This window comes from Tasmannia lanceolata, unplaced genomic scaffold (genome assembly GCF_043159265.1).
Source record: "Tasmannia lanceolata isolate RefF3 unplaced genomic scaffold, GAP_Taslan_0.1 ptg000037l, whole genome shotgun sequence".
In the NCBI taxonomy this organism is placed as follows: Eukaryota; Viridiplantae; Streptophyta; class Magnoliopsida; order Canellales; family Winteraceae; genus Tasmannia; species Tasmannia lanceolata.
This window is the reverse complement of record NW_027518714.1, coordinates 23,001,063-23,073,151: the sequence shown is the minus strand read 5'-3', so window position 1 is coordinate 23,073,151 and position 72,089 is coordinate 23,001,063. Positions and strand designations below refer to the sequence as shown.

General features: G+C 38.0%; 1 protein-coding gene and 1 long non-coding RNA gene across 23 annotated transcripts; both read right to left on the bottom strand.

Annotated features, from left to right (window-relative positions):
• Window positions 1-22,180: 22,180 nt before the first annotated feature.
• On the bottom strand, window positions 22,181-31,577 carry LOC143862074 (uncharacterized). 7 transcript variants are annotated; one of them, XR_013240142.1, is made up of 7 exons: window positions 31,496-31,577; window positions 30,995-31,086; window positions 30,581-30,733; window positions 23,490-23,745; window positions 23,085-23,219; window positions 22,911-22,952; window positions 22,181-22,410 (listed from the first exon to the last, which is right to left on the bottom strand). It is a non-coding gene; the product is annotated as an uncharacterized LOC143862074 (long non-coding RNA). The 7 variants fall into 7 exon arrangements; XR_013240143.1 differs by having other exon boundaries at window positions 30,586-30,733; XR_013240148.1 differs by having other exon boundaries at window positions 23,673-23,745; window positions 30,586-30,733.
• Window positions 31,578-42,222: 10,645 nt separating this feature from the next.
• On the bottom strand, window positions 42,223-71,156 carry LOC143861758 (disease resistance protein At4g27190-like). 16 transcript variants are annotated; one of them, XM_077372660.1, is made up of 6 exons: window positions 70,895-71,156; window positions 63,906-66,916; window positions 62,727-63,769; window positions 60,298-60,710; window positions 43,040-46,010; window positions 42,223-42,478 (listed from the first exon to the last, which is right to left on the bottom strand). In XM_077372660.1, exon 5 carries the CDS (start codon window positions 45,710-45,712, stop codon window positions 43,073-43,075), a length of 2,640 nt encoding a protein of 879 aa, XP_077228775.1. In that variant the 5' UTR covers window positions 45,713-46,010; window positions 60,298-60,710; window positions 62,727-63,769; window positions 63,906-66,916; window positions 70,895-71,156; the 3' UTR covers window positions 42,223-42,478; window positions 43,040-43,072. The 16 variants fall into 16 exon arrangements, 15 of the variants coding, with proteins under 15 accessions (XP_077228775.1, XP_077228776.1, XP_077228777.1 ...); XM_077372661.1 differs by having other exon boundaries at window positions 62,727-63,763; XM_077372662.1 differs by having other exon boundaries at window positions 66,761-66,916.
• Window positions 71,157-72,089: the final 933 nt, after the last annotated feature.

The window sequence follows — 72,089 nt, the reverse complement described above, 5'->3', positions numbered from 1 at the left end:
GGTTGGATACTAGCCTTAAAGATTAACTCACTGGGTGCTAGAGGAGTCTGTGGACGGTCCACTCATCCCCCTTTGTTTGCTCCTTTCTTGACTATTTAACATTATCATGGCCTCTACCATGCAAACGCATGACAAGGGAAACCAAGCTACCCAAAGTGGCGTACACTTGGTATGCCTCTCTCATCCCGACTCCATCAGCTCTTTTCAATAGTTGGGTGTGTTATTCGTCGTTTGTTTCATATGTAGCTCAGAGTTTGACCTTATCCTCTCTAGCGACCCTCTGACAGCAAAAGGGCAAACCCTTGAAAAGCTATGTTACTTGATACAACGCCAGATCCCTGAATGTAAAGGATCTAACCCCGGAAACTGCCTTGCACGCCTTTGAAGGACTAGAGTCAATGTCCTAACTCTGACAATTCCTGACTAAAAAATCGGTCAATGACATGAGCAGTCTCTGCAAGCAAGTCAATAAGCACAGCGACTAGGAAGATCGCACAGGAGGAAATGGGACCAGATCTTCTCCTAACCAACCAAGGAAATGTAAAAACAATCCATCTTGATCATAGCATCCACCTGTGCCAGAGGCGTGAGGCCTCCGGCCGACCAAAAAGTTACACCCTATTGACCACCACCAAAGAAAGCATTATGTAGGAGATGGACCAAGAAAACCACGTCGAGTGGCCATCTGGCTCCGCTTAATAGGGCAGAGGGTGGACAAAAGCAAATATCATTAGTTCCACAACGGCTATGGACACGACACTGAAAGCTGTAGACAGGTGAAAGATCAGATCAAGGAACAAATCCAACTCGGATATCGTAAGAAATGGGTGAAGACGCATGCCCACGGGTGACCACGACACTAGCACCTTAACGCCACACAATGTGGCCCCCGTGCTCGACTACATTTCCAAGCCTGCTCCCTGTGTACCTTCGCTCATTTCACCTTTGACAGCGCAGCCTTTTGGTCATCCATGATGTGCCCCCTCTCCCTCTGGCATCCCCGAGGGCCCGCATGATGGGCGGTGACGCATAATGTAGCAAAACTAATCAATAAGATATTGAAGGAATTACCAAATGTTGTGCTGGTTAATTCATGGTTAATCAAGAGCATTTAGAATGAAGCATTGTTAATAACTCTGATGAATTTTATATGACTAAAATAACTTAAGTTATCTTAAAGAATAAAATTATAAAGCAATTGACTCTGGTACCTTAACTTAAGAAGAGGAAGTTAGGAGAGTATGGTATTGAATACATGTTCTTAGATATGCAAATTAAAGTAAGCGTATAGTTTTTAAGCGATAGAACATAATGTCCGATTTGAGATCAAAACAATTATTGGACTTAGGGTGCAATCTTTATTGAAGCCACAGAAAAATACAGAGGAGACAATAAATGAAATTAAAATAAGCAAAAGGGAAAGGAAGAGATGAAAGATAGTTCTGATTTTAAAGTTTATCTAGTATAGGGAACTAGATAATCTCTTGAAACTTCCACCTTAATTAATCTAAGCATAGAGTCTTATCTTCAAAAACTAAAGAAGATAGAAAATCTCAAGATTCTACTGTGGAATGGAAATAATAATTGTTAAATTGACTCTATTATGAGAAGTTTTTTGATTTATCACATGGGTGGAAAGTGGGTGTTTAAGAAAAGATAAAAATGTGGCAAACAATGGTCTTATTTAAAGGAAGATTAGTTGCTAAAAGATTAGCAAGGGGAAGCCAAACTCAATCACTTGACAATAAGGCTTCAATTCTTAGTATTAAAAACCTAATAGCTAATAGTCGTTGTATCTATCTATAAGGTCCATTTTTATTAAGAGGACCGCACCTAAGCTTAGGTGCGGTCGAGGGTCGAGGGCCTAAACACATGGGTCCCACACTTTTTGTGGTGATCAAAACCATTCATTTGTAATGGGCAGATTTGGGTGTGTACAAAAAATCAGCTTCATTGGATCATCCTAACCCCTCCAAAAGTGGAGGGCAAAAATGGGCAGATTTGTGGCAAACGGTGTCTGTCCATTTTGCCCTCTACTTTTGGATGGATTAGGATGATCCTATGGAGCTGATTTTTTGTCCACACCCTATCTATGATGGGGTCTTGCAAATGAATACTTTGGGCAATCCTAACAATGTGGGCCCTTCCTCACTTATTAAATTGATGGTAATATAGTATCAATCTATCTTAAGGTTGCTTCTTCCGAATGATTTTTATGCAAGAAATAGACGAGAGATGCCTTAAAAAAGAGTAAAGTTTTTTAGTGTACGAAGAACAGAAGCTAGCTTTGAGTGAGTGGATGAGCTTGGCCGGTCTCCTCTAAGATAAGGCTGAAGGGGTACAAAGGTAAATTGAGAACATCACTTGATATTGTCGACCAGCTCACAACAATAATTGATCAGGAGACAGAGTATCCTGAAGCCTAACTATTGATAAATAGTTTGGTATGGATGGGCCCTGGATCAATATCAGATCTTATCATATGATTATAACCCTTGCTTCTTTATACTTCACGGTCGGTCCATTTAATGATTGGTTAAAATTATCAAATGAAATATTATTTCTGGAAATAAATCAGATTTGTAAGTTGTAACCTATTTATTATAAGTTGTACCCGAAAACTATTAATGAATACACCCCTTTCTCTCCTTTAAACGTCTTTCATTGAGAAGGACTAAGGAGTGGTATAAGCTTGTGAAACTAAGTTACTGTTATTGGAATAAAGAGACGGTGTATCCATCAAAGTAAGGGGGATGCAAATATGATACCTTTTGATGACTATAACTAGGGATTTGCTAGCGTCAATGGCATAACGCATTTTCCGTGTATCTTTTTCAAGTTCATACTTAGTTGGCAACCATTGGTGAAAAGGACTTCAATTTATTCTCCATTAAAAAATACTTTTACACTTTAGGAGCAAAATACTTTTCGAGGCACGTGGGTGTGTATACAAGAGAAAGAGAGACTGAGGCCACGTCTGGGCAGCCTGAATTTTTTTTTCTAATGGAATATTAGCTTATCCAAAGGTGAGGGTGGATGTGTGGGAGATTGATGGATATGAGAGGGACTGAGTGACGAGAGGATAAGAAAATCTTAAAAAACAAGGGAACAAAGACTCCAGTCAAAATGGGATTCACCTTTTCTGGTTTCTTAGCCACTCCTCACCATCCAGGCCTCACTCAATTCTGCCCTTTCAAGTCTCTCCTTCTCCCACCCGCCCTACCCCTCTGCAAGAGCTACACATGGCCTAAATGTTGGGACAGTGTCTTGTTTCCTACTCCACGTGGGGTTATCTTTGCGATAGTTATCTAGTGTAAGTGTGTAACTAGGATTATTACGAGTGGAGCATGGTATACGTAGTTGGACAAGGAGAGGAAAAAATATAATAAGCTAGGGGTCTAGTAGTTAAACTAGTACTACGTTTTGGGCTTTGAGAAATTTTATTTGGCTCTGGACCTCTGGTGCACAAAATATAGAAGGTAAAAAGAGAAATATGGTTTCTTTTAAGCCTTCTGCTCGTAATATCTTGCATTGAACCGATTTCACACCTCACGAATGAATTTCTCTGTGATTTTGATAATCCAAGAGTTGTTGTAACGAAAGATCAATAATTGAATGAGTGGATGAGCTTGGCCTGACTCCTCAAAGATAAGGCTGGGGAGGGTAAAAATGTAAATTTAGAACATCACTTTATATCGTCGATCTGATGAGGCAGCAGCTCACAGCAGTAATTGACTAATTGAGGAGAGAGTCTCCTGATGTCAAGGATTTTTTAAGTGACCGAAATATTGGTCGTATTTTGAAGAAGGACCAATAACCAATGGGGGACAAAAATTAGGCGGAATTATCAATAGGACCCATGCTTTTCAGAAATTATCAACGAGGGACAAAAGAGGTCTTGTCATTAAAAGCTGGACGAAAATGCCATTTTCTTAAGCAACACATTTTGCTTTTCTACTTTTCCCTCTTTTTTGTACTTTTTCATTTTCATCTTTATTTTTTTTACCTTACCAGTCATCTTCTTCATCATATAGCCACCATTGGAGGTGGGAAAGCTTGAAAACTTGAAACGTAAGCTCATTCCCATCTATCTCTCTATATCTAGGTTTTATTTTTCGTTTGTTTTAGGGTTTTGCATTTCTCTTTCTCCTTTCAATGGAGGATGAGGAAGATGAATCGTAGGGTAGAAAGAGAAAAATGGTGAAAATGAAAGAGTGAAAAAAAAAAAAAAAACAGCAAGTAAAAAACGTGTTCATAAGGGACTTGATAAGCCCATTCGGAATTTGGTAACCCTATTTTGATACAGGATAACCCCAACCCCAAAGACTTGAAAACCCCCTTCCAAAACTCCAGTACCCTCGATCAATTCTAAGGGACTTGATAAGCCCATTCGGAATTTGGTAACCCCATTTTGATACAGGATAACCCCAACCCCAAAGACTTGAAAACCCCCTTCCAAAACTCCAGTACCCTCGATCAATTCTAAGGGACTTGATAAGCCCATTCGTAAATTGGTAACCCCATTTGATACTAGATAACCCCATTTGATACTAGATAACCCCAATCTAAAATACTTGAAAACCCCCTTCCAAAACTCTAGTACCCTCGGCCAATTTTTAGGACTTGATAAGCCCATTCGGAAATTGGTAACCCCATTTTGATACTTGATAACCCGAATCCCAGAGACTTGAAAACCCAATTCGAAAACTCCAGTGCCCTGGGCCAATTCTCAAGGACTTGATAAGCCCATTCGGAAATTAATAACCCCATTTTTTTATACTAGATAACCCCAATCCCAGAGACTTGAAAACCCCCTTCTAAACCTCTAGTACCCTTGGCCAATTTTTAGGGACTTGATCACCCCATTCGAAAATTGGTTACCCCATTTTATACTAGATAACCCCAATCATAGAGACTTGAAAACCCCCTTCCAAAAGTTTAGTACTCTCGGCCAATTTTCAAGCACTTGATAAGCCCATTCGAAAATTGGTAACCCTACTTTTGAGAGTTACTAACCCCCTTCCAGAGAGTTGATAAACCCCTTCTGCTACAAAAACTCCCTGCTATAGCAACTATTCTAATGGCATTACAATTATGCTCATGATAGAAATAACAAAAGAAATGGATGTTGATTTCATTAAATGTGCTTCGTGTATTACATCCCAATTTGTGTATTACAAAAAAAAAATTAAGTAAATAAAAAAAAATATAGCCATCCATTCATGTATTACATTAACTTTTTCTCATACAACCAGTTGTCTTCCAAAAAAGTGAGTGAAGCCATCCATGCATTATCTCCAGAACACACCCTAAAATACAAACCGCTTAAACCCTAAACAAGATAAATCAGAAACAGAGGAATGAAAAATAGTGCAAAACTCTAAAAAAAAAGAAAAGAAAAACAAAACCTAGATACAAAGAAGTAGATGGTAAGAACTCAACATTCAAGTTTTCAAGATTTGCCAAGAACAATGGTGGCTGAACAAGGAGGAAAATGACTAGTAGGGTAAAAAATCAAAAATGTGATAATGGAAAAGTAAAAGAAGAGGGAAGAAGGAAAAAACAAGGTCAAAACGTGTTGTAAATGCCAAAGGACATTTTCGTCCAGCTTTTACCGACAAGACCTCTTTTGTCTCTCGTTGATAATTTTTGGAAAGCATGGATCCTGTTGATAATTTCACCTAATGTTTGTTCCCATTGGTAATTGTTCCTTAAAAACAAAAGTCCCAATGGTCAGATTGGGGTACACAAAAAAATCAACCCCTTAAACACACGTTAAGAAATGTCTTTCTTATCTTGCTTTGTTAACGGTCTAGAATCATCCAATCATGGTGGGGCCCAAGTCAATATACTAGATTTGGGAGTTGGGATAGATGGGCCCTGGATCACAATCTGATCTTATTGGATGATTATAACCCTTGCTTCTTAATACTTCGCAATCCATTTGATTGATAAAGATTGATGGGTTAAAATTATCTATTGGGGGATAATTTTGATACGTGCTCCATCAATATTGTTGGGGGTAAAATCAAACGGCCAACAGCCGCAGCGCCACATGGCCGGCCACCCACACACAGACTGGACAAAGCACTCAGCCAGTTTGCCTGGTTGAATCTCAATAGACCATGTCTCAGCCTAGAGTGAATGCAAGTCCACTCCTAGATTTAATCCTGACAACTAATTAACACCACTGTATTTCTAGTATAACTCAATTAGTTAGATAACTAGAACAATAATAATACCCTTAAGGTACTTAAACATTTAAATAGTGCTCACAGTGATCATGTCTAGGATTACTGATATAACTACTTAATCTTCCTACTATATTTTTTCTCATGCCGTTCATATTTAAATCAAACTGCCTAAGTTATTTACACCTTCTCCTCAATTGAATATATCAATTGAAAATATACTTTTCAACCAGTCTACCTCTTTATATTATGCATAAGCAAGTACATCATGCTCTAATTCCTCGGCGAATTGAGCAATGTTAGTTTATTCCTTTGATCTCCAAGAGATCACACTCCCATTTATTGTACAAGGCATAATTAATAGTGACCCAAGAATCCTCTGATTCTAAACAACAACATTTATTCCTCATAAAATAGCGAGACATCTCTGATATTGAATCTCTTAACAATTATATGTTTGAGATATTTCACAAAATTACAAATAGTATTTCATCAATGTATACAAGCACAACTAGGATGTCTACATCAAATTCTAATGTATATTCCATATAAAGTTCAGAGAATATCTCAAACTACCAATTATGTTAGCAATTCATTTGACTAACACAATCATTATTATTCAATCCATTACTTATGATCTAAGAAGTAAATTTGGATTGCAGTCTAAGTAATTATGTTTTCCATGTAAAGAGATTCTCAAAGATAAACTATTTTCATTCCAAAATTACATTTGCTTATCCATGATCTTTTACATTAACATTTTGCCATAGCAACCAGAAATAAAAAATCATTTCTTGCCAAGCAAATATGTCATAAAGAGTCACTATACACACATGGATTCATCACAAACAATATACTTGGGTCTATTCAACACAATAGCAATTTATAACTCGTAAAGCCACTGATTTGGACATGTTTATAGCAAAATCATTTAGTTGATCCATACATCATTTACATTCAATACTTTAGAATCTTGAGTGAATAAGAAGTCTCCCAAAAAGATGGTGAAGAAATGTTGACCTATGAAGATCAAGGGTTGTCCCTTATCATGAGGAGATTAATCTAGTCTCCTAATCAAGAGGCAAACAAATCACTTATTTTGGCTTTTTGACCCCATATTGTAGGGTGGATCTCGAAAGATATGAAAGATCGCCCTCCAAGCCGTACATACGACTTTCATCGAATACGGCTTTCCACAGAATTCTATATGTATCTACGAGATCGAATGGAATTATGTTCACTCACTTTAAATTGAGTATCCGTTTCCCTCCTTTTCCTGCTAGGATTGGAAATCCTATATTTTACATATCCATACGATCAAGTCTTTGAGTTTCAGAAATAGTATAATGTAAAAAGAAGTTCTTCAAATCATTGCTATTTGACTCGGCACAACATCTTCTAAAAGAAGTGTATAATGAATTAGAGATTTTGCAATTTGATCATTGATGCGGGCAATAACGAGAATATTTTCTCTAGAGCAATGGTGGACAACATAAAGTTGAAGATGGAAGACACCCTTCCATACAAAATATGTTAGGTGGTCAACGAACCAATTTTGATGAAAGGAATCAAATTTCATTTTCTATTGTAAAAGTTTTTAAAGATAAAGTTGTATGTGATGTGGTCGATATGAAAGCCTATCAATTACTTGATCGGCCATGGCTGTATAATGTTGAATACCCGTAAGGGCAGAGACAATGTTTATATCTTTTTCAAAGATGGGAAAAAATAGTCATTGCCCCTATGTTTACTTCTTTTCCAGTGGTGGGGCGGTCTCTCTTAACTATGATAGATTTGTAATTGTCAACAAAAATATGAGAGACATATGCCTTGATAGTGAAGGGTGATGTTGTAATGTAAGGCCTATTGGTAATCCAGAAAGGTTAAATACATTGATGCAAGAGTAAGGGACGGGTTTAGGGAGGGGAGGGTGGGGATTGCCTCCCTGAAAAATCTCAAAAAAAAATATATAGCTATTTTGTATATCCAAAATTACTCTTTGCCCCACTTAAAATTTTCAGTTTTAGTGAAAAAGGGGGAAATTTTCCTTTATTTGTTTTACCCTTTTATGTCAAAAAAGAAGTTCTCGCAAGGATCGGAAACATGGTATTTTTTAGGCTCCCTACGGTTTCAATAATTTTTGGCTCTACGTTTTCAACGATTTTGGGGTCTACATCTCAATCTCAATCTCTCCCTCCTTCTCTTGTCTCTTGATCTCCAACTCTAAGAGTTTTACTCCGGCCAAAGGTCGAAAGGCATGTCCTCTCCCTCAATTTCTCTCCCTCATTCTCCCAATCTGATCTCTGTTTTTTTTTCTCTTTATCAATCTGATTTAAGTTTATTTTGGATTTTGAGATGCCCTTCCCTCAATTTCTCTCTCTCTATTTCTCAATCTCATCTCTATTTTTTAAAATATTTCCCTTTATCAGTCTGATCTAAGTTTTTTTTTGGATTTTGAGAATCGATTGTGAGCCTCTAAATGTTTCTTTTGGATTTTGAAAACCGATTGGGTCCACTGGGACAAAGGCACAACAAGGCTGAAGTCTTGTTTGTTTCTTCCTAACTCTGGTATCCAGGCACGCAAAAAACTGTCCTTATTTGAAAATATCTTAATCCGCCAAAGACTACAACAACCTTTGTTTGCCAATTTGCCCCTGATGCAAATTCTTGACTCTGTCCTTGGCAAGAGTTGAACGAAATTATTCCCAATGAACTACCATATGGAATTCCTCTATAGGGAACATTCAACACAATATTGACCTTATTCTCGGTGCGAGTTTGCCTAATCGTTCGCGGGCATATGAGTATAAAGAAGAACAGATTATTACAATGTTAAAGAGGAAGAATTGGTTTGTAAGGGACTAGTTAGGGAAAAATGAGCTTGTGTGTTGTGCCAACATAGACGACAATAAGAAAGATGGAAATTAGACCATGTGTACTGACAGTAAGGCCATTAATAAATTTATTGTCTCAAGTATAGATTTACTATATCACAGCCGAATGATATGTTCAATATGCTGGAACGGTCGACAATATTTTCCAAATTAGATTTAAGAAGAGGGTGTCACCGGATTAGGATCAGATCAAGTGACGATTGGAAGAAAGCCTTTATGACCAAGGAGGGTCTATTATATGAGGGTCCAATTATGTCATCTGGGCTCACAGACACACCATGCACCATCATGAGGCTAATGAACCAAGTTCTCAAGCCTTATTGATCAATTCAATGTGGTTTATTATGAGATTATGCCGATATACAATTATAGCAAAGAAGAGCATGTTGGTCACATAAGAAAGGTACTTCTTGCACTCAAAGGAAACAAGTTAGGTAAGAAGAATAGTTTTATGAAATAACCTTCTTCTTTTTTCCTAGTTGGTAGGCTCTACAGGCACCCATATAGATGAGAGGGTGAGAGCTATTATAAAATGACCTACACCTAAAACCACTAATAAAGTGCGATGTTTCGGTTGTGAAAATTTCAACAATATCATAGCACCCATTTGATAATGCAGTAGTGCGAGAGGAAGAAGAAATTGCAAAAGCGAAAACCCAAATAGAATTTCGCCACTTTTGATATACGATTTTCTCACGAACATAATATTGAAAAAAAACATCTAAAAGTTCCCCTTTTTCATATTCCAATTGTCCAATATATCTTTTACAGGTTAAAACTCATGGCTAAAAAAATCTGAGCTTTTTTTTTTTTTTTTTAAAGAGGTAGCCGTATATATTAATAAAAATGCCCGAGTTGGACTAGATACAACAAAGAAAGAAAGAACAAAAATGAAAGAAAGATCACAAGAAAAAAGATCATGGTGGGAGAGAGTCAAAGAGCGCTAGAGAATCTTAAAGACTCCTTCTCTAGCTAAGTTGTCCACCACATGGTTGACAAATCGCCGAACATGATTAAACACAACCTCCAGGTGGCTGACCTAATCAAACATCTCATCGAATAACCAATCAAATCTCCACAGAGGTTTATGAGACCTTTAAGCCAACTAGTGATGTTAGAAGAATCTCCTTCAACCACGATATTATCAAGGTAATTCTTCTTCATCAACTCCATACCTTGGTAAACTGCTCTAACATCTGATTCCGAGGCATCACTCGTCCCAATAGTCCAATCAAGCACAGAGCACCACTCCATACTTAGATCCGAGAACTCCCACAATATTTGTAGGACCCAAGTTCCCCAAACTAGAGCCTTAAAAAAAGACTTTTAGGTGCTAATATAATTAAAATTAATAAAAGATAAACTTCCTTATTTAACTCCTAATAAAAGTAACTCAAAAGATAAAATCTACGATTTCTAAATGTTTTAGCGAGAGATAAGTCTCAACAGCTAGTGTTTATAGGAGCTCTGGTTCATCCATTGAAGTATGCCTCAGCTAAGGTGGAGTCATAGGCAAGTGCAACTTAACTATATTCAGTGCCAGTTTTTATAGAAATCACATTAGAGTTTCTGATTCGGATCCATACCTGGTGGATCGAGATTCCCGGGTCGAAGCACAAATAGCTGGGATAGCTGTGGGAAATACTGGAGTAGAACCATTCGTTGGAGACCGATCGGTCAATTGCCAGATTGGTATTTTACCTAGAAGTATGCCATGCTATTAGTCTGCCTTGGATGATCCACATCTTTGGGTCAGGCGCTATGAGCACATTGAACTATCCATGTGGCTAAGAGCCTTCACAGCCCAGGCACAACGGCGTAATTATCAAGGGTGCGCTCGAGCAACAAGGGGATGATTTGACACAATGGAAGGCTCTGAGGTGTAAACAGGCATTGAGGATCCTGCACGCTAGTATTCGCATCGTTATTCCCTTTATTAAGAGGGACAGACTTCCTTTAGTTTCTGCAGCTGCTGCGGCTAGAGCTGAGATTTATTAGGAAACAAGATCTCTTAAGATTTGTTAGTTTCCTAAAATATCTCATTGAAATTTTGGCATGGAATCTTAGAAAAGGATCTGTATGCATCAGACTCCCTGGGTTGGAGTAAATACGGCCTCCAATTTGAATCTTTGAAGCGTGCACGTTCTTACTAATTTTCACCGGCATCATTTTCCCATGATTCAGAAAAAGTCGTCCTCAAGTTTTGAAGTGTCGAAGAATGCTAATCATCTGAAACTCTAGAGCATCAAACTCTTCTAAATAATCTCTTAGACAAAAAGATAATCATTCTTGATCTTGAATCGGCTTGAATTCATAAACATCTGTTGTAGGCTTCAATTTATGATCTAATAAAAATGAATCGACAAAAATTAATGAAGAAATCAAATTAGTAATTCGCCATTTACCCTCCACTTTGATCTCCATGCCGTCAAATTCAATTTTTTTTCTTTTTCGTTCGTGCTTTCATATCACACAACAACCATCTCTTGTGTCTCTTGTGTCACCACATCGTCGCAACTCCCACTATCAATGATAAGATTATTCATAGTACGCCGAGTAACCAACGCCTCGCCATGATCATTCCAAGTGATCTTATCACTCTGATCATCATTGTAGTCATCAAAATATGGTTGTTCATTTAGAACCTTAGATTTAACCAACTCGTCAAACTCTTCGATCAAATTTAAATGTGGTTGTTCAACTAGAACCTTCGATTCGACCAACTCTTCAAATTCTTTGACCAAATTTACATGCCTTAGGTTTCGGCACTCTGCCACTACATGACTGAAACCCAAACATTTAAAGCACATATTAATATCACAGTAGGGCTGATTCGGACTCGTTTGATCATGAAATTCAATTTCACCCGGCTCACCTTGCGGAGCACGATGATAAAAATGGTTAAAATCCTCCAAGGAGAGACTATTGCCAACGAGACTTAGAGTTTTGTTCGACTTACATCCTTAATACTTCTACTTCATCGATTCGGTGATCTTGACGGGGAGCCTCCATAGGAACAACTCGATCACGCCCACGAGCCATGGTAGTCGCATCTTCATGACAAATGCCAAGGATCAATGAGAGCTCTGACACCAAATCATTGTTGCAAAATAAAAAACCAAAATAGAATTTGACCACTTTTGATTTACAATTTTCACACGAAACCGTAACACCAAGAAGAGAAAACATAATATTGAAATAAAAATTCGAAAGCTCCCCTTTTTCATATTCCAATCATCCAATACATATCTTTTAGAACTTAAGACTCCTTGCTAAAGAAGTCTTATTGTTACTATTATCATTAAAATTAATAAAAGATAAACTTCCTTATTTAACTCCTAACTCAAAAGATAAAATATAGGATTTCTAAACATGCTAGCTAGAGATAAAAGGTTTATTCGGAAACAAAATCTCTTATGATCAGTTAGTTTCGTAAAATATCTCTCATTGAAATTTTGGCATGGAATTTTGGAAAAGGATGCGTCTGCGTAATGCGACGACTTTTTTTTCCCTCTGTCGCCCATTAACCGTTGCTACAACATAACATTGGCGACTGCCAAATTCACCGTCGCCAACAAATATGAATATGTGATAGTAAATTTCAAGTCAACCCTAATATAATTTTTGGGGGATGGTTAATTATTTACCATCATTGTGTAAAAAAAAGAATATTTAATATTTTTCAATCACATTACCATTCAAATATATATATATATATATATATATATATATAGAGAGAGAGAGAGAGAGAGAGAGAGAGAGAGAACTGTTGGTGCGCTTAAGCTCACCATTTTTTTGGTGCGCTTAAGTTGTTATAACGCCTCCCATTCGTTTAAATGTTTGGGTCTTCGTTTAAATGTTTGGGTCCTGCTTAAGCGCACCAATGGGAGGCGTTATAGTAACTTAAGCGCACCATAAGTTTGGTGCGCTTAAGCTCACCAACAGTTTCCTCAATCACATGGGTCCCACAGCTCCATAGGTGATCCAAACCATTCATTTGCAAGGCCTAATCATAGATAGGGTGTGTATCAAAAATCAGCTCAATAGGATCATCCTAACCCCTCCATTTGTGGAGGACAAAAATGGGCAAATTTGTGGACAAACACTGTCTGTCCATTTTGTCCTCCACAAATGGAGGGGTTAGGATGATCCTATGGAGCTGATTTTTGGTACACACCCTATCTATGATAAGGCCTTTCAAATGAATGCTTTGGATCATCCTAACAAAGTAGGCCCCCATGTGATTGGGCGCTTAAGCGCACCATAACTTTGGTGAGCTTAAGCGCACCAACAGTTTCCTCTATACATATATATATATATATATATGAGAGAACATTACCTCCACAAATCGTAGGGTTGGGATGATCCTATGGATCTGATTTTTTGTGGACACCCTATCTATGTGAGGACCATTCAAATGAATTGTTTGGATCACCCAAACAATGTGGGCCCCCACTGTATTTTAAGCTAGTGTGTAGGTAACTTACCTACACAAGTGTGTAGGAAATGTTCTCTCTCTCTCTCTCTCCCCTCTCTCTCTCTCTCTCTCTCTCTCTCTCTCTCTCTCTATATATATATATATATATATATATATATGGATATATATATGGGAATTGCTAGCGTCCATCGCAAAAGGGTTTTCACGGCTAGTCTATCACACATCAGACCAACCACCCTCGTTAATGAAGACAACAACTTTTGTCCATTCACAAGGTGGCAGGTCCGGCATGCAACAGACCAGTCAGAACTGTCTCCTTAATACAGTGTGACACCTCACTTCCACACCCTCAATCCCACCTTTGATTGATCGGAACTGTCTCCTTAATACACCTTGCTTTGGATCTCCTTTGGCAAATAAATCTCCTCACATTGAATAACAAGTATATTTCTTGTTGAACATTGACAGTAAAAAACAACATTTAAGCAACAGTTTGCATTAGAATAAATTGATCTTATGATCGTAAGATCAAAGAGTTATTTAAGGTATGTTTGGATCTAGGGAAAAGAAAATCATGGAAAGTAATACTCACTTAAATAAATATATATTTATTTATTTATTTATTTTTTTAAAAAAAAAAATTTCTATTTTTTTTTTTCACTTTTTGGTTGGCATCCATCAATTTTTTGGACTTCTTGAAAAGACCATGTGAGGCCCAGGTAGATGGCAACCCTAGCAATGAATGCAAGAAGATGAATGCAAGATCATGTAACAATGAATGCAAGAAGATGCAATCAAGATGCAAGTAAAGTAAGAAAGAGTAAGAAAATGTGCACCGAGGTTTTGTAGTGGTTCAGTTTTAAATTCAAGACCTACTCCATTCCCACCAACAAACGTGATGGCTTTCACTAAGTCGATCCTTTTAACTTCAGTGATGATCTCACCATTACAACCGATCTTCTTAACCTTGGTGAAGATCCCACCACAGAGAAGGCTTTATTATGTCTCTTAACACTCGCCCACGAAGATGGCTCCGTGTCTCCTAGCACTAACCAAATACAATCAAAGAAAATTAAAAAGACAATGGCCTCTCACAAGGCAAATATAACACTTAGCTCACAACAAGTTTCTCTCTTGAAAGAATGTACAATTTGAAGCCTAGGATCTAATCCCTTCAAGAAATCCAAATTGAAGCACAAGGGTGTTAATCACTCATATTAGCGATAAAAATGTCTTTTGGAGTGTATTTTTCCATTCTAAAGGGGTTAGAGAACCCTTTTTACACGCAAACTTCCCAAAACCATACATTTTAGGGCTCCCCCAAGGCAAGTTTCAAACTAGCCGTTATGCTATGATTTGTGGACACGGACACGAGTGTCGCATGTCGACACGGACACGGAGCGTCGGACACGGCAAACCACCAAACTTTAGAAACGGGGACACGGCTAAAATAGAAAGTATATGTAATAATGATTTGTGGATATGGATTCATGTGTCCAGTTTCGACATGGATACGAGTTGTCTAAATGAGGTAAACACAATATTCTATAAAAAAAAATAGAATGTCACACTTGACACGGTACAAAAACATGTCCACACACCCACATTAAGTCTAGCAATACAAGTAAGAGTGTCCAAAGGAGTGTCGACACGTGTGGACATGCGTGTCGTGTCCGACACGGCAGGACACGTGAGTCGGCAATAAATTCGGAGTGTCGGCCAAATCATAGCCGTTATGCTTTAAAAAAAAAAAAACAATTTGCCACTGGAAGCAGGCCATGCAGTCTACTGGGCAGCCTGACTAGCCACAAGACAATTTCAGGATTTTTCCAGTTTTGCGCAGTCATTTTGTAAAATTCATATATCCCTCGTTTCTCATCGGATTTTGACGTTCTTGTGCTCTACAAATAAGAGAATTTGATGTTTATCTAGACCAATTATCAAGTGCCAATTTGATGTTTTTTCATATTTAAGCTCACTTTGGTACTTTGGCTTTGGGTCTACTTGATTTCCCTTGTTTGTTATTCATATTTGGGACCTTTTTTAGGATACCCTTGAGTAGTTGTTAGTGGGTTTTTTTAAGTATTAGATTTATACATTCTAAACTCAAGACATTGACTTCAAATCCTAAATTTTGATCTTCTTCTTCGAGTCTCTGTCTTCATCATGAATCTCCTCTTCTTTCCTTTGGCTCACTTGATCTTCATGATTTGTGCAAACCTTGATCCATGCTTCATCCTTGACTTTGATCCTTGATTGAATTGTATTTTTAACTTAAACACAAAATTCATTAGTAAAAAATGATGAATCAACTTGTGTTTGGAATCATCAAAACAAGATTAGAGGATTGCCAAGGGTTGAGATATTGGGCTTACAATTCTTTTTTCTATTTGGTTCACATTCATCATGTTTATCCCCACCAAATCAAATGGCTTTCAAGAAAAAAGACAATGAAAAATCAATCAATAACTAACAACTATGGGCCGTTAAATTGCAATTGTGGGCTGCTAAACAACCAAATAAAAGAACCCATTGGGCGGCGGCGATCGACAGAGGCCTTGCTGTGCACAACGACAGAAAAAACAAACTGACAATTCTGTGGTTTTCGCTTAATGTATGGCAGAATAGAGCTGGACTATTGCTAAAGCCACCATGCATTTACTTTTTTTTTCCCTAAATCTTGAGAAGTATTGAAAATCTTAGTAAAGAAAAAACCGTAGATGAAATCCAAAACAAGCTAGTGAATGCACGTGTCGATACAGATAAAAGAAAGCAGTAACATGAACCTAGATTATGTTGCCCGTAAACTAACTTGAGAGCTTTGGCATTGGATATCTACAAATCTGTAATAAGCTCTGGCTAAAAGTAAACCAAACCTAGAGAATGGAGTTGAATTTGATATGGTTAACATGAAGTGAAATCATTGAGTAATTCCACCAAAAATTTAAATCCCCCAGAAAGATGGATAGTGCAATGGGTGATATTGCAAAAAACACAAATTAATATCCTTGTGAAAACTTATAAGTTTAAAAGATTAAGTAAGTTCGAAATTTTGAAGCTAGGAACGGAAGAATTTTACAAAATTTGGGATTTTAATGTTGAAAGCAAGTGAAAGCTTATAACTTAAGTCTAGGTGAGAGATGGTTTCAAAGGTTAAGATTAGGACCTAAATTTTGGAACAGATATGGGAGGATGTGGCTACTAACCTCTTGCGGAGAATAGGCGAGGTTCACAATTTGCTTAAATTGCTTAAATGCGAGCGAGTTTTAAGCTACTAACCTCTTGCGGAGAACTTGGCCCAATTGCTTGGCAGGGAGGTTGATAAGGCAGTAAAATTATATTGACCTTTATGGAAGCTTTGTTGATTAGTGAGTCGAAGGACCGGTGCATGACGATGAATAGGTTCCCTTGGGCTGTCTCAGTGTGCTTTATAATCTGTGATGAAGGGCGAAACTGATGTACGAATTGTACACCCCGGAGTGTGCTATTGCAGACAAGGTCGATGCCGATTCTATTGGCTGCATTGATAACTTTTGCAATATAATAAACAAACAAGACAGAATACAGTAATACAGAACAATGCAAAAATCAACTTTGAGAATGAAGAACCTGACAGGTTCAACTGGGTTAGTATAGCAAATTAAGATTCAAGATGCAAATGATTTGACGAGATGGGTGAACTGATCTATATGGTAAATGAAATTTAAGTTCCAAGCAGCTCAAATGTATCAATCCCAAGATATGTAAAGGTTAACGGTGTAGCAGAAATTAACAACGCAATGGGTATAAGACAAAATATGTGACTAGTGTAAGTAGTTGCTCTAAATTTTAAAGTGATTTTAATACTAAGTGAGAATAATAAAGCTCTGAATCTAACAATGAAGGCAAGGCAATATAGATTTGAGCAATGCAAAATGGTGAGTGCAGGTGTTTTGAACCAGGATAATGAAAAGGGGTTTCAAAATACCGGGTTAAAACAAGCTTCCTTTGGTGGTAAAGAAAATCAATAGTCTAATATTTGTAAGACAGAATGAATGTGATTATGGGAATATGCAATCCCAAGACAGGCAAGCTACTAGAGATGTCAGTGCAGGGAGATTTAATTGGGATTAAAGAGTGCAAGAAAATGTTTTCTGTTTATTAAAAGAAATCAATTGTATTGTATTTCAGTGTAATGTGCAAACAAGTAGTGGGAAGAAATCAGTGATAAAAAAAATTAAAAAAAAATCAATTGAGGGATTTGTGTATTTAAGGAAGATTTGGGTGAAGCAATGGGAGAGGATTGGGTTGGTTTTCCATTTTGGGGGAAAATCATGTCTTTGGAATGAAAATCACATTTTTAAGGGCTCAATGGCATGGTATCGTATATTCGATTGTTTTCTTGGTTTTTTGCATACTTAAGAGGATGGTGGCATGGGTTGTAAATAATGGGAAAATCAGGGGCCCTTTGGTGGCCACTTAAAAAACAGGGAGGGAAAAAAAATCACATGCTTACACCTTGCTTATTGTCTGTGTAGATATAAGATATTGTACAAAACTCATCTAGGCACCTGCTACGTCAATCATTCGAAATAAAAAAAATTCATTAGGAAAGCAGAAAGAGTGGTTTTGGTCATCTTAGGAAAGGAGATTTTGTCTAAGAAGTTCTGATTGTGTTAGGGTCCGTTCACTTGTTTTCTCGACAAAGGAAAGGAAAGGAAAGGAAAGAAATCTGACGTGGCAGAAAGGAAAGGAAAGGAAAGGAAAGAAATCTGACGTGGCAGAAAGGAAAGGAAAGGAAATGAAACTGTGCTGGAAAAGGAATCCTGCGGCTGTTCACTTGCACAGGAAAACCTGAAAAATCCAGAGAAAAGGTTTCTTGTGCCTGTTCACTTGCCAAGAATATAGTCCAAAATATACACCCACAACCATCAATAATTCATTCAACCACCAAATATATACTCCAAAAACCCCAATTGCAAGAAAAACCCCCCAAAAAAAAAACTTCCAAAACCCCAAGATCTCAAACCCAAATGCAATAGATAAAAGGGGAAACTCGAAAAACCCTAAAAAAAGGAAAGCCAAAGAAGATATGAAATCCCATCAATTCCAAATCCTATTGTATCATAGCCAAAATAAACACCACAAAATCCGAAACCTTTTTTTTTTTTTTTCTTGCAAACCCAGCTTTTTATCAAGACATGCTTCAAAACCTAAAAACCCATTTTCTTTGCAACCCTAAAAATGGAAGATCAATATCAATAAAGAGAGGGTTTTTGCAGCCCCAAAAATGGGTTCCAGCACAAACTTAAGATCAATGTGAAGATCAAAGAGAGTTTTTGAAACCCTAAATACGAAAAATGAGAATGGGTTTTTCAACCCTAAAAACGCAAGTTAGGAGAGGCTTTCTGTAACTCAATAAAAAGATCGAACAGGGTTTCTGCAACCCATTTCACAAGATTGAAGAAGTTTTTTGCAAACCCATTTTTGAAACCCATTTATCAAACCGATTTCTCCAAACCCATTTCTGAAACCCTTTTTTGCAAACCCATTTCTGAAACCCCATTAGAAGATGGAGACCCATTTGATGAGAAACCGTAAAAATCTGAAGATGGAGACCCATTTCCGAAACCCCATTTGCAGAAATGAAAAAAAATGATGAAAAAAAAGGATAGAGACTGAGAGAGAGATGGGAGAGAGGCGAAGGAGAGGTACCTTGCTTTGGGTAGTCTCGCCGGAGAAGAGTAGTCTTGCCGGAGAAGACGAACTTCCGAGGGTTGGGCCTAGGTTTTCTCTTCCTCGCGTGGGGTCGAAAAAAAGAAGCCCAACTTTTTTTCCTTTCCTTTGATAAAGAAACGAAATCTCGCAACTTTAGTCGGAAATGAAATCCAGCCTCTGCGGGAAAGTAACTTTCCACGTCATTTTGCAAAATTTCCGCGTCTGATTTTTGGGTTTTGCGTGAACCCAAGAGAACAGCGCCAAACTCAATTTCTCGGGAAAAAAAAGCGGAATTTTCCTTTCTTTTCCTGGCCGAAAAGGCAAGTGAACAGGACATAAAGAAAAGGTGGTGGTAACCCACGCATCTTTTTCAAATAAAATAAGGGAAATGATTTCAACACAAACATGTTTTGATACAAGACGCTCATGTTTCTTGTCTCTAATATTTAAAGAGCTGTAAAAGAGTTTTTACAGTCACCAAAAAGGACTTACTAACAATTAAATGCTAAAAGACAAGATATATGAGTGTCTTGTATCAAAACATAGCTATGCTGAAATCATTTCCCATAAAAAAAAAAAAAAAAAAACAGAAACAAATGGAGTTAATGCTTGGAAACGGGTAAAAATATCATTTCCCTGATGATTCTAAATTACTAGATAAACAAGTAAAACTGAAGTCTCATCCACAACCTACATTTCAACTTGATTTGAGCAGCAACCCCATTTCTATCCCATGTCATGCCTCCTTATCCTCACCCTCTAATTCTGCCTTCACTAAACCATACATAAGGTTTACCTCAATGCATGTGTCACTACGATGGTTTTAAATTTCGGTTTCGGCATGCATTTCGGCCCTCATCGACTTCGAACTTTCAGCGAAATCCGGTATACCATTAAAAACAATATTTTTTTTAATAACAAATTTTGGGAAAATACTATACAATTAAAAAATTAGAGATTTTTAGGTTGAATTTCGTTAAATTTCAGACGAAATATTTAAAAAACGAAATTTCAGACGAAATCATGTTTACCATTTCGGTTGTTGGCCATTTCAGTTTCGGTGCTGACCGAAATCCGCGGTCGAAATTTAAAACCATGGTCACTACAAACTGACCGAAATCCGCAGTCGAAATTTAAAACCATGGTCACTACAAACTCACCTTTCTTCAGTGCCCTTTTATTGTATTCTCACCCTTTTTTCTTGGCTCAATAAGTTTAACTGGTTACATAAAATGGCTCAATTTTTGGGCAACAGCAAGGCCACAAGGACAACTGGAATTGCTAGAAACCACCACATAAAAGCCAAGCAGGAAAGCGTAAACACCATGTGGGACCCATGCCTGTTTGTTTAGAATTGATTTTGACTAAAAAACTGGATTATAAACAGTTTTGAACCAAAAAACAATTCTCAAAATCCAAAACAAACATCGGTAGCCTAAACGTCGGCATGCAGTGCAATGAAACAAGCAATACAAGGTTTCAAACTATTGCTCTTCTAACTGAAACGTCAGTGTTACTTTAAAAACAGCCATACATAAAAATCTATGCTCCTTTTCAAATCCCATGAATTTCTTAGTTTCCGAAGCAGTAAAAAATGTCTACAAACAAAGGGGCTGCCCACTTTCTAGAGATGGAAAAATTCATGAACCACACCCGTGACAATATAGATACAACATTCTCTTGTCATGCTAACCTCAAAATCATTCCGATTTCTGCGATCTGTCGCAAATAGCTCAGTAGCGTCTTGGATGGGGAGGATAGCAAGGATTAAATCAGTCCTACTGAATATGCCCTACCTAATATGCCAATTTACTTTAGTGCCCAATGTCATTGAATGTCTTGAGCTCCTTCAGTCGGGAATTTTTTTTATGGAAAGAAATGGCAGCAAACAAATATAAGGGGTGATTAGGGGGATTGGATTCGTGGAGGGCTTATAGGTCTTTTAGGATCGAGAATTCGGATGGTATTAAGCTGTGTGGCAGACTCAAGGGATCATGTTTAAATTTGATGTGAGGGATTGGCTTAGATTTTGGGAGGACTAGCGTTGTAGAGAGTTCCTCTTAAAGCATCTCATCACGTCTTTTATAGATTAGCAAGGTCTATGATTATTGAGGTGGTTGAGCTATATATGAGGAGAAAGTTGTTTGAAAGGATTGGATACAAGGATCTGGAAATGGTGACCAATGTTAGTTTTTTCCGTCAAGACTTCTAATTTCAGGTTGTTAGATCCTACTGAGTCTGTAGTGAAGTTGGTTGCTTGACTTAATTTAGAAAATTTTATTTTTTTGAACTTTTTGAATATTTCCTTTTTTTCTAACAGAATATGGGCATCGAGGACCCGGAATTTGTTGAGCTAGTCAATCAAATTGAGGAACTTGAGGTTTGCATGATTGTCATTCTTACATATCTAATGTCTGGAAAATTGCTTTTGATACATGTTGATGTGTTACAAATGGTTTGTGTGTATGTCATTATTGTTCTCAGTGTCACATTCATGTGGGTGTTTTTAGACGCATATGTTATTCATTTTCCTTTCTAGAGGATAATGTGGCCTTGGGGTTTTTTTTCTTTCTAGTTTGGTTGGGTTTCATTTCCTTCATGTATGATTTATCATTACCTTCACTACACATTCTAGTAAACTAGTAAGAAATGCACGTGCAACTAAGGTATTTTACGTGGTTTAGTATACCTACGAAAGAGAAATATTTTTTCCTAGAAATTATCATTTAATTAAGCAATTAAAATAACAATTACTATATAAACTAATTCATGTGACTTAAGTACTTAGGGGGAAAGAAACCCCAATATTCAATGATGAGAATGTCGAACACCGAATAACAATAGAACTGAATTACAATAAACAAAACCTATAGAAGGGGAAAGAGAAGAAATCCCAATACTCAATCATGAGAATGCCCGACACAGAATAGCAATAGAACTTAATTACAACAAACAAAAGCTGTAGAACTAATCTTTAATTTAAGTGCCATCAAAGAGAAAGATTGCACAAAGAAGCTTCATTTCAATGAGATGAGAAAGTTGTGCATAAAAATAACATTATATCATACTATTATATCCAACTGCTGGTTATTTTTCCATAAAGCAAAGAGAGTGGCGTTTTCAATGCCCCGGTAGAATCCCCTCGGACGAAGCTTCATTTGACTTTGTAAGTTACAGAGACTCTTTATTCCTGTAAAACAACATCAATAACAACAGTAAATAAATAACAACAAGAAAACAAAAGAGTTAAACAGGTCCTAATTTGTGTTAACCCAAATTGTGGTCAAGTTTTTTCTTGCTATGTTTATATAGAACACTCATTCTTCCCTCATTTAAATTGTTTTGTGAAGTTGAGCATCTGTCCATGTAAATTAGGACCAAGATTATTCTTTTTGTCAAAAAGTTCGGGATCTATTATAATGTACAACATGGGGATAAATGATTCTTAAAGAAGGCAATAAAAATACACAAAAGAAAACTATCCATGTGGGGAAGGAATGGATGTATGATTATTAAATAAGGTGGGTTTGATTTAAGTAAGAAAATGACATCAACATTTAGTTTTTCTTTCAAACAGTTAAAGGGCAAATGACTCGAGCCTCCCCCATGAAATAGAATCTTTCCACCTTTAAAAACCATGCAATTTTGGTTAGACTTCTCATATGCAAGGTAAGTGTGAAGTATATTTACATTGCATAGTTCATCTTTGGTCTTTGGCGACATAATCCAAATCTGCAACAAGGAAGCATTAGAGTATCAGAAACAGAGCATGATGCATACTGGGCATCTATAGATGAGAAGTCGACATATATCAAAGGAACTTTTCTCAACTACAATCTCTAGTTTAAGTATGGGCAATCTGACCTTGTAGGCTACGTCTCGGGGGATGAAGCAATTGTAGTGCGTTTGGTATATAAAATTTCTATCTAAACAGGACCATTCTCATCATTCACGACGGACAGAAGCTCTGATGTATGATGTAGACTCCTCTGAAGCATCCTACAAGTATACCGTAATATTGTTTGAGAGATGAATAGTATTATTCTTGAAGAAATGGTTCTCAGAAGGATGATACAATCATTAGCTCTGCTTTTCAAGCTCCCAACATGGATTCTAATTGTCTGTACAAAGTCCATCTCCGCCTCTTAAGAGAGAGTACTTTTATCCTTGTCCTTTTTTTTTTGAATGGGAATAATTTTTTAACATTATACATGCATGGTCTCTATGAATAAATGGTAAACTATAGGTGTTACCAAAAGTAATTCCTACCGAAAAGATTCAGGGTGAATGTGTAAAGAACACCCAATTGGCATAGCAATGTGTTAGTGTTACAAATGGCACATGGCAGGATTCTTCAAAACCGAATTTACAAGCACATCTAGTAGTGCGGCTCAGTGCACGAGGCTCCCGCCATTGCGGGGTCTGGGGAGGGCTAGATGTACGCAGCCTTACCCCTACTTTGCAGAGAGGCTGTTTCCGTGACTTGAACCCGTGACCAACAGGTCACAATGGAGTGCAAGCACACCTAGAATATATAGAAAAATTGTCTCAGCTCTACATCGTAAACAAAGAATAGACATAGCATATCAATCTGCAGTTAGCAACAAAAAAGATCAAAATCTCTATTGTTCCGGAATTTCAAAAGTCCAAAAACCATTTGATGTTTCTAAAGAGGAATGCATATACAAAGGAAGTTAATCTTCGACTCTACAATGAAAAAGTGCAAAATTGAGTTACAGAAATCAAAATTGTTACTCTATGATTTATGATTATTGTTCTTTTATTGATAGAGGTAAGTCACAAAAAATTTTACAACCCAAGAAATTGCAATCACAGCAAAATAGTCTATGGATCAAGAAATTGTATTTCTCAGAGGCCCAATATCCTTAGCCTCCGACCTCACGCCTAGAAGATAGTGTGAATAGAACATAGAAAAGCAAAGGAATATATATATTTCAACCTCTCTTGTTTGTCTTTTTTAGTTTTCCTAAAAGGAGCTGTATTTCCCATAATTGAAATGGCAGCATAGGAGCAGAACTGGTAATTTCGAAAATATATAGGTAATCGCGCATGAAGCAATCATCACAATTTGCCAAGAGTAAAAACATTAAGACAAAACCACATCCTATTGTATTTTAGACTATATCCTCATTTAATTACATTGCTTACTTTCATCGCATTGCATACACCGAAGATAAAAACTGAAATTCACGAAGTTGTATCCTCAACACCCTTGAAATCCACGAATTGACCCAATCCATAAAAATATTAAATGCATATAGAATACATAAGCTGGAAAACAAGCATAGAATCACTGAGAATCAATCATTTCCACACACCCATTAACACAAATTTCAGGAATTCATAACAACTTGAGGCATACTAAACTCAAGTATCGTTTCACATCACAAAAATTACATTGATCCCGTGAAAATGAAAAGGCTAAATCAAAGCCAATCACTTAGACACATACCCATCAGTGCACAAAGGCCATGACCCCATACAAAATTTATAGTATCTTCCATCGGATAAAAGTCCAATTTGAGTCAAAAAAGCAAATGGTTATCTTCAACACCCGCAGAAATTAAATTCAAGAGGTGTCACCTGGCCTCGTCGCTCTTGGAGCAAGCATTACTTCATGAAAAAGGATTGACAAGAGCTTTTATAAAGAGATTTTATTTTGATAGAACTCATAAAAGAATCCAGCTTCAATGATAAACAACCAACCAATATATAACCTTAGTTCAATTCAATGAATGTAAAAATTTCAGAGAAAAAACCATATACCTGCTGGGCCTTTTATGGATAGGCTAGACACTAAAATCCAACCAATTGGATGATTCTAAGTCTACTTTTGTGGTCCTTAAATAGACAATTAAAAAGTAAAAAAAGGGAGGGGGAGCAATGAACTATTTTCTTTACAAAAAAATTCAACAAATCAAAAGATTAAGATAGTTTAATAGGAAAGACTTTTGTTCCATGGCTCATCCTTATCATAAACAAAGCCTAACAAATACATGGTTTTAATCATTGAACAAATGGCCCTCAATTTTAGTAAGTCTATTTTTGTGGTCCTTAAATAGACAATTAAAAAGTAAAAAAGAAAAAGAAAAAAGGAACAACGATCTATAATCTTTGAAAAAATTTCAACAAATCGAAAGGTTAAGATACTTTAATGGGAAAGAAATTTGGTCCACGGCCCATTCTTATCATAACAAAGCCTAGCAAATATATGGTTTTAATCACTGAAAAATGGCCTTTGATTCTAGTTAAGCTTCCATGTACTTGGGCCCTGTACTTGGACCTTGTTTGCATTTTAGGAAAAATCATTTCTCGAGGAAAAATTTTTCCTAGGATTTTTGTTTTTGCATAATTTAGAAGCAAATTTTAAATTTTAGGGAAGACATTATAAATTAAAGGGCCCTGCAAATAAAACTTGAACCTTGTTCAAACTACTTTTTCATATTTTCTAATCAATGGAAAAACATGAAAGTTTGGGGAAAAAATTATGTTGCCTGTTACAGAAAATTCTTGCAATCCAAACATGGCCTAAATTCTTATTTGCTACCATTCGTTTCTTTATCTTCCTTACACATGCTCTATTATCAAAACATATTACTCTATTCGAAGATATTGTCACATGAATAAGATGGCAAGAAAATAAAATCTAAAATTCAATTTCAAACAATTCAAATACTAAATTTGGAGCGGAAAAACTATGTAACATTGCAAGTTTTGAAATGGATTTATCCTACTGTTACGTACCAATGCCTCTATGACTGCAATAGGTTGTAAAGCTTATTCAACTTTCTCTTTTCGGCCAGCAAAGTTGAAAGAAATCTCCTAACCATCAGTGGATAAGGTTTCACAAATGGTATAAAATCTTCAATTGCCAAAGTAAAACCCGATATTTTGAGTAACACAGCAGCTACTTCAATTGCCATAGTAAACCTTGCTCTATATAAGTATATATAGCATCTTGAGTATTACATAGAAATAAAAACCTAATTAAAAAGTGAAAAACAAAGTGAGAACTGCCATTACTTTTGAAACAAAATAATGGGAATTCACAATTCTTGGACCATAAACGAAACAGAGAGAATAATTATCAGGTTGGGTTTAATTATCGAGATGAAAAACACATGTCATGTATGGTATATTAGACTGTCTAATGCAAAGAACTGGGACATAATACCAAGTTTACCACTGTTTTTTATTCACACAGAAGCATTGCAGGCAAATCGAAATTTAGTTTCATGATGAAATGTTATCAGCACTACTGTATCAATCTATAGAGGGTTAGGATCAACCCTCTAACATTCATATTGGAGGGTTAGGATCGACCTATGGAAATGATTTTTGGGGCACAACCTATTTAGGCTGTGGCCCATCTAATGGACGTTTGACAAGACAGCCTATGACCCCAAAAGAGAAACGGGGGAAAGATAGAGATGCAGAGAAGCATGAAAACAAACCCAGAAAAGAAAAAAGAGGAAAATGTTAAAAAAAATAAAAATACTGGACAGCGGGAAAAATACCCAGAGAATATTTTTAAAAAAAACTTACAAAACATGTAAAACTCAGAAAAAAAACAATAGGAAGATGGTGTTAAAAAAATTACCCAAAAAAATAATGGGAAATCCATCCGTGCTAATCAGAACTTCCTTGGGCATCGACCTAAAGAGAATGGCATGAGGTTTCTCATGCCTAAACAGTATCAATAGGATGATTCTATACATGAGGCTTGTCTGCCCATCAACCATCTTGCACATGTCTATCGGCAAAGGATGGCTATTAAAAAATGGTGCAAAAAATGAAAGAAAAAAAAATAGAAACTGAAAGAGAGATGATGTAAAAAGAAAGAAGGAAACTGAATAAATGGGAAAAAGAGGATCGAAAAGTACCTTATCCAAAAAGAGACTGATTCGAACGTGGGGAACCTTGCATCTTCTTTAATGGCAGCTCCGTGCGATTTTTGTGAGGAATGAGACCAGCCAGGGTTTTGGAATTATGGGGCCGCTGAAAGGAAGGGACACGAATCCTACAGATGGAAACGCGTGGCTGGGAAAGGAAAGGTAAAGATTACATGTGGCTGGATTATTACAGTTGCCTTGAGGGGCGTAATGACAAAAATGCCCAGGAAAATGGGACCGAATAGGAAGATTTACAAACCAAGGGTATGGAATTTAAAGAAAAGAAACAGACGACTTTTCTATGTTTTTTGCTTTTTAGAATAACATAAGAAGCAAGAAAAAAACCAACACGAAGATGACGAGTGGCCTGCGGAAAGTACAAGTGGCGGAAATGTTGCAAAGAACATCAGAGAGAATGAAATGGCGAAAATGCCCTGAAGAAATTGGACATTGTAGGAAGATTTAGTCTAACAAGGGCATGGAATATTAACAAAAGACGCAGACGAACATTTAGGGGTTTTCCCTTTTAGTAGTAAAGGATTTATAAATGTAAAATGTAGCATGAACTCATTAATTCTCACAATATGACATTTCACATAAGAATAGCTCATTAATTCCAATATGGAAATGCTAAATTAACGCAGTGCTTCAAAAAGATTCTAAATAATGGGGATGGCAAATTGTTGAAAATCGAATTAATTTTTTCTAGGCCTTTGGGAGGATAAAACAAACAAAAGGGGTGGAAATACTGGAAAAGTGGTGGAGATATCATTTCACAAAGGATTATATCATCCCTCTGGATAATTATTAGCATGCCCCCAAAACCCACAAATGCAGTGAGGTAATAAAAACAACAGAAACTACACCTCAGAAACTTGATTAAGCATGCTTTCTAGGTGCTCTTATGCAAAGATGTGCAGATACAAAAAGGAAAGAAACCCCAAAAGTTTCCCTTGAAAATCTTGATAAGAGATGCTTTCCGCTTGCTTATATGCAAAGGAATCCAGTGAGCTCTTAAAACATTTAGAAATTGCAAAGGTTGTGGTAAAAAACGTTGATTAAACATTTATTCCATTTGCTAGCATACAATGGACTGCAATGAGCTATGAAAAATAGAGAAACCACAGAAATTGCACCAAAAGATCTTCATTAAAGATGGTTTTCAAGTGCTCATTTCATCCCAATAAAACTAAGTTGAATTAAAAAGACAAGCTCAACATTTAAAACAAGGTTTTGTCGTGGTAAATGGCCTTTTCCAAACCACACCAATGAGAGCAATCCCCACAATCAATGAAACCAAAAAAGGAAAAAAGAATGAAGTTACTCTAAAGTTATTGCGAGCAAATAACCTGTAGTAAGTTATTAAAAAGAAGAGAAGAAACATAAATCATACCCCCAAAGTTCAATTAAAGATGCTTTCCACGTGCTTTATGCAAAGGACTACAACAACCTATTTAAGGACATTTAAACAACTTAAACTCCAGCTTGGGTTTTCACCTCAAGATTTTGTTAGTTTTAACAACTTAAACCTGAAAATGACTTGTAATTCTATGTTGTGCATTCCAAGTCAATTACTTCATAAAACCCATAAGAAAGATAAAATATATTATTTTTGTTTCCTCATCTTTGAGGGTTGCCAACATTTAAACGGAACTTACAACCTTTTGTTAGAGTAGTGTAGATTTTCTCAAGTCACTGATCTTGATTCTAATTTCTCCCAATAAGGAAAAATATAAAACTAAGGACTGCATGAATGGAAATTCTCATAGCATTGGTTTTGGCACAAATGAAGATGTAGGAGTGAAAGCATCAATTGGAATCAAAATACACGAGAAAACTTGAGCAATTTAGCTGAGTAAAAGATGAAAAAAACTTTCTAAACGAAGGAATATAGTGAGAAGAAAAGTTGAAGAGAAATGGGTACTTCATTTATAGCACATAAACAATACATATGGCATTACAACCACGGTAATAAAAGGCGAAACAATAATCAAGGTGCTGAAATTGTCCAAATTAAAGGTGTAAAATGCCCTATCCTTCAAAACCTAGTGTTCTAGGCTTCATTGAAAAGAGGAAAGGTAAAGAACTACAACATCCCAAATTTTTTTTGAGCTGGTATGCAACTGTATGCATCATATGTAAAACACAGCAAATTTAGAGAACTTTAACAGTAAAAATCATTTCAGAGTACTAACGGAACATGGTACTTGAAAAAATAAAGCCTGTACATGACTAAATTCACTTCTAATTCCATCTGCTTCTTCCTTCGTTGTATAAAGTGGCCCAGACACATGGAGTTTGACGAGGTCAATTTTTCTACCACTGACATTAGTAGAGTTTGAGAGAAGAGAAAAAAGCATCAACAGATTGCTCATACTAAGGATATGAGTCATCCTCCGTAATGACATTTTAACATATGTATTTCTGCATCATTTTTAAAGGAGTTCAAATGGGAAAAGACCCTGAAGTGGATCGTTGGGGATAAATTTATGATTTTATGAGAAAGAGGCTGCAGTCGGAAATTTTTTCCAGATTAGCTTCCAAAATATATACAGCAATATATGTATCTACTGGTTGTGTGGTCTTCCATCCAACTCCAGGGAATTTAAACCTTATCCGAGTTCAATTTTATCTTTTCTGCTCTTTTAGTATTTCTTCTTTCAAATTGCAAGGCATTGGAAGCAGGCGTAAAGCTACGAAAGTAACCATAGCTCATGAAGCACCCAATAATTCCTATTATCCACCATCGAAGCAGATTGGACAAAGTAATTCCACATAACAACTGACCAATATTTTTTCCAAGTGAAATTTATTGGTCTACTGTTTAAACACGAAATTTAAACAGCACCGATAGCTGAAGAAATACTTTCTAAAACAATTAATAACTGAAGAAATAGTATGATCTACACAATGTCGCTATGACTATGCTTTAGAGTAAAATAAATGGATTAAAAGAACTCTATAGCATTAATGAAAGAATATTGAGAAATTTTATATCAAGCAAATTATGCCAGACACAATTAATGAAAACACCACTAAAATGATCTTATTTAACTCCAACTTAGGAGGTGTAGGATCTTGATAGAAACTGGGCATGGGTCATCTAGTAAAAGCAGCTTGTTTTTTGAATAAGAGATGGAGAGGGAGACCATTTCTGCAAATCAAAAACCCTTATAGACGAATATATAGAACAATAACAATACACTCTTGCTAAAAAGTGATACTCACCATTTTCACAACCAAAAAACCAACATGTTAAATTAAGAGAACGCAGTAGAACCAATGTTGGGACAAAAGATAAAAAACTGAAATTGTTTCACCATTTCCCACAAAAACAAAGCCATTATCCAGAATTATTGATGCAAACGAAAAGATTAATCAATGCAGTATCTCATTGTGCATTTTCTAAATAAAAAAATTAGAAAAAAAAAACTATAGATAGGCTACCTTACTTATCTATAATTGTCCATATCAGTTCTGCTAGCAGCAGTTGCAGACACCATTTCCCCAATTCCATCAAAATTCAATCCAATGTAAGCTGTGCCATAGTCTAGAAGATAGTGAAGATAGGTCACGAAAAGAGTCAAACCTTCCTTTAATCTAGCCAATGAATTTGGAAATCGTCAATAAAGCATGAACTAATCAATACCAAATACAAAAAAACATTGCAAACAGAGAGAAGTCTCAATGTTAAAGACGTGTGGGAAAAATTCCTATCATAGGAAGTTTGCCATTGGAAAAAAACAACATGACAGGTTAAAGAAAAAAAAAACTTCAAAGCACATGACAGGTTAAAGAAACAAGAACAACACATAATATTCAATGCCAAGGAAAGAGGAATTGATATCCAAACTTCATAACTGCATTTGCATGGCTTCAATTGCTGATCAGTTAAGTCCATCTCTTCAGTACATAGAGGGCAAGTTCTTTCCCCAGCCTCACTCATAGTTGCCCTACGAAACAGAAGAAAAAAAAACGAAAAAAATCTAATAAGATATTAAAAAGCATTTTTTGCTAATAATAAAAATATGGTTTATAAGTAGCGAAATGGGTTTTGCAGGAATCATTTTAAGAACAATACAATAAAAAGAAGAGAGACACTCCAAATCTTAAAAATGCACTAAATCACCCAAGAGTTGCCAGTTTAAATCCAAACCTACTTCACAAAATCCAAGCCAAACCCTAGAAACCCTAATTCAATTGGCAAAAAAAAAAATCTCATATCAACAACATTACAGAGAAATGCTACAAACTCGTAAAGCAACATCGAACCCAAGAAACAGAAAACTGCAACAAAGAATCAACGATGAAGATGGCCAAGAATCAAGAAATGAAACATGAAGAAGGAAAGAAAAGAAATACCTAGGGTTTTTCTCATCGAAGAGACATGGGGCTTGGGTTTCAAGCACTGCACAGATAAAAGAGGTTTTCTGTTAAACAGCCGCATGTAAGCAAAAGTGGGACGCGTGTTCGGTTGACGGAGAAACCAAATTAGGAAAAACACAAAAGACACCCAATTGAGGACGCGTGGCATGAGAAAGGAGATATCGATTACAAGTGGTGGGATTTTTGCATGTACCAAAGAATAATTGAAATGGCCAAAATGCCCCGAAGAAATTGGATGCAGCAGGAAGAAATAAGAGAACAGGGGTAAGGAATTATGGCAAAAGTTGGTTGACGAACTTTCAGTGGTTTACGCTTTTAGAATAGTAAGGATTAAACTACGGTACCACGTTCTAGCACTCCCATCTTTCCTTAAGCTTTTCCACGCCAATTTTAGTAGCTACACTATCTGTCTTGGCAGGATCCTCCCGGTAGACAACAACTTTTTACTCCATTTCCGCAATCTCCTTTTGGAATGCAGTGATATTGAATGTAGCTGTTGTGAGGCTTTGATGGCTCTAATTCGATCACATTACTGAGTATGACTACATCTTTGGCTGCCAATTTAAGATATTTAGTCGCAATTGCTGGTTCGATGGCAGTTAATTCAAAAGCCAACTTTGCATTTTTGACAACTAACTTCACCTCCATTGACATCAATTTCTTTAAATTTAACAGTCAATGCTTCTTCATTGGCCACCATATCTAACATAACAGTAGACAACTCACTCTTTATACGAACCATTACTTCTTTCATCGATGTTGTTAATCTACATGGTGGAGGAGAGAGAGATGCGTGAGAGAATGAGAGAGCGAGAGAGAGAGCACGAGACAGAGAGATGGAGAGAGAGAGATGGGCGTGAGAGGGAGAGTGCAAAAAATTAAAACACTCCCCTCTCCCGTTATAAATATATAAATAAATATATATATATATATATATATATATATATACACATATGAGAAAACGGTTCCTACACATATGTGTAGAGAGTTCTCTACACACTAGCTTAAAATACAGTGGGGGCCACATTGTTTGGGTGATCCAAGCCATCCATTTTAAAGGCCCTCACATAGATAGGGTGTCTACAAAAAATCAGATCCATAGGATCATCCCAACCCTACGATTTGTGGAGGTAAAATGGATGTCTTTAAACCTTCACAAATTAGTCCATTTTTTGCCTCCACAGTTCGAATGGTTAGGATGATCCTATGGATCTGATTTTTTGTGGACACCCTATCTATGTGAGGGCCTTAAAAATGAATGGTTTGGATCACCCAAATAATGTGGCCCCCACTGTATTTTAAGCTAGTGTGTAGATAACTTATCTACACATATGTGTAGGAACTGTTCTCTCTCTCTCTCTCTCTCTCTCTCTCTCTCCCTATATATATATATATATATATATATATATATATATATATATATACAGTGAAATGACTGAATTGCCCTTATGGCATCTAACACTCCCCCTCAAGCTGGAAGGTATATATCTTACATTACAAGCTTGTTACAAGAATCCTTTCGTTTTACACACCCCAACGGTTTGGTAAACATATCTGCAAGCTGATTGGTAGATCGAGTGAACACTGTGCAAATTTCACCACTTTGAATTCGATGACGAATGAAGTGACAATCTACTTCAATATGCTTGGTCCGCTCGTGAAATACTGGATTCATTGCAATATGAATTGCAGCCCTATTATCACAATACAATTGAGCTGGAGATGTCAATGTGAACCCAATTTCTGATAAGAAGGAGCGAAGCCAGATTAGCTCTCCACTTGTATAAGACATAGCCCTATACTCGGCCTCTGCACTTGATTTGGAAACGACGTCTTGCTTTTACTTCTCCATGACACTAGATTGCCTCCTACAAATGTGTAATTTCTAGTAGTTGATCTTCTGTCTGCAGGAGATCCTGCCCAATCTGCATCACTGTATCCTTCTACCCTTTCATATCCATACTTTCTAAAGTACAAGCCTTTGCCAGGAGTACCCTTCAAATATTTGATAATATGAATAACAGCTGCCCAGTGGGAAGTACGTGGAGAACTCATAAAGCGACCAACCATACCCACTGCAAATGATATATCTGGCCGGGTGACAGTCAAATAAATTAGCTTACCGACCAGTCTTCTGTAACGACCAGGATCATTCATCAACTCCCCCTGATTAGGAAGAAGTTTAACATTTGGATCCATAGGACAACCTGCAGGTTTCACACCCATTGATCCAGTCTCCTCCAAAATATCTAACACATATTTTCTCTGTGATAAAGAGAGACCATGACGTGAGCGTGCTACCTCAATACCTAGGAAATATCTAAGCTGGCCCCAAATCTTTAGTAGAAAATTCTCCTTGGAGAAAGGATTTCAATTTTTGTATGCCAGACATGTCATCTCCTGTAATTATAATGTCATCGACATACACGATCAGAAGGATATATCCAGATGCGGACTTGTAACTGAACACAGAATGATCGACAGCACACTGCTTCAATCCAAAACGCAAAACCACAGTACTGAACCTTCCAAACCAAGCCCTCGGTGATTGCTTCAGACCATAAATTGCCTTCTGAAGACGGCATATTGCTGAGAACATCTCCCCCTGAGCAACATACCCAGGAGGTTGCTCCATATAAACCTCCTTAGAAAGATCACCGTAGAGGAAGGCATTCTTCACATCAAGCTGATACAGAGTCCAGCCACGATTAACTTCTAGAGAGATCAATACCTGTACTGAAGGAATTTTGGCGATGAGAGAAAAGGTCTCCTGATAGTCGACACCAAATGTCTGAGTATACCCTTTAGCGACAAGACGAGCTTTGAGACGCTCTACCGACCCATTTGGAAGATACTTGATGGCAAAGACCCAACGACACCCAACAGGTCGTGCTCCTGAAGGGAGAGGAACCAACCACCAAGTTTTATTCGACTGAAGTGCAGCCATTTCTGCGTCCATAGCAGCCTGCCAACTAGGATGATTTAGAGCATCTGTAACTGACTTAGGCAAAGTAATCGAAGACAGGCTAGAAACAAACGAAAGAAAAGATGGTAAAAGATGCTCATAAGAAACAAAATTTGAAATGGGATGTGCAAAAATACGAGACTGAGTACGGCTAGCAATGGGTGAATCTGCAGGAAGAGAACAAATACCTGAAGGAGGACAGTCTGACTGCCGAGGAGGATTAGTTGGCTGAGAGGGTGCCTCATTCATAGCAAGGGGTAGAGATGGTGCTTCATTCTTAGGAAGAACAACCTGTCGAGGTCCCCGAGTATAAGTTTGCACTTCAGACTCAGTACTTTTCCCTAAAGGACTCGGGGCGGGGTCAACAACAACTGTAGGTATAGGTAGAGAAGGCAGAGTGGGCACAGGAGGCCCCATCACGATAAGAACTGGCACACTGGGTACGTTAACTGATAAAGGAGGAGGAGAATCAGCCGAATACGGTTGGTCTTCAAAAAATGTGATATCCGCAGAGACATATGTCTTTCAAAGACGTGGACTATAACACTTATAACCCTTCTGGGTACGAGAGTAACCCAGAAAGATACACTTCTCTGCTCGAGGCTCCAACTTGTCAAGACCAGGAGACAAGTTCTGAACAAAGCGCGTACAACCAAAGATACGTGGCAGTAAGGGAAACGGATCTCCTAAAGGATATAAGACTGAAAATGGTATTTTTCCAGATAAAACAGATGAAGGAAGACAATTCCCTAGGTAGCATGCTGTAAGAGCTGCATCTCCCCAATGAATCTTATGAACTTTCATCTGAAACATAATGGTTCAAATCATATCAAGTAGATACCAAATTTCCTTTCAGCAACACCATTCTGTTGCGACGTATATGCACATGACGACTGATGAATGATACCACGAGACGCAAGAAAATCATCAAATCCATTATCCACAGAAAAAATAATCTTTAGCATTATCAGTACGTAAACACTTAATAGAACAATTAACTTGGTTAGCCACTTCAAAATAAAAATTACGAATGGCATTAAAGACTTGAGATCGATCTTTAAGTAAAAACAACCAAGTGGCACGAGAAAAATCATCAACAAATATGATAAAATATTTAAATCCATTTATTGAAGTAGTTCTAGAAGGACCCCAAACATCAGAATGTATAAGTTGAAAAGGACGAGACACTCGACTACTAACTCGAGAAGGGAAAGACACACGATGGTGTTTTCCCAACTCACACGACTCGCAATGAAAAGACGGAACATAATATGAAACAAAAGAGGTTTTCCTAAGCATGTCAGTTGGTGGGTGTCCCAAACGACAATGCCACTGATAGGCATCAATTGAAGTACGAAGTGCGACACCAGCTCCTGCTTGGTCAAGGTAATAAAGGCCATCAATCTCATGGCCCAAGCTAATCCTCGTCCCAGTCTTCATGTCCTAAAAAACACAATAGGAAGAAAAAAATGAAACAGAACAATTTAGCGACTTTGTTAATTGGCTAACAGATAACAAGTTAACAGGAAAAGAAGGGACATAAAGAACAAAAGACAATTGAAGACCCGTTGAGGTGGAGACTACACCCATCCCAGATACAGGAGATGTAGTTCCATCTGCTAAAGTAACAGTACGAGGACCCATAGAAGGAAATGACTGGAAGGAAGAGAGAATTGTAGGATTACCAGTCATATGGTGTGATGCTCCTGAATCAATGAGCCATAATCTAGAATAAGTACCAGAAAGAAAACATGAGGGGCTACCTTTATGTGCACAGTTGGCTGCTTCCCTTTTTTCCGGAGACGTAATAGATCATCATATTCTACACGGGGGATTACCATGGTGTCAGAAGTCATAGATGGAGCAGCAGAGGAGGAAGGACTATCAGAAGCTGCAGCAGAAGCACTTGTAAGTCTGAAGGGACGAAGCTCAGGATGTAGATCATAGCAATAATCAACTGTATGTCCCTCCATACGACAGTGAGTACAATAATGGGACCCACGACCACAGCCTCCTCCATCGCGGCCTCCCCCGGAGTTCGCCGCCCCCGGAGTCACGGCTATTGCCACGGCCACGACCACGCCCAAATCGGCCACCACCACGACCACGATCAGTCCCATCATACGTCACATGAGCAGTATAGGGTCATTATGCTCAACTACTCTCATACGTTGAACCCTAGACAATACATCTGCAAGGGTGGGAATAGAACCGGAACTGACAATCTGCTGTCGGAGTTGGAGATAGTCAGGCCCCAATGAGGCAAGAAATCTAACCACACGTTACTCCTTCTGACATTTTTTAAGTACGACAGGATCTGTAGTAAACAGCATCAATAGATCAAGCTCCTAACAAAGTGCTAGATAGTCCATGTAGTGGCTATCCAACGGCTTGTCGCCTCTCTGAAGGCTAAACCACTCGGAAAAATGATCACATATACGCATAAGATTATCCACCCCAGAATACATCGTAGCCGTCTGCTCCTAAATTTCTTTCGACGACTGAAGATACATCAGAGAAGTAGCAATGTTGGGTTCCATACAACCCCATAGAAAAGAACGGATCACAGCATTATCCTCACGCCACTGATCATAAGTCAAATCACTAGTAGCCGGTGGCATGCGCTCTAAAAAATTGATTTTCCGACGTCCAAGTAAGTAAGTGTAGATAGCCATCTTCCATGGGGGATAATTAGTCCCATCTAACTTTATAGAATTCATCTGAAGGGGAGGTTCAACATGGGAATAACTAGACTGGCCACTGTATGATGAAGAACGAATCTCAACAACCTTGTTGTCGGCAGGTGACTGAGAAGATTGCTCCACATATTCCATAATGAAGGCACCAAAAAACACTAATAACACCTCTATGAATATTCCAACACCCACAACACTACAAAAAAATACCCACCAACCACAATAGAAAAAAAACAAGTCACTAAACTCCAACACATCAACTAACTATAAAACAATCACCAACAACCAACCACGACAACACCACCACCATCGATACCATCCAATCCAATGACAAATCCACAGATCACAAACAGATCACCCACAACAACGCCCACAGATGCCATCTCACACAGTAACACACGGTTCCGGGATAGAAAGAGGCAAGAACATCACAAACATACATCACTAATATGAGAGAATCAACAAACAGTAGCCCGGAACCAATCACGAGATGATAAAGAGTGAAGAATACCTGTTTAGATCATGAATCCGAAGGGTTGGATCAAAGAAGAAAGTTTTGAAAGGTGCGGCTAAGGTTGTTTTTTGGTTATGTGCACAATATTTTTAGGGTGGTTGAGAATTTGATATGGTCACTTCTAGTGGTAGTGGTTATGGGTTTGGGGATTTGGGTTTGGGTACAGTTAGGGTTATGGTCACTTCTAGTGGTAGAGGTTATGGGTTGGGGATTTGGGTCTTGGTTATGCGCAAAATATTTTAGGGTTCTTTAGAATTTGATATGGTCACTTCTAGTGGTAGTGGTTATGGGTTTGGGTACAGTTAGGGTTATAGTCACTTCTAGTAGTAGTGGTTATGGGTTGGGGATTTGGGTTTGGAGATTCGGATGGCTAGGTTAGGGTTAGCAATCGTATCTTCGCCTTCACAGAGAAAAAAAAAATTCTTCCTCCACCTGAAGCTTTGATACCATGTTAATCTACATGGTGGAGGAGAGAGAGATGCGTGAGAGAGAGAGAGAGAGAGCACGAGACAGAGAGAGAGAGAGAGAGAGAGAGAGAGAGAGAGAGAGAGAGAGAGAGAGAGAGAGAGAGAGAGAGATGGACGTGAGAGGGAGAGTGCAAAAAATTATAACACTCCCCTCTCGCGTTAATACTGAATTGCCTTATGGCATCTAACAGATGTTTATACTGTAGTTAAATCAGAATTTTTTGTTGTCATTTCTTTCATATTAACGGCCATTGCTTCTACTCTAAAGACCATTCGTACTATCTGGTCTTTTTTTAGCACTTTGGTTTCACATTCTTGATGGTCCTTAGCTATCATAAATTCTTCATAAACTTGCATGTTTGAGCTTAAGCTCAATTTGCTGTCTTGCATGATTTTCTGATGGAGAGACTACCATGGATTTTGATGGTGAATACATACTATCTGATGGCGTGATCATTAACAATGCGGGGCACCCCAAGTATATTCTAATGGCTATTCAATCCTCATAAGAAGTAGCATTGCTTGGCCTCGTGCATTTCTAAGTGTACAACTAGTTTTAAACGACAAGTTAAATTCTTGAAATGAATTTACTTTATATGCACATTTTTATGCACATGTTGATTTATAATTAATTTATACATTCTTTGTGTTTGTAGGTTAAATTGTTAGATCACAGATGAGGATGAGGATCGAGGGGATGATGAATGATATGTAAATCATTAAATGATGAATGTTGAAAGATGCAGTATTTTGTTTAGGAAACAATTTGAAGACATTTGCTAATGATGTATTGTGATTTTAAAGATATTCAATTAAATTTATTTTTTTTAATATTTGTATATGATGTTGTAGAAAAATGGATGTTATAATTGCAAAACTTTTGTTGTTATATATAGATTGTTTGTGGAATGTACAAGTACATTAGGTCGTAGGAAATTATTATTTAATGGATTAAAAAAATTGAAAAGGCTATCCCTATAGATTTTATTTTGAATTTATGTAGGGGAAAACAACTTTTCCCTATGGATTATTTTGAAATTCCGTAGGGAAGATAAACTTTTACCAACTAATTGTTTGAAATTTTTTAGGGAAAAGTAGCTTTTACAGACAGATTTTTTGGAAATTTCGTAGGGAAAAACACCTTTTCCTTACGGATTTTTTTTTTTGAAATTTCGTTGGCAAAAGTACTGTTTACCTAATGATTTTTCGAAATTATGTAGGAAAAAGCACATTTTCCTTACGGACTAATTTCAATTTTCGTAGGGAAAAGTACATTTTCTCTACGGTATTTATTAACTTCCATAGGGAAAGTCCAATCATGTCCCTATGGATTGTTCCGTAGAGAAAGGTGGCCTATCCCTACGGAATTACAAATCGGTAGGCAAAAGGCTTTCCCTACGCCACCTAGCTTACAGACATACACATGATCATATAATTGTTAGATCAAAGACTTCTTTAAGGCATGTTTGGATCTAGGGAAAAGAAAATTATGGAAAGTAATAATCTCTTGGAATTATTTTTTTATTTTTTTATTTTTTTAAATATATTTTTTTCACTTTTTGGTTGACATTTATCAATTTTTTGGAATTTTGTTTTCTGTTTGGTTCACATTCACTGTGTTTATCCCCACCAAATCAAGTGGCTTTCAGAAAAAAAGATGGTGAAAATCATCAATAACTAGGAAAGAAAAAAATTGTAGACGAAATCCAAAACAAGCGAGTGAATGCAAATGTTAATACAACTAAAAGAAAGCAGTAAAAGGAACATTCTGATGCCTGTATACTATCTTGAGAGCTTTGGCATTGGATATGTACACATCTGTAATAAGCTCTGCCTAAAAGTAAACCAACCTAGAAAATGGTGTTTGAACTTGATATGATTAACATGAAGTCAAATCATTGAGTAATTCCACCAAAAATTAAGATGGAAAGTGCAACAGGGAATATTGCAAAAAACGCAAATCAGTATTCTTGCTTATTGTTTGTGCAGATATTGCACAAAACTCAGCTAGGCACCTACTAGATCAATCATTCGAAATAAAAAATAAAGTCATTAGGAAAGCATAAAGATAGGTCTTGGTCGTGTATAGCAGGACTTTTAGGGAGTTTAATTTCTCCAAAGTTAAATAAAACGTTTCTTTTTTAAAAATTTTGCTATCTTTTTTAAGAATTTTAGGAATTTTAGTTTTTTTTTTGTCGGCGCCCGTGTAGATGGTTTTTTGGAAGGATGCCTTTCAGTTTATCATTCCTCATGAAATAAGGCTATTTGGAGGTTTTTTTGTTTTTCTTTCCCCATTTATTGAAGAATATTTTATATACGAAAATAAAAATCCCAATTAAATGAGAGAGCCAAACCATGGAAAACTAAAATTAACGAGAAAGTTTTTTTATGAGAAAACAAAATGAATAGATCCAAACATGCCTTAAGGATTCTTTACGAGAAACTTTCGAAAGTTGGCATAAGTACTCAACATGGGCGTAAGCCATTGATATTACAATTAAGTTGGCATCCTACTAAAACAGAGATTTTATATGGTCAAAACTCTCCTTTTAATATCAGTTGCGTCTAACTTAACTTTAGGTTGATGATAAATGCTCCCTATAGGTTTTTAACTTTGGTTGTCCCTCTTAATGCTTTTTTAGGAAAATGATATGGGAACCCGAAACCTTGCATATAAGTGCAGCTGGGCCTAATGTGGTAGTCAAGTTGAGCCCACGATATTGGGTGATCTAGGTGATTAGTCTGTTGGGCTCAGCATAGATAGGTTGTAAATGGAAGCCACAGCCTGAAAACATCTATAAATCGAAGATTAGAATCATCCATGAGGAGATTTTTAACACACTACCTATATATTCCGGGGCCAACAAACGAATATTTTTTTTTGTCCAGTAATGCAGGCCGTGCTTTGTTTTTTTTGCAGAACTCATCTGACCAATAAAATATGAGGAATAGACCAAACCATCCATCAATTCCACTGTCATCTTTATTTTCTAAACGAAATCCCATTTTGGAAGTCTTTTCCATTAATAAATAATATGAGGAAGTCTATAGGGCTCCCTTACAAAAATCAGATGAAAGGACACCACCATTGGTTACTCATCACCAAACTGCATCCTCAAATAATATACATCTCTTGAACTGAAAAAATTAACATTGGGAGAGATATACCGGAATTTGGATGTACTTCAGTATTCAATATGTGCAGCGAAGAATGGTTGAAGTTGTTTGATGCTTCCGACCATTCTCTCTCGCCTTGAACATACCTTAGAAATGGTCTCCTTTGGATCCCCAAGGAAAGCCTCTTTAGATTCGGGAACCTATAAACGTCAATCATTTCAAGTGAACGAAAAGCCAAGGAGATCTCTTTGCAAGTACTCCCCACTTTAGTTAAGTGTACACGTTCTAAAAATCTCAACTTTCTCAAACTTCATTTACAATTATCTCCTCCGATCCTCCACATCTTGAAACATTCAACTCTTGTAAGTTTAAGGAGTTGTTGAAGATGAATACAACAGTCCAATTTCGGGGCTCTGTTTGGATGCTTAAGCATTCTCTATGCAAATAATGTTTATGGAGGGCGGCTGGAATTTTGATTCAATTAAAACCCCGTAAAGCCATATAATGCCATGTGCTTTATTCTGTTTGGATGCAAGTTAACCAGGAGAGAGAGGTTTACATAGAAATTTCTTCTTTTTGGGGATATTTCATATGTAAATCCAAGTGATGTCATGTCGCAAGACATGCAATTTTACACATGTTGGTAGTCTCTAGGGATTTGGATGCTACATTGGGATTTGTATACGATTCGCCAAATGTTTGTTCTCAACCATGTCTCTCTCAATCTCGGTCACGATTGATCATTTCATTTTCTAATTTTTGTTACAACAAATTAGAAAATGAAATGCCAAACTGGCACCGAGATTGAGAGTTTAAAAAAATAAAATCAAATCTCCTCAATTAACAATGCACAGATTATATTCTCTGAAAACAGAATAGTTGAGGAATACAGAATGACTAATGACAGAATGACTAATGAAAGGACTAAGATTCAGAAAGAAAAAAAAAACCATCAACACACAAACTTATATATTAAATACAGGAAATTCAACATATCCATCAAGCCACAAAAGCAGGGAAAAAAAAAGCCTAGAATCTAAGAAGCCCATCTGAACACATTTCTTCAAGCAAAAAACAAAGAGCCCAATATCGACAGCAACAAACCCAGTTCGAAAAACCCCTTTCACCACATTAGCAACATTACCACTAATAAGAGACAGGCTTTGGATGGCTACGACGCAGCCCACTTGTGAGAGCTTCCTGCAAACACCAGAAACGATGATGATGATGAGAGAGAGAGAGAGAGAGAGACTTTGGAACAGGGTGATCTAAGCTCAGCGAGGCCTAATGCGATAGTCAAGTGGACCCACATTATTAGGTTGTCTAAGTGATTAGTCAGTCTGTTGGGCCTAGCTTATATAGCTTGTGGCACAAAAATGATCATGACCCTCCGTTTGTGTGATAGTATAAAATAGAAGGCACACATACACAAATAGAGGGTTAGGATCATCCTATAAGGAGATCACCCAATAAAGTGGGCCCACTGTACTTTTTTGTTTTGTTTGGACACGCATCTGCGCGTTGGACCCATAAATTAATGATTTGGATCGTCCATCCTTTATAAATAGGGATTTGGTAGGGACGATCGTAGAAAGCATTTTGAAGAGGGCTGTTGCATGAAAGAATAAGACAAAATCTGTTGACAAGTGGAGCCTAGCCTTGTGCGATTGTCCCTACCAAATCCCTTATAAATAACATTATAACATACATCTATTGACTTCAACCGAAAAAATAAAATAAAAAACCTGTGGGGCGAAATACCGTAATTGGGATTTGGGATGGGCTTCAGCTTTATTAAGCGTGGAAGAAAGGTTGGAGTTGTTGTTTGATGGCATCGTTTTCCCACTCCAATGCTTCCCACCATTCTCTGTTGCCATAAATCTTCCTTAGATTGGGTGCCTTTTTTATCCCCACGGGAAGCCTCTTTATATTCGGACACCAATAAACTTCTATCTCTTCAAGTGCAGGGAAAGCCAAGGAGACCACTTTGCAAATACTACCCAATTGAGGTAGGCTACGAAGATTTAAGACTCTCAACTTAGGGAGCAGTAATGGTAGAGCATCAACGTCGTCATCATCATGTTGGAGTTGGTCGACCTTCTCCTCCTCATTTACAATTATCTCCTCCAATTCATCGCAAGACCAAACATACAGCTCTTGTAAATTAGGGAGTTGTTGAAGATTAATTCGGCGCCAAGAAAAAAGCTTCCTCAACTTCTCACAACCCCACAAATGCAACGTCGTAAGGCTAGAGAGGGTTCCAGGTGGCATCGACCCCTCCCAAAGGCTCCGCAAATTAGGTAGAGAATGAAGACCTAGAACCTCTAAGTTTGGTAAAGCAGTAGTCTCTTCTTGTAGCCCGTTCCAATCCATTGCAGTCACCATTTCTTGGCACCTTTCGATTTCACACGTTTTCAATTCATTCATGTTTTCCACGCCGATTTCCAAGAGGTCTCTAACTCCACCATGACCGATTAACTTTAATGCATCGGCACGACTTATTACTTCAACGATCACATCCGCATGGGTTGTGACCTCACCACCAAGTGCCAAAGCTCGACCTCCTTTAGCACAGTGCCAATAGTGTGGATCACAGGAACCAACCAGAATTCGAAATGTTTTAATATGTTTCTCGTTCCAAGATAGGCTGCCTTGGACAAATTGTTCAAGGCACTCCATATTTGGGAAGCAGAATCCGAGATGAGTTAGTTCCCTCAAGCTGCATATCTCCGCTGTCACACAATTTGCAAGGCTCTCATCCCACCTCCCATCACGTACCACGATACGCAAGTCTTCCAATAGAGAGAGCCTCGATATTCTTACTCTGAGTTCGTGACAAGACACATGCAGAAGCCTAAGTTTAGTTAGCTCCTCAATCTCAATAGGTAAACAATCAATCTTCGTCCTGTCTCCAATAGCAAGCACATCAAGTTCCTTTAGTGCCCCAACTTGAGACGTGAGCGTCTTCAAATTCTGACAACTATTTAGAAATAGAGCTCGAAGGCTGACCAAATTGCAAATGGATTCTGGTAGCGACTCTATGCTGGTGTCACTTAGGTCCAAAACTCGAAGGCTCGCCATGTGATCAAAGAATGATGCAGGAATTGTTAATGGTTCGTTCCTTTGAAGCAACAATGTCAAGAGCTTGGGGCATTTTGGTGACGGGGGAAGACTTTTTAATTCATTACACATCAAGGAGATCCTCTCCACGTTTTCCCATTCCTTTTCCTTTGGGGGTTCGCTTATCCCAACACCAGCTCTCACTAAGAATCTATACCCGTCTCCAGTTGGAGAAGTGATTCGTAATGCTAGATCCCGCATAACATCATGCATCTTGACAGAGTCTGTCTCGGCACTTTCAAAAAGAGATGCATCTATGAGATGTTTTACTATAGCATGTCCCTTATCATATGCACCTGCACCATTGATAAAACCTTCCCCCCTCCAATACTCAATTAATTCATCTATTGTTATCTCATGGTCTTCCGGATACAGTGCCCCGTACAAAAAGCAATTCTTTGTATTGTCATTGTTTAACCTGTCGAAACTGAATTTCAAGCGCTTAAACACTTGTTCTTCCATATCTTCAATCTCACATGTAGTTGGCGAGCATAACTCATTCAATGCATTTTTCCACACATGGACATTAGCCTCCTTCCTCAAGCTCCCTCCCACCACGATGATTGAAAGTGGCAGACCATGGCACTCCTTCATCACATCCTTTGCTAAGGATTGTATGCTTGGATTTTCAACAACGTCCCCCACTTTGTTTTGGAAAAGTTTCCATGCTTCCTCTTCAGATAAGATATCTACCCTTATCTCCACATCAGTATCCATCGACTTACAAACTTGTAGGCGTCTAGTCGTCAGCACTATTTTCGAACCGTTCTCTAGGTTTATGCGAGGGATTCCAACATTGTCCAACTCTATTTTCTCCCACATGTCATCCAAAAGAAGAATGAACTTCTTTCTTTCCAAATCCTGATATATTCTTGTTGCCATATTGTCATTTGATTCATCACTTCCTAAATTCAATGACAATCGTTTTGCAATTTCATTCTGCACATTTCGCAAGCTCCAATCTTTTGAGACGGTTACCCATATGACAATTTCAAACAACTGGGTTATTTCTGCTGAGTTGTTCAGACTTTTCATCACCGTCGTCTTTCCAACTCCACCCATTCCCCAAATTCCAATCTTTTGCTTTTTAATGTCTCTGATGCATCCCAATATTTTTTGTAGAGTGCGATCAGTTGATGTGTTCCCTTCTATTGTTGGTGCAGGTACGACTTCAGCTATCTTTGTCGGTGCGTCAACCACCACCCCACCGACCCAAGAGGGAGATTTCTCCAAGAGATCTATGATCAAATTAGTGGACTCATCAATACGTTTGCCAAGCTTCAGCCGCAATGAAACATCTGGACACCATCCCATCAAACAAATTTTCTCCTCATGGTATTCTTTCTCTATCACATTCACCTTATCTTGTAGCCTTTCCACCTTTTAAGCCAGTTTTCACATTCATTCGTAGCAGTCCCTTTGCTTCCATGCCTACGTATCTCCCCTTTGATGTCGTCCCTTCTACTATACATAAGGCTTGCTTTTTCATTGAGATTTTTAAAATTCTTTTCAAGATTTTTGATGTAACTAATGCGTCGAATAATAGGATCACCTAACCACTTCACAATTTCAAATACCGGTGAAATCGCTGCCACAAGGGATTCCATATTGGCTGCAAAATAAGAAAAGGATGAGAGGCAAATAAAAGTATGCATTCAATCTTCTTAATAGACATATCATTTATATTCCACCTAAAAGGAATCCAAAACAATTCTTTTAAATTATAATATTTTATCCATTAGAAATGACTAATTCCATCTTCGTATATGGGCAAAAACAACACTCATATGCTCGTGATAAAAGATAAAAAATATACAATAAAAATCCCTGCTCCTAAAAGACAAGAGAATTGGGAAGACATGAATATTTCTATTAGTGAATGTATGTTAAGGGTTAATGATGATTTCCATCCAAATCAGATCATAATTTACTGTGATTGAATTGGACGCAGAAACTTTATACAAAATATTCTATTTCTCGATTGGGAAGAAAAGTTATGCAGACAATTTTATAAGGCAAGCAAAAAAGCAAAATAGACGATTTAACTGGATTATTAATGTAAAATGTATCATAGATGATTACCTTGGACACCTGGATAAGAAAAGTTGGCTACGGTTGGCTACAGTTATAGGAATTGTTATTAATATACATTGTTGGAAAAAGGATGACGAGACCTACAGGAAAGCCAATCAATTAAAGTTCATTGGTTGTTTTGAAGCATCTCAAGAACATGCCATTTAGAGGGTCAAATTTCAGTATGATGTCAAAATCTACTATTTATAATAAGTTAGTACCTTGCTCATTTTTAGCCATCTCGGGTATTGAGAGTTCTACTAGATTATAATTCTCCTAATTAAGGATACTAATTAAGGATACTGAGTTTTAATAAGTTTTATATTTTTTACTATTTTATAAAATTCATTATATTTAATAAGTACGGCTTATAGGAAAGCGAGTTTGGTTTGGAGTCTTTAAGACCATTTAAGACTCGATAATCATATTGTGTGAGACTTTTGATTATTATCTATAGAATTTTCTTTTTAGAGAAGTTTATTCGCTAGATCTCCTTGTGGGTTCAAGGTTTTGATCAAAAGCTACATCTTCTCACTCCTTTCTATAGTTTCGTTCATGTGAACCACATATGATCTGTGACGGGGCTTGCGGTCAACATGTTTGTGATTCACTATACATAGTAAATCATCGACCTCCACCCAGTGAAGATGAATCCAAAGATGAATAGGTTGAGGAGAATATCCTCCAACATTGGGGAAATGAAGAGCGAGACATGATTAAAAAAAATACCCAATAAAAAATGATCTTCTAGACTTGAATTGTCAACTTCAATCAAGGACTTCCTCGATTGGCTTATTGAGGTAGTTATATTTTTTTTATTATAAGGAAGTTCGTGAAGGCAAAGGGGTGAAGTTAGTGGCATAAAAGCTTAAAGATGGGGCTTTGGCCTAGTGTAAACAATTCCAACTTTCACAGACACGACATATGAAGGCACCAATACAAATTTGGCAAAGAATGAAGCAGTTACTGCGAGCGTGATTCTTGCAGATAGATTATGATCACGTGTTATTCCAGCAGTATCAGTATTGTCGTCAAGGATGCCTATTTGAGAAGGATTATGTGAAAATGTTTTATAGCTTATCCCCATATAATGATTCTATAGTGACAGAATCATAGCAAGTAGCAAGATTTACTGGTGGATCGCCCATGGCCATCCATGATAGAATCTGGCCACAGCTCGTTTGGACCTAAACGAGGTGTCAAGTTAGAACCTAGAGTAGATGTGAAACTAGATCATCTTTGAGTAGGAACTCGGCAATAGGGGGGTCGACTACTATTGAATCATCATGGGACACGATTCACAGTCGAGGGAAGGTTCTTATTTGAGAGTGATCCTGACCATCCCTGTCCATAAGCTGAGTTTTTGAAAGTGAATAAGACAATGATCACTATTAGGATGGGAACAAGAACTCGTATTCTCCATCCCATCCGCTCTAAAATGACCACTACTAGGGATGGGAACAAAAACATGTATTCTCTACCCCATATGCTCAGTGTTATTGATGTGGTCAGCCTAAACACAAATTCAATCAATGTCCCCATTGTCAAGTGCCTAACTTGGAAACTAGTTTAGAAGGGGCAGGCAACGAGAACCTTAAAATTGAAGGGGAAGTCTCCCAAGAAGATGGTGAAGAAATGTTGACCTATGAAGATCAAGGGTTATCCTTTGTCATGAGGAGATTAATGTAATCTCCTAATCAAGAGGCATATCCACAGTGGCACAACATCTTCTAAAAGAAGTGTACAATGAATCAAAGATTTTGCAATTTGATTATTGATGAGGGAAATAGTGAGAATATTATCTCTAGAGAAACGGTGGAAAAACCATAGTTGAAGATGGAAGACACTCTTTCATACAAAATATGCTGGATAAAAAAGTCAACGAACCAAGTTTGTTGAAAGGCATGAAATTTCATTTTCTATTGTAAAATATTTTAAAGATAAAGTAGTATGTGATGTGGTCGATATGAAAGCCTATCAATTACTTGATCGGCCCTGGTTGTATGATGTTGAATACCCGTAAGGGCATGATATCTTTTTCAAAGATTGGAAAAAATAATCATTGCCCCTATGTTTATATCTTTTCTAATGGTGGGGCTGTCCCTCCTAACTATGATAGATTTGTGAAAGAGTCAAAAAAAAAGAAGAGATATATGCCTTAATAGTGAGGGGTGATGTTGTGACTTATGAGGCCTATCGGTAATCCAAAAAGGTTAAATACATTGATGCAAGAGTCAGGGACGGATTTTTTTTTGGGGGGGGGGGGGGGGGGGGGGGGTGGTGGGGGGCAAATTTCCTTTATTTGTTTTACCTTTTTATCTCAAAAAAGAAGTTTGTGGGTTTCCAAATCTCTCAAGAATTGGAAACATGATATTTTTTAGGCTCCCTACGGTGTCAATAATTTTTGGCTCAATGTTTTCAACAATTTTGGGGTTTTTTCATCTCTTTGAAGTCTCCATCTACATCTCAATCTCTCCCTCCTTCTCTTGTCTCTTGATCTCACACTCTAAGAGTTTTACTCAGGCCAAAGGTTGAAAAGTATGCCCTCTCCCTCAATTTCTCTCCCTCTCTCTCAATCTCATCTCTGTTCATTTAATTTTCTCTTTATCGATCTGATCTAGGTTTGTTTTGGATTTTGAGATGCCCTCTCCCTCAATTTCTCTCCCTCTTTCTCTCAATCTGATCTCTATTTTTTTTTAAATTTCTCTTTATCAATCTGATCTAAGTTTGTTTTGGATTTTGAGAACCAATTGTGAGCCTCTAACTGCTTGTTTTGGATTTTGAAAAATGATTGGGTCCATTGGGACAAAGGCACAAGGCTGAAGTCTTGTTTGGTTCGTCCCGACTCCGGTATTCAGGGATGCAAAAACTGTCCTTATTTGAAAATACTTAATCCTCCATAGACTATAACAACCATTGTTTGCCAATTTTCCCCCAAGTGCAAATTCCTGGCTCTGTCTCTGGCAAGAGTTGAACAAAATTATTCCCAATGAACTCCCATATAGAATTCCTCTATAAGGGACATTCAACACAATATGGACCTTATTCCCGGTGCTAGTTTGCCTAATCATTCGTAGTCATATGAGTCAAAAGAAGAACAAATTCGTACAATGTTAAGTAGAAGAATAAGTTCGTAAGGGATTAGTTAGGGAAAGAATGAGTTTGTGTGCTGTGCCAACATAGACGACAATAAGAAAGATGGAAATTAGAGCATGTGTATTGACAGTAGGGCCATTAATAAAATTATTGTCTGAAGTATAGATTTCTTGTACCACAGCCGAATGATATGTTGGATATGCTGGAAGGGTCGATAGTGTTTTCCAAATTAGATTTAAGAAGAGGTTATCACCAGATTAGGATCAGATCAAGTGACGATTGGAAGAAAGCCTTTAGATGAGAAGAGGGCACCCATGTAGATGAGAATGTAAGAGCTATTATAAAATGACCTACACTTAAAACCACTAATAAAGTGCGATGTTTCGGTTGTGAAAATTTCAACACTATCATAGCACCTATCACATAATGCATTAGTGCGAGCGGAAGAAGAAATTGCAACAGCTAAAAGCCAAATAGAATTTCACCACTTCTGATATATGATTTTCACAGGAACGTAATATTGAGAAAAAAATCCAAAAGTTCCCCTTTTCATATTCCAATTGTCCAATACATATCTTTTAAGACTCCTTGCTAAAAAAGATCCTGGTTTTTTTTTAAAACAAAAAGAGGTAGTTGTATATATTAATAAAAAGGACTTAGATGGACTAGATACAGTGAAGAACGAAAGAACAACAATGAAAGAAAGATCACAAGAAAATAGATCATGGTGGGAGAGAGTCAAAGAGTGCTAGAGAATCTTAAAGACTCCTTCTCTATCTAAGTTGTCCACCACTTGGTTGACATGATTAAACACAACCTCCAAAGGCCTCACCCAATCAAACATCTCATCGAATAACCTATCAAATCTCCATGGAGGTTTATGAGACACTTTAAGCCAATTGATGATGTTAGAAGAATCTTCTTCAACCACTATATTATCAAGGTGATTCTTCTTTATCAACTCCAAACCTTGGTAAACTGCTTGAGCCTTTGCCTCCGAGGCGTCAGCCATCCCAATAGGCCCATCATAAGCATAGAGCACCACAATAGACTTAGATCTGAGAACTCCCCCAATACCTGCAGGATCCGGATTACTTAAACTAGAGCCGTCAAAAAAGACTCCTAGTTACTAATATAATTAAAATTAATAAAAGATAAACTTCCTTATTTAACTCCCAATAAAAGTAACTAAAGATAAAATCTAGGATTTCTAAACGTGCTAGCGAGAGATAGGAGGCTTAGTAGAAAACAAGATCTCTTAAGATTGTTAGTTTCCTAAAATATCTCACTGAAATTTTGGCATGGAATCTTAGAAAAGGATGTGTCTGCATTAGTCTCCCAGGTTGGAGAAATTCGGTCGTCAGATATGAATCTTCGAAGAGTGTATGTTCTTACTAATTTTCCTCGGCGTCATTTTCCCATGTTTCAAAAAAAGTCGCCCTCGAGTTTTGAAGTGTTTAAGAATGCTAATCATCTGAAACTCTAGAGCATAAAATCTTTTACATAATGTCTAGGACGAAAAGATAATCTTTATTGATGCTGAATCAGCTTGAGTTCATAAACATCTGTTGTAGGCTTCAATTTATGATCCAATAAAAATGAAGCGACAAAAATTGATGAAGAAATCAAATTAGTATTTCACCATTTACCCTCCACTTTGATCTCCATGCCGTCAAATCCAATTTCTTTTTCTTTTCGTTCGTGGTTTCATAGCACACAACAACCATCTCTTGTGTCACCACATCCTCGCAACTTCCACTATCAATGATAAGATTATTCATAGTACGCCGAGTAACCAACGCCTCACCATGATCATTCCAAGTGATCTTGTCAGCCTCATCATCATTGTAGTCATCAAAACATGGTTGTTCATTTAGAACCTTAGATTCAACCAACTCGTCAAACTCTTCGCCCAAATTTAAATATGGTTGTTCAACTATAACCTTCGATTTGACCAACTCCTCAAATTCTTTGACCAAATTTACGTGCCTTTGGTTTCGGCACTCTGCCACTACATGACCGAAACACAAACACTTGAAGCACATATTAATATCACGGTAGGGCTGATTAGGACCCGTCCGATCATGAACTTTCATTCTCCCCCTGTGGAGCACGATGATAAAAAAGGTTAAAATCCTCCAAGGCGACACTATTGTCATCGCGACTTCATCAATTTGATGATCTTGACGAGGAGCCTTCATATGAACACCTCGATCACACCCACGAGCCATGGTAGTCACCTCTTCACGGCAAACGCCAAGGATCAACGAGAGCTATGATTACCAAATCAGTGTTGCAAAAGCCAAAACCCAAATAGAATTTCACCACTTTTGATATACGATTTTCACACGAAACTGTAACACCAGGAAGAGAAAGCATAATATTGAAAAAAAATAATCCAAAAGCTTCCCTTTTTCATATTCCAATCGTCCAATATTACAAATTAAAACTCCTAGCTAGAAAAGACTTCTTGCTATTATAATTAAAATTGATGAAAGATAAACTTCCTTATTTAACTCTTAATAAAAGTAACTCAAATGATAAAATCTATGATTTCTAAACATGCTAGCTGGAGATAAGAGATTTATTAGGAAACAAAATCTCTTAAGATCAGTTAGTTTCCTAAAATATCTCACTAAAATTTTTGGCATGGAATCTTAGAAAAGGATGCGTCTGCATCATGCATGAAGAAAGATTCTAGTGACACTATAAGAAAAAGGGCCTATAGCGACTACTTTTTTTTCCGTCCCCCATTAACCGTTGCTGCAACATAACATTGGTGACAGCAAAATTCACTGTCGCCAACGAATATGAATCCGTGACTGTACATTTCAAATCAACTCTAATATAATTTTTACAGGCGGGTTAATTCTTTACCGTCGTATCAAAGAAAGAAATATATTTAATATTTTTCAATCACACACACATATCAATCACACTTATTGGCGACGGTTTCACAATACCGTCATTAATAATTTCCCACACCGATTGCATCTTCTTTTCTACAACACTCGCCACCAAATTTTTATTTACGGCAACGACAATTAAGAACCATCATGGTAAAATGGAAATAACGTTGACAAGTAACTGTCGCTACTAACCATTTCGACATTGGAGCCAAAAGTTGCTGCCATAACTATTCTTTGTGATTTAGTTTATTTGGATAAGCTTTAGTTTTATTTGTAAAATAATTAAAAACTCACAAAAAAAATCCCATAACAAACAATAATGGAACCTTATGAATAGAAATAAATATCAAACAACATTAAGCAAACATATAGAAATAAAGGAAAATAACCAGAACTGTAAAGAAAAATGCTTTGTAAATACTCAAAGAAAATCAATATCACAAGCAACATTGGCATAGAAAAATTGGAGAGCAAATTAATGAAAAACAACACGACAAATGCTACAATCTAATACAAGCAAATTTGCAAACAATTATATATATATATATATATATATATATATATATATATATATATATTTTTTTTTTTTTTTTTTTATTTTTATTTTTATTTTTATTTTTTTTTTATTTTTTGAAAATTGACAATTTTCATTAATATTAAGTCTAGCAATCGGGACCAGTAGTCCCATCCTGCAATTACAAAATATTAAGGCGGACTGGACCGACATGCCAGATCCAGTCCAAAGAGATAAGTGGATCATAGACATTGGTTTGAATACATCCATGAACTACACAAAAGGCATCCCTATACTGCACAAAAGAAAAAAAAGACCGTATTATGTACATCTTCTAGCATCCACAAAGGATGTACCATCTAGACAAGATGAGTCCACCACCACTACTTAGTCACCATCCAAGGATCTTGGAACATCATCTTGCAAGATTGTGGTGTTACCCCCATTGAGCTGAACTCTTTCAAGTACCTGAATCCCCAAAAAGACCAAACTATAAGAGTAATCGTCATACCTTCATTTTAAAGGGTTGACTCCAGCACCCCTTGTTAGTTCATTCTTCATTCCAGCTTCTACTCTCCCTACAACCATTGCCTCTATAAGGAATCAGTTTCTCTAAGGGTTCTTCTTTGACATCAGCTTATGGGTCTTCCTCTCTAGCTATTTCGACTGCATCCGTTGCAGATCTCCCTTGCATTGACCGGAACATTTCTTCTAGTCTTTCCTATGTTTTCCTGATATGACATCCCTAATACATCACCCATTGTCAGGAAATCATTAATGCCTTGCAAGTCTGGGTTCCCAGATTCGTCCTCAGTGTTCAAGAGCAAAATTCTTTTTCCTTTATCTAACGTATCTGGAGTCTTAGATTGCTCTAGTTGACCCTGTTCAACCCTTGGACTTCCTAACCCTAAGCCCTGAAAATCTTCATCCAGATTTGTTCGCTTTGATTCCAAATTTGAAATCGCTGATTGTTTTTCCTCCTCCCATAACCGTCTTCGCATTCATATTTCTTTTTCCAACAACTTTTTGCAGATGGTCAGATTACGAAGGGGTGTATGAAGTTCCTCCTCACTAGTCATGGTGAGATGGGAAGAGGGAGCACCCATGCTTTGAATTGCTTCCCGATCTTTCAACCATTGCTTCTTTAGTGGAGAAATTAACACCTCAGTTGGCGTGGGAGATCCCTTCCTTGCCAATTTTTCATTATATTTAAGCGTCTTTAGGAGCTCCAGGTCTTCGTCCACCAAAGTAGATTCACCCCCCCCCCCCCCCCCCCAATTACTGGGGCCTTCAAAACATGCTTTTTCAACATAGCTGGACCAGAAGAGGGTTGCAGAATTCTCAATTCATGGAGGCTTTCTGAGTGAGGCTTTTTCTTCGTAAACCCCTTTTTAGGATGGGCACATTTGATTTTCCAACCCAAAGATGAAAGGCCGCTGCGTGTAGCCAAGACACGAACATTCGGTCCAGAACTTTTGTATGTCTATATTTGCGCCCGCGTGTAATTTTAATATCAGGGCTCAAATTCGATCTAAAAAATCTATTTTTTTTAATTTAAGGGCCTTCCGCTCCTCAACCGATTTAAAGTTGGAGAATCCCACATATTCGTTTCTACCTGCCTTGCCCTTTGAGCCACGTGGCGCTTCCCTTTTTGACTTTGTAGTATGTGGCAAGGTCATGGGTCCCCTCAGCTGGGCCTTCCTACTCCCTGACAAGACAATAACAGGATTTGAGGAATCACGAGGGTAGGTGGGGATTTCAAAATTTGAAAGTACGGTCACCAAATCCAATTCACGACCACCGAATCTGGTAAGCGAACCTCTGCCGGAGAGCCTTTATCAGTGAGAGATTGTTCGATATTCCCAAAAAGATGAAGGTTGTCTTTATTGCTAATCTCTTCCACAACCGACAAGGCCAGAGACTTAATACTGTCTTCAGACACAAGTTTGATTCCCACCAAGTAAATGGTGGAATCTACGCTTAGATTAATTGAATGAGGGATGGAATTCCAGACAGGGAAAATAATCAGGGCAGAGGCAAAAGTCAGACAATGAGAGTGATTACCAAAAAGCTGGGTCTCAAGGACCTGACCCAGATGTGATCCCAGAATTTCCATCGTGGCAGAGGACCAAGCATGAAGAGGGATATTATAAAATCTTACACGAACAGTTCTAGCTCCCGAATTATACGCAGGGAACCAAGGTTTGAGAGAGGAGATGAATTCCCCTAAAGCAACCCTATCTACCCCATCTCTAGCCAAACCATCTGCCATGCTATGGAAAAGTAACAAATATGGGAAAAGATTTTCTTTTTCAAATTTTGCTAGAAAATTCCTGCAATCCAAACATGACAGTTATAATGTAAGCATTTTCACTTCATGATTTTGTGTGTGCGCGCGCACTTTGAGGCCAAGGGGAAAACGGGTAGACATGCTTGACATTGTAAGAGACATAAATGATAGATTTGTCCATATAATAACATTTTGAAGATAGAGTCGGCCTTCAGAATGCTTAATGTTTCGGCCCCGTCACAACCGAAATGTTTCTACCTCTTTAGCTCTCCAAGAAAGAACACAAAAAGAAATAAAAAAAAAACAGAAAAGATTAAAACAGAGACGGAGAGATAGATTCATGGGTTTCTCCACATATCTGAAAAACATAAATAAAAACATTGGGTAAAACAAGATATTTTGGGAAAAAATTAACAATAACTAAAATATATTGAAGAAAAAAAACTACGGATTTGAATGGAGGGAGTTCTTATTCTTCTTCGAGAGAAAAGGGAGGGAGACCGGAGAGGGCACAAGAGAGAGAGAGAGAGAAATGAGCTCTCTGGCTCATTAAAACATATGATAGTTGGAAACACCCTTTGTTGTCGTCTCTATATCAAACATACATTGACAGTACTTGAAACACCCTAGACCATATTGAGGCTTGGGGCATTTTTGTCTATTAACCCAGGAAGGTGCAATTAGAAATTTGGGGGATTAATATGGTATTTTTGTCAAATTATATTGATTAGGGTTCCATTAGCATAAATAATCTTAAAGTCTCACTAATGGCGGTATTTTCTTCAGAAGAAACCCTAGAGAGAGGTTAGAAGAGAACCTAGAAGAGGGAAGAGCGAAGGCTGGGGAAGACATTTTTTTTAATGGTAAGAAAGTAAGAAAAGCCGAGGAAGACATCCAGCGCGGGAGAACCAATTTTTAAGGTAAGGAATGGATCTGATCAATAACTAAGGAAGAAAATCATATTGATAAAGTTTAAAATTGAGATTCATATGATTAGCCATGTCTTTCATCATCGGCCATTTCCCCATTTGATTTCCAACGAGTTATTGGCTCGTGGGGATTCTCCCATCGCAAGGATTCCGACGAGATCTGCGCTGAGGGGAGGATTCTGGAAATTAAGGATTAGAATCTTAGGGTGTTTTTCCATTAATTCTATGTTGAAACTCAAGTTTTGGGGGAAAACTACATAAAACGGAAGAAACCTGCGAATTCTGGAAAATCTTGGAATTGTCGTTTCAGTCCACCAAATGTAATTGTCAGACGACTGAGGAGGTGGTAAACCAAAGGTTGGTTGGTCAGCTGACTAGGCCATTTTTGGCGGGTTGTGGTTTGATCTCCAGGGTGTGAATTTGGGGAGCAACTTTGCCCCAAATGAGTGAATTGTGTATACAAAGCATTGACCTTTGACATAATCGTAAATTTAGGTGACATTCGAGGTGATTTAGAAATTTAAATAAGGAGGAAAACTTCGACCATCATCTATTGTAAGTAACTCGTCATCCTATAACATTTTTTTTAAAGGTAGTTAACCTGTTATGTTTTAAGAATTTTAAATCTATTGGAAAACTATTTTGGAACTCTCATGCACTAGTGGTTTTACAATATGCTTAGACAACATGAAAATATGTTTGATTGTTTTCTAATGATGTTCCCTACTATGTTTTATGCATAAATTGTGGATCAAGCATTTGGGTTCATGGTCGTGAATGATATAATGTTTCTTATTGCATCATGAGATTCTCCATGCAAGTGTGGTGACACTATTAGGTTAGTGGTAAGTTGATTTTGACCATGCATGTGTTGATGTTTATTGTAAAATGATTTCTTCTAACAAGAGAGTACTGACCCAGTTGGGTTGCAGAGTATTGAATTGAGTAATGCATGCCCTAAGCTCAGCCACGTAACTCGGGGTTTTCCTACCTGCCAGTTGGGGCTGTAAAACTGGAACTAAACAGGGTACCCAGCACCCGCTAGTGGGGCTGTGGCACTGGCGTGTGGGCATGTAGATCGGTAAATTGAGCGCTTGTGTATTAATGAGAATACCACCCGGTACCTATGGTACCAATACCTACCAGTGGGGTTGTCACACTTGTCATGACCACGTAGACTAATCATTGGGTACTAGCATGTCAGTGGGGCTGTGGCACTGACCGTGGTATAGGCTATTGAGCGAGATGTATGTTGTTGCATGATGATACATGGTAATTTCCAATGTTTCTATTTTGTGAAAAAATCCTTCTTATGAAAATGCATCCTTTAAATGTTTTTTTGAAATGCTTAAATGTTCCTTGCATTCATGTTTGATCCACCTGCTATAGGATGCTTGTTTACCTACTCAGCGTTAGCTCACCCTGTTGCTTCTTACATTTTCAAATTTCGAGGAGTAGTTATGGATTACATCGCACGATTACAGGGGCGAGTGAGAATCAAGCTGATTGGGTGAGCGCTAGCCATTTATTTTCAGTAAGACCTTAATAACCATTTTAAATGTGGATTTTAATTATTATTTTTAGTAAACAACGGCTGATGGTGAACTAATGCAGAATGTCCATATAATAAAATATTGAATATAGAGTCGGTCTTCATAACGCCTAATGTTACCACCCCATTGCAACTGAAGTTTCTCTACCTCTCTCTTTATCTCAGAAATAACACAAAAAGAATCATTAATTAAAAAAAAGGATCACAAAAAGAAAATAAAAAACAAAAATGATTAAAAAAGAAACAAAGATAAATCCATCACACATACCCCAAAAACAAAAACAAAAACACTGGGTAAAACAAGATATTTTGGTTTTCAAACACTTTTCAATAGCTCAATGTTAATTGACTATTCACAGGCTATGTAATGGAGTTTGAAATTTAAGACCAACTTTATGCTCCTTAAAATACTTTGGATCCATGCACAGACGTGTTTACACAGGCTTGAACACTTGAACATTGCAGTTATTAATCCATAGTGATTGTTTGAGATACGATTACCTTATGACTAACTTCTTTCTCCCAACTTTTGATTGGTCGGAAGCTTGGCATCAAGTGGAATCCGAAAACTCATTCCTCTAGTTCAAATTTCTAAAGTTGGCACCAGATATCAACCATTCAGGAATTCCTCTTGCCAGCCTTTTCACATTTGTCCTTTTTTAGCATCCATTTTTCCTTCAAGATCCATTGGAATCCTGCTCTCATTTTCCCAGTAAAGACCGATCACCGGTCGAGCGGAGCCGGTGCTAACCCCTTTCGGCCCCTTGCTAAGAATCTCGACGCAGCTCAAAAAGTGTCATATCAGGACCTAGGACCCGTTATTGCCTAGGTGGCGACTCTGTAAAGAAAGAGACATGCCTCCCATTCTCACAGGACCCAGCACGCCTCTTGAAGGTATGTCTGTTATATTAAGGCCACATACTTTCCCATGCAAAATAGCATATACTCAAAAAGGGAAATGCCCATCTTTTTCCCTCGGATCAACCAACAGGAAAGAACGAAACAAAAGAAAACATAGAGCCATATACCAAAACGACACAAAAGAAACAAAGGTCACACATGGAGGTGGATAGAGATTGACGCGCCCGTGTCTCCTTCCCTCTCCGCAGCGGTTCCTTCCCTCATCGGGGTCGGGGTGCAACAACACTCGTTCTTAAGGTGGACTATAGTTTAGATTGACTCCTAATCAGTGTAGGTTCCAATGCTATTGTTAGAATATTGTATCCGACTGCAACTCTATGGTCCATTGACTACAGATAGCAACCTTTGGCCATATCAAAAACCCGTTCAATCATGATCTAGTCGTTATTTGACTATTTGATCGCTATTGATCTCCAATGGTGGTTCTGGTTGGTCCTAATCATTGGTAAACGTATGATCGTGATCTTGTGGTCCATATCCCACCCGCTTGAGTTCCGGCCAATGACTGTCATCTGGGAGACAGTTACCCGATGAGAACCATTTAGTGACCGATGACACTCATCTGGGAAACCAAAGATCGATGAAACTTATCTGGGTACGATCCTGTGGTTCATATTGCAGCCATCTATGAACGATCACATCCTAACACCATATATGATCGTATGATTACTATAATCGATCAGGATCAACTCTGATTATTATCAATGGCCCAGATCTACTCGGAAAAATTTAAAGTGCCTAATTGAGGTTTGCGAGGATGCACAAAAAGCGCCGCTGTGCACTTCTAGTATCCTACAACCAACTGCTTTTGCTGGGCATTGCACCGTCCTATGGCCACCATGCAAAACTCACTTTAAATAAAGCCAGAGCTAGGAGTAAGAGATGCTATATAAACTCCTCAACAATGTGGGATTAAACGTGTAGTCTCTATGAGCCTTTTGTGAACTCACTTTTTAAAAAGACTCATTTCCAAAAGGCAAAACTCCTATTTTATATTTGTTTTTAAAATATTTTCAAACAGATTTCATGAAAGGCAAGCTCCATTGCTAACCTTTGGCCAAGGCCACGCTAATGTTAGAAACTTTCGCCCAGTTCCTGCATACTCATTATTCACTACCTGTAACATCCATTTGTCTTTTTTGACTGCCTTACCTTCATCTATGAACCTCTTTACAATTTACTAATATCCAAAATTCAGATTGCTCGAAATATTTGATTTATTCATGTTTAAACTCTTCTACTGTATTCATATGTCACATAGATTCATCTATTTAAAAGAAATAATTTTCAATAATCTACCTCAAATGAATCCAAACAAAATCACTAATTTAATATTTATCTTAGTTTTCTATAGGTGATAAAAAGACGAAATTCAATCTCAATATATGGGAAAAACCACCCAGGTGTTCTTGGGTTAGAACAATCGGACAAATATACAATAAGAATCCATTACTCTTGAAAGAATCAAGATTGGAGTGTCATGAAGAATTTCTAGAAGTAAATGTATGTTGATATTTAGATGATTGTGAGAACACACAAACACTTCATTACATGAAAAGGATAATTAAGTGAGATACAAATCTGAAATACAGAAATATGAACTCAAACAACATACCCGATTGTCCTGGTTAACAGATGCAATGAGAGAGAGAGAGAGAGATGCCTTCAAAAAGAGTAAAGTTTCTGGGTGGACGAAGAACAGAAGATAGCTTTGAATGGGTACATGAGCTTGTCCCCTTAAAGATAAGGCTGGAGGAGTAAAAAGGTAAATTTAGAACATCACTTGATACTTTCGATCGGCTCACAAGTCACAACAATAACTGAGGAGGGAGAGTCTCCTGAAGTCAAGGATTTATTTTCTCATATTATGAAGCCCCTATCTAATTGATCTTCTTGGTCGGCCACTACAGCAATTTACCCATAAATAACGGGGAGATGAAAGTTTCAGAGTGCTTTTCGGATCCTAGTTCCTTAGTTTAGGTCACAATCCATTTTGATTGGGACCATCCCTCAGAGTGTCCTTCAGTCCTGCTTAAGTTGTACACAATTAAGCCCAATAAGAGCTCAGAGGAGCACCGGAAACATAAAGCAGGAAAATAAAATGTTATTTGTCATTTTGAGGAGGGGTTTTTGTGAAAAGAAAACTCAGCTAAAGAACGCCCCATTCCAATTATTCAATCACTGCAAGGGTGCAAATCCCCCACAACACAAGATGACATCTGGGATTGTAATTCTAGCAGTAAATGTTCTGCAACATTCTGAAATGGTAGACCCCAAAAACGTGTCCTAGGTCCTGGCTTTGATTATCATAATGAACGTTAAAACATCCCTTCCAATCCATTAAATATCCTAGTTTCAAATGTGACTTCCAATCCCAATTTACCCATGCTTTTCAAAAATTATCAACGAGGGACAAAAGAGGTCTTGTCAGTAAAAGCTGGACGAAAATGCCCTTTCGCATTTACAACACGTTTTGACCAAGTATTTTTCTTCTTCCCTCTTCTTTTACTTTTCCATTGTCACCTTTTTTATTTTTTACGCTACCAGTCATCTTCCTCCTTGTTCAGCCACCATTGTTGCTAGCAAATCTTGAAAACTTGAATGTTGAGTTCTTACCATCTATCTCACTATATCTAGGTTTTGTTTTTCTTTTTTTTTTTTAGGGTGTTGCACTATTTTTCATTCCTCTGTTTCTGATTTATCTTGTTTAGGGTTTAAGCGGTTTGTATTTTAGGGTGTATTCTGGAGATAATGCATGGATAGCTTCACTCACTTTTTTGGAAGACAAGTAGCTGTATAAGAAAAAGTTGATGTAATACATGAATGGATGGCTACACATTTTTTGATTTACTTAAATTGTTTTTTGTAATACACAAATTGGGATGTAATACATGAAGCACATTTAATGAGAACAACATCCATTTCTTTTGTTATTTCTATCATGAGCAGAATTGTAATGCCATTAGATGGTGTTGATCGGTTTTGCTTTTGGTTGTTAGCTCAGTGACGAGCATGGTTTTTGTTATATGAGAATGACTGCCCATAAGTGTTAGGATCAAGACGTGTGAACTGCCCTACTTCTGTAGCTGTCCAAGTTTTAGACATGAATGATAGGTTCATAAGGATCTTAACTGTGTTGATTACTGTGACTGTGTCATAGTTCTCATTCCTAATGTGATTAATTCTCATGTCTGGCTTGGGCTTCATGCATTGGAGCACACAAAGCAACAACTGAAATCATAATTCAGAATGTTAGAATTTGGATATATATGTCAGGTCACAATTCGTCAAAGCAACAACTGAAATCATAATTCAGAATGTTAGAATTTGGATATATACGTCAGGTCACAATTCGTGCTGTCAAAGTTAGATTCAGTTGAGCATATGAATTCTAAAGCCTGTTTAATAATCATCTGACCTAACTACAGACTTAAAGCCCTCAATCCTAAAAGCTCAATTTCATTTTAGTTCAGTAATTGTATATAGGACTGTTTTGAATGAGTCAGTTCTTATAATTGCTTGGATCGGTTGATGGTTATGGGATGTCCTTCAAGCCTGGCTGCCACTTGTGTGTTTTTGGTCCTGTGTATAATTCAATGTACCTTTGTACCTCAACCAATCCACTAGGACAGTGGAGATCGAAGCAAAAGAAGCATCAATAGGGCCATCAAGGTTCGGATGTCTGAAGGCCTGATGTCATCATCAAGCGTCAGTGGGATTCCACCTATCCTCAGACCCAAGATGGACAATGTTAAAGTATAAAAGATAAATAACGCCTCTCCAACAGCTTAAGATTTTGGAGAAGTTGGTAGGTTAACATGGTATCAGAGCCAAAGGTCTTGAGTTCAAACCTCCTGGATAGCAAAAATCCACATGCGATAGTCGGCCCAAAGTGGGACCACATATGCCACGTGTTTGCCAAGTATGCCACACATGTGGGGGAGTGTTAAAGGAAAAATGATAAATAACGCCTTTCTCCAACAGCTTAAGCTTTTGGAGAGTTGGTAAGTTAACAGACAAGAAAGCAAAAGGAGTTAGTCCCACCTCCTCGAAAGGAAAATTGATCGTGTTGGTGTCATCCCACCAACGCTCAGCCAGGGCTACAACCATGTTTGTTTCCATCGCTCTGCAGAAAACGTTCAAGAAGTGACCAAAGCCATCCTCCATAAGCCTCTTCTGGAGCTTCAAATGAAGGACCTTCTATAGACACCCCTCGCATCGGTTGGGAAAGGACGTCCTCCCGGATCGGGTCCCACACCTTCCACCAGTCGTACACTAAAGCGACGGATGGAGCATCGGGACTTAGGAAGTTTTGTAGCCTACAAAGCAAGATCCAACACATAAGAAAAGACTAAAGACAAGGGAACAAGTCCTTTCCCCATTCACAAAACTTTTGTTCCACAAGATGCGTCTGCCTGGACACCCCATGGACTTTTTATTTCCCATACTAGTATCTGTCTGCTCAAGGGCATCCGCACAAATCAAGCACTGTCTGCTCGGATACCCCATGGGTTTGCCTCCCCATTTAAAAGTTTCTGCTCACAGGAGGCATCTTCTCAAACACCTCTTGGATCTCTCGATCTCCTCATCAAGTTTCTATACACAAGGCATCCGCCCGGATAAGGCCACCATCCGCCCAGACGCCCCCTGAGTCTCACTCAATGTTTTCATCCTTACTAAATCATCTCTTGTCTACATTCGAGCAAACAAAGCATTCGCCCGTCCGAATGCCAACAGAGCCCAATCAACCATCTCACCCCCCTTTCAAAGAACAACAACCAAAAGAGAGAAAGGAGACCACATGCAGCGCCTTTTGAGTGTCAACGATGACAGGTGGGCCCCTACATGAGTCAAGTGTGACCCTCGGTATCAGTTTGTGGACGGATCCTCCACTGGCATTGCCACCATCGTTTCCCAATCTTTGGTTTTCGACGAGAAGGAATCCTCGATCCCAGAAGAGGCCGCTTCTTCGTTCTAGGAGGCTGCCACCATGGGGCTCCGGCCCTTATTCGCGGGAAATAAAGGGGGTCTCCGAGACACCAATGAAGAAAAGGCAAAAAATGTGAACGGGAAGAGTTCCACTGGTGCTGACAAAATAAGAGCAAACCAGTCACCAAATAACAACGAAAAGGAGAAGAAGAAGAAATGAAAATAATAATAATAATAAATAGAGAGAAGAGAGACGATGCGTTTCTCATTTCTATCCCCCCATGATCACAGTACCTATTCGAGCCTCCCACACGAAAACTGCCATGGAAGCGCTGCTTCGCATCATGCGAGTAGACTCAATGGGTTCATCTGACTGAATACAGCCTGTCCGGCCGGACATTCCCAGCAAATGGATTTGTCTTACCCCTGTCCCAGCAGACCACTTCACTTCAACCCGTCTCCAACAAGCCTCGCAAACCTCGCCCCTGATATCAATCCCCTAAAGCTACCTAATTCAACAATTTTGGCTCCTTTTTAGCCCAATTTCCAAAGCAATTTTCTCAATCCCATGTGCAGTTGGAACTCGATCAAATCTCTTCCTGTCCCGGAGTGAATCCTTTAGGTCTATTAGGGAACCTGATCTCTTCCTAACCTGGAACTAAGTCTCCAGGACTATCAGGAATCTTATCTTTACATGACTTGGGAGGCAAGCAACGAAGTGTCTAGGACTGTCAGGTATTCGATCCGCTCTCCTAAAGAAATGAGTTGCAAAGATTCTGAAGGGATGTTGAGCTATCCAATATCTTCCTAACTTGGAACGAAGTCTCTAGGAACATTAGGAATACAATATCTACCTCACCTAGAACAAAGTCTCCAATATCATCAAGAATTTGATCTCTTCCTGACCTGGAATGAAGTCTACAACACCATCAGAAATCCAATCATTGCCTAACTTAGAGGTGACCAGCGAAGTCTCTACAACTATCAGGTATTCAATCTGCTCTCTCGAATGGGAAGTTTTTGAAGGGACGTCGAGTAATCCAATCTCTTCCTGACCTGAAATGAGGTCTCCAGTACCATCAAAAATCCAATCTCTTCCTAACCCGGGGCGAAGTCTCTAGGGCTATCCGGAAATCCAATCTCTTCGGCCGGGAACAAAGTCTCTAGGACCATCTTGAAATCTGATCTCTTACTCACCTGGAATGAATTCCCTAGGAATCTCTTTCCCACTTAGAATGAAGTCTCGGGACTATCAGGTATCGAATCTCTTCACAGCCTAGAATGAAGTCTCCATGACCATCAGAAATCCAATCCCTTCATGACCCGAAGCGAAGTCTCGGGCTATCAGGAAACCGAATCTCTTCCTAACTTGTATCAAAGTCTCCAGAACCATTAGGAATTTGATCTTTACCTGACTTAGAGACGACCATAGAAGTTTCTAAGACTATCAGGTATCCGATCCGCTTTACCACAAAACAAGCTGCGAAGTTTCTAAAGGAATAGTCGAGTCAATCCAATCCCTTCCGGACTTAGAACGAAGTCTCCAAGGTCATCAGGAATCCAATCTCTACTGACCTGGAGACGAGCAGCGAAATCTCTTAAGATTATCAGGTATCTGATCACTTTCCTACAGAAATGAGCTACGAATTTTCTGTGAAACCACCAGATATATGAAACCTTCCCAACTCCAAAAACAAGTAGTGAAGTTTCTAAGAGTTGTTGGACCTCCCTTATCAATCCACTACAACACAATCCCTAGTAGATTCGCATACTACTAACATGCAACATCATATCACACAACACCATACCAATATTTGGCACCCCCATGCCAGAAAAGCAGGATGTCCGGTCGGAAACCCCCGAAATGATGAACTTTACCCCTCCCACCTGGCTATTAATAAGGACATACCCCTAGGGAAAAGGAGAGGAGAGAGAGGATCGCTTGAACGGGCCCACAGGAGTTAGTAAGATTGTTCTACTTAGATAGGTCCCTTTACATGTCCTTTGACTGAAGGGGTCATATTAGTCTGTGGGCCCGTTCTAGTGTTTTAGTCTATCTTACAGTGGTTCTTAATTGGAATCGCATACGAGTAGTACTAGATCTTAGGACAAACCTTTGAGTCCAATAGGGATACCCAATATGAAATTCTCCACCCTAAATTGTAGGGGATGACATCTACAATTTCGGTAAGAGCAGTAGGCCTATAAAATAGCCCGGCCAGGGGAATTTGATAAATGGTTTATCAAGTTATTTTGAAAAACATTTGTATGTTTATGAAATTGTTTTGCAAATGCATTTGCGGGCGGCCCAAAACTGCTTGACTGGAAGGTATACCGTGAGTGGGCCATGCGGGTAATAGATATCCACCCCCTGTAGGACCCAACTCAGTAGATGTGGATCAGATAAAGGACTTGCACATTAGATGTGATTAGGGGTATGATGATCTGACGGTCATCTTTAGGGTTATGTCACGATGGAGGCCACTGATCCAATGCGATTGTAGCTTGACTACGGAGCAAGATCGAAGTGTAGCCCATCTTTGGGTTCTAAAGGACCGAGCGTCGGATCCCTGCAACGATCCCACTCATAACTCGTATGTGAACAAGCCCGTTCACATCCTTTTATGTTCAGGGTCCCACATTTCCTAGATTGCACTGGCGGATCGGATCCGTTGTATTAGATATCGGGGAAAAATATGCATGGTCTTTTGGTATAGACACCATGGGAGATCAAATTAATACCAAATTAGTTAAGTGTTAACTAAAGGGTCTTAAGGGAAATTCAAGTTATTAAAATGGAACTTAAATCCCATTGGATGGGAGGTATTGATGTGATGTAATAAACAATGAGTTTTATTTATTTTACATAAATGAACTGTGAAAATTCTTAAATGGGAGAATTTTTAGGGGATGAGGTGATCTTACACGACCAACCCATTCACCTTAAAAACTCGTCCACTTCCTTTTAGCATATAAAATTCAAATAAAGTAAGTGTTGGAAAAAAATATAGGATCTGATTTATGACTTAGTCAAATTGAAATATGCAACTCAAAGCCAAAAACTGTTGCTCGAAGCAAAAATTACTTTCTTTTGGAAAATCCAGAAACGATGTCAAAAACAAATGGTACTTATCTCCTTTGAAGAAAACCTGTCTGTAAACGAGATTGAAAAGGAGAAGGCTGAGTCGTGCCACTTGGTCACTCTCCTTAAGAATTGTATCCCCTACCGATGCAGCCGGGATTAGCGAATCGGCGCTCCCAGATAAAACAGCCAAATATGGCTCCAGTCCACGTGCACTCGCTGACTGGTCCACCCAGAATCACCAACGGAAATATGCTCAGATATGAAGGGAATGGAGGAAGAAGATGATGTTTTTGAGAGAAAAAGAACATAAACTTTCTTTATAAAATATGTTGTGTCTCTACCATATACAACAATGCCAGCCTCTTCCCCTTTTATAGATCCGAATGTGACTGTTGGTAAGAGCCACCATTAAGGAGAAAACATTTCCTCTCCCAACAATCACATTTGTGATCGTTGGAGACTTGAAACAGTTATGCACGCTTAATGTGGGTGGCATCATCAATACGTATGGGTTTTTAAAAACAAAACTTTTTCCAATAAAAATAACCTTTTTATTGTAAACCCGGACCTCGGACCACGGTTCGGCGAGGCGTGCGCGCGAGTGTGTTTTGAATATGAACTTGTGTTCATACAAAAGCTAGGCACCCAACGAATTCCATGCCCCTTGAAGGCCCAAGCCTTTCTCCAACTCTCCACCTTATATTGGTGAGAGTTTTCTTCCCCGTGAGCAATGTGGGACTATTTGTCTTAGCCTTTAGATGAGAACCACTCACACACACTCCAAGGTTTTAGGTTCAAGTCCCAAATAAGAAAAAGACACTTGCTTTTGAAAACAACAGGGAGACTTCAAATTCTGAATCTTCCCTCCAATTTTAAAGCAAAGTAAAAATACCTTTTTGCCTTTTTTCTTTTAGAAAATTCAACAGTAAGCAAAAGAGATTTTATTAAATTTGAAACTATGATGTTAATTAGTGCAAAATGTTTTTGGAGGATTATTTAGGGGAGTGGTCCCCACTCAAATTCGTCCATCACCTTTTGTGTTTTATTTTTGAAATTCAAATTAAAAGTTAGATAAAATCTAGATTGATAAAAAGTAGGGAAGCTAGAGGGATAAAGAGAGATGGAGATTAGATAGGAATTTGTTTTTTATTTAAACTAAAAGAAAGTGGAGATTTTGTAGGACAAAATTCGTCCAACTCACATAGAGAATTCGTCCAACATATCTCTCCACTTTAGGTTCATTGAATCTAGACATTATTTTAAACCAATTTGTAAAAGTGATAAAAACGGATGGGGTTTTTGTAGGGATTTTACAAACACAAACTCTAGAGTAGAAAATTCGGGCAACTCATCTCTCTCACTACTCACTTAATTTCTGTCATCACTTTCATCCTCTACTTCAAGATCTTGAGTAAAACTAAAAGAACAAAAAGCTCCATTGGTTTTTCGTTTTCCCCTTTGTTTCTGATCTATATCAGAAGTCTTTCAAGAACAAAAGTTGTGTTTCACCCCTTTGTGTAGGGGTGCAACTCGGGTAAGGTTGGACCTTGTTGAGGCCAACCCGAACCCAACATGAGAAACCATATACTCAACCCGAACACGAACCAACCCGTGTTCTGACCCAATAAGGTTCAACCCGACCCAACCCGAGTTTTTTTTTTCCTAAAAAAATGATTAAAAACCATTAATCGAAAAAAATGATTAAAAACCATTAATCGAAAAAAATGATTAAAAACCATTAATAAGGCCCGGGGGTGAAAACCCTTCTAATAGCTCTGGATCTACCATTAATCGAAAAGCGAATATAAGATCGGACTGGCATCCAAGGGTTTCTAGCCCAGTGAGGGTTCATAACAAAAGTCCTCAGTAAGGTTCAGCCACTTTTGATCAATTTCACTCAGAACTCCAAGTCCCCACGAAGGCCTTCACCCTCATTACCACTATGACGTTGGGGTCTTCGGAAGAACGGTTCCCCATAATTTTGGGCTTCGAAAACAATTGGTAGAAGCAGAAGCTGATTTTTCATCTAATAAAAGTTAATCCCAAAATATCGCATTAATTCAACATTTGGGGATTGTGATGAGAAGGAAAGGAAAAGGAGCACCCCATCTCACGGGCAAGGACACTCAAATTAAGAATCGAGCCACCTAGAGCAATGGGTGAGCCCGAACCTAGGAAAAGGGGGGCCCGGGCCCTGCCGGACCCATCCTTATAAGATGAGGCTCGTGCTGACCACCCTTTGAAACAACTCCTTGCTTCATTTTCTCCGTCTGTAGGAATAAAAGGAGCGAATTTCAGTCCTTTTTTAGCATCCATTTCTCCTTCAAGATCCATTGGAATCCTGCTCTCATTTTCCCAGTAAAGACCGATCACCGGTCGAGCGGAGCCGATGCTAACCCCTTCCGGCCCCTGCTGAGAATCTCGACGCAGCTCAAAAAGTGTCATATCGGGACCTAGGACCCGTTATTTCCTACGTGGCGACTATGTAAAGAAAGAGACATGCCTCCCATTCTCACAAGACCTAGCACGCCTCTTGAAGGTATGCCTGTTATATTAAGGCCACATACTTTCCCATGCAAAATAGCATATACTCAAAAAGGGAAATGCCCGTCTTTTTCCCTCGGATCAACCAACAGGAAAGAACGAAACAAAAGAAAACATAGAGCCATATACCAAAACGACACAAAAGAAACAAAGGTCACACATGGAGGTGGATAGAGATTGACGCGCCCGTGTCTCCTTCCCTCTCCGCAGCGGTTCCTTCCCTCATCGGGGCCGGGGTGCAACAGTCGGCACTCGTTCTTAAGGTGGACTATAGTTTAGATTGACTCCTGATCAGTGTAGGTTCCAATGCTATTGTTAGAATATTGTATCCGACTGCAACTCTATGGTCCATTGACTACAGATAGCAACCTTTGGCCATATCAAAAACCCGTTCAATCATGATCTAGTCGTTATTTGACTATTTGATCGCTATTGATCTCCAATGGTGGTTCTGGTTGGTCCTAATCATTGGTAAACGTATGATCGTGATCTTGTGGTCCATATCCCACCCGCTTGAGTTCCGGCCAATGACTGTCATCTGGGAGACAGTTACCCGATGAGAACCATTTATTAGTGACCGATGACACTCATCTGGGAAACCAAAGATCGATGAAACTTATCTGGGTACGATCCTGTGGTCCATATTGCAGCCATCTATGAACGATCACATCCGAACACCATATATGATCGTATGATTACTTTAATCGATCAGGATCAACTCTGATTATTATCAATGGCCCATATCTACTCGGAAAAATTTAAAGTGCCTAATTGAGGTTTGCGAGGATGCACAAAAAGCGCCGCTATGCACTTCTAGTATCCTACAACCAACTGCTTTTGCTGGGCATTGCACCGTCCTATGGCCACCATGCAAAACTCACTTTAAATAAAGCCAGAGCTAGGAGTAAGAGATGCTATATAAACTCCTCAACAATGTGGGATTAAACGTGTAGTCTCTATGAGCCTTTTGCGAACTCACTTTTTAAAAAGACTCATTTCCAAAAGGCAAAACTCCTATTTGATATTTGTTTTTAAAATATTTTCAAACAGATTTCATGAAAGGCAAGCTCCATTGCTAACCTTTGGCCAAGGCCACGCTAATGTTAGAAACTTTCGCCCAGTTCCTGGATACTCATTATTCACTACCTGTAACATCCATTTGTCTTTTTTGACTGCCTTACCTTCATCTATGAACCTCTTTACAATTTACTAATATCCAAAATTCAGATTGCTCGAAATATTTGATTTATTCATGTTTAAACTCTTCTACTGTATTCATATTTCACATAGATTCATCTATTTAAAAGAAATAATTTTCAATAATCTACCTCAAATGAATCCAAACAAAATCACTAATTTAATATTTATCTTAGTTTTCTATAGGTGATAAAAAGACTAAATTCAATCTCAATATATGGGAAAAACCACCCAGGTGTTCTTGGGTTAGAACAATCGGACAAATATACAATAAGAATCCATTACTCTTGAAAGAATCAAGATTGGAGTGTCATGAGATGATTGTGAGAACACACAAACACTTCATTACATGAAAAGGATAATTAAGTGAGATACAAATCTGAAATACAGAAATAAGAATTCAAACAACATACAATATGAACTCAAACAACATACAATATGGACTCAAACAACATACCCGATTGTCCTGGTTAACAAATGCAATGAGAGAGAGAGAGAGATGAATGATCTTAAGGTTGCTTCTTCAAATGATCTTTATAAAAGAAGTGAAGGGAGATAGATGCCTTCAAAAAGAGTAAAGTTTCTGGGTGTACGAAGAACAGAAGATAGCTTTGAATGAGTGGATGAGCTTGTCTCCTCAAAGATAAGGCTGGAGGCTTAAAAAGGTAAATTCAGAGCATCACTTGATATTTTCGATCAGCTCACAGCAATAACTGAGGAGGGAGAATCTCCTGAAGTCAAGGATTTATTTAAGTGACCGAAATATGGGTCATATTTTGAATAACGAAGGTCCCAATGGTCAGATTTGGGTAAACAAAAAAATTAACCGCTTAAACACACATTAAAGAATGTCTTTTATTATCTTGCTTGATCAACGGTCTAGAATCATCCAATCATGGTGGAACCCGGTCAATATTCAAGACATGGTATGGATGGGTCCTGGATCACAATCTGATCTTATTAGATGATTAAAATTAATGACGGGTTAAAATTATCAAATGAAGGTAGTCCAAATATTATTTATGGAAATAAATCATATGGAACAATTACCAATGGGGGACAAACATTAGGAGAAATTATCAACAGACCCATGCTTTTCAAAAATTATCACAAAAGAGGTCTTGCCATTAAAAGCTGGACGAAAATGCCCTTTGGCATTTACAACACGTTTTAACCTTGTTTTTTTCTTCTTCCCTCTTCTTTTACTTTTCTATTATCACCCTTTTTTATTTTTTACCCTACCAGTCATCTTCCTCCTTGTTCAGCCACCATTATTGCTAGCAAATCTTGAAAACTTGAATGTTGAGTTCTTACCATCTATCTCTCTATATCTAGGTTTTGTTTTTCTTTTCTTTTTTTAGGGTTTTGCACTATTTTTCATTCCTCTGTTTCTGATTTATCTTGTTTAGAGTTTAAGCGGTTAGTATTTTAGGGTGTATTCTGGAAATAATGCATGGATGGCTTCACTCACTTTTTTGGAAGTTGATGTAATACATGAATGGATCGCTACACATTTTTTGATTTACTTAAATTGTTTTTTGTAATACACAAATTGGGATGTAATACATGAAGCACATTTAATGAGAACAACATCCATTTCTTTTGTTATTTCTATCATGAGCAGAATTGTAATGCCATTAGAATAGTTGCTA

What these genes read in the sequence shown, in the direction of transcription:
- LOC143861758 (XM_077372660.1), bottom strand. Translation starts at nt 45,712, where the DNA reads ATGGGATGGTGTCCAGATGTTTCATTGCGGCTGAAGCTTGGCAAACGT.